The sequence below is a fragment of the Sceloporus occidentalis genome, unplaced genomic scaffold, assembly GCF_023333645.1.
Source record: "Sceloporus occidentalis isolate IW3139 unplaced genomic scaffold, rSceOcc1.0.p SCAF_25, whole genome shotgun sequence".
Taxonomy (NCBI): domain Eukaryota; kingdom Metazoa; phylum Chordata; class Lepidosauria; order Squamata; family Phrynosomatidae; genus Sceloporus; species Sceloporus occidentalis.
Window position 1 is genome coordinate 11711643 of NW_028317005.1, and position 61163 is coordinate 11772805.

A 61163-nucleotide genomic window follows, 5' to 3' on the forward strand; every position below is an offset into this window, starting at 1 on the left:
ATGAAACAAAACGGAATACAATAGATGCACTATTGCGTTTGTTCAGATTCAGTGGGGGTTTATGATTACCCGTTTGTCAATACAGAAATTCCTGAAACAGTGAGATTTGTAAAAGATCTGAATATGCTGGCTGATCACAGCTATCTCGAAGGACCCAGCTTCAAAAACAATAACAACAATTTAAAAAATGCTTCCGTTATTGAAAACAAAATCATTTCACAAAAACATGTACGCCTGTAAACAAACTCCCACACCCGTACATGGATACATTCATTTTTTACAACAAATCCTGAGTTCAACTCCTATATATATATATATATATATATATATATATATATATATATATATATATATATTCTTTTCAAATAAAAACACAGCTGTTGGTTTCTACAACATGGTCTGATGATTTATGGCTTTTGTGTCAATCAGAGAATATTTGCCCATATTGTCGCCATTTTTTTCACATTTCTTGTCACGTGCTAACATTGGACTCTGTCCAGGCTGGAGAACTTTCATAATTTGTTGTGTAAGGTGCTTTTCTTGAAACCTGCTTCAGTCTGAAAAGCCTGCAAGCAGCCACGCGATATTTTTTTGACATAATGTTATACAGAATGGGATTGATGGCAGCGCTCAGGTAGAAAAGCACAAAAGAGACCAGGTTACAGTACTGGCTGATCACAGCTATCTCCAAAGACCCAGGTTCAAAGGATTTGGAAAACAAGTAGCGCCCTAGATGAAAAGGCAGCCAGCACAAGATGAAGGCGAACACCACCACAGCTGAAAGAGAAGAGAATACAAGGTCACCAGGCTGAATATCCAGATTTTCATCCCGTCAGCATGAATTTAACAAGTGTACATTTTGCATTGGGGAAAAAACAATAATGAAAATGTATCAATTTAATATCGTCTTTTAACCATTTAGGGGATGAGAAAGCAGACAAGGCACATGTATTCAATTCTAATAGCTTTTTACCCCTTTCAGCTACAGAGGGGCAAGTAATGAGTAACTGGTGCTTTATAATATGTTTCTCAGTCCACTATACAACCTATATGATATTGCTCATTGCTGACACTTAAAGGGTTAAATGCCTGCTAGCAGTAGCTGCTATCCATGCAACTTGAATGCATTTGTAGGCCCAGTACATGATTCTCAAACTTGAGTCGTATTTTTTTCTATCTGTACCCAAGCTTAATAACAAGATAAAAATAATAAAAACTATATCCGGTTGGTTCAGCCTACAACAGGATTGGAAAGTTGTGAGCCAAGGGTAAGTTCCCATAGTTTCCAATGTATAATTTGTTGCTATGTAAATAATAAACATTGCATGTACTATCTTATTTGGATTTTCTTAGGAAGTAAAGGGAGCAATGACGAAATGATTATAATGTTATGTTTCATATTGCTCCACCTGTAATAATCTAAATGAGAAGGCAAACCCATTATTGTTTAAAGTGATGGTTTCAGCATTAAGGTTGGGAATCTACTCATGCTTTCGGTTTGCTATGTTGGGAGGCTTTGAAGGATCTGCTCTAACAACAGAACTGAGACTGAACCTTATACTAGAAGGATCAAGGGTAGACTTATAGTAAAGGCCTGTCTAGGTGATGACATCAGTCATGCTTTCCAGGACACATATTTTTTACATATTGCTGACCAGCCGACACAAAAAAAACATGGCTGATGTGGTCACCCTAGGCCTGACCCAGGGTAATTCCCCAGCACTTACCCTTGGCTGTGGGTTCCCTTACTCACACTGTACATCCTCTGTGCACAGTGCAGGGACATCATATCCCAGTGCTCCACCTCAGATGGTTATGGTGGGTTTATACAATGTACCCAAAGATTTCAGTATTGTAAATGGGCCAACTGGCTTGTAGAGTTGTTGTGAACATATGATTCAAATAGATCGATCTGGCTGATTTCCCTCCAGATCTGCTGCCCTAGGCAGGTAAAGTAATCTATTTTTTTCATTTAGGTTATCTGTGCAGCAGTACAACAATTGACCTGGGTTGAAATTATAAGTGAACGTGAACAGCAGTGGTTTTATCCTTGAGGAAGGTTTAGCAGATGATAATGGAGAAGAAGTCCTCTCCAAGTGTGGCACATATTTTTTACAATGTTAAATCATTACTTCTGTGTAATAAACTCTGCAGAGCTGCTTGGCTTTACCGGTTTTGATCTGCTGTTAAACTGGCTAACATGTCATTGTGGTGGAAAGCTCGGAGCTGGAAGTAAAAGTGAATGTATGCGGAAACTAAACAAGCAGAGAAAATAGAAATAATGTCATACTTGTCCCTTTAAAACAAACATGAATATGTATAATTGAGTTACTTGATTTGTATAAAAGCCACTTGTATATCAGTCTGCTTAATGATCCTAAGCAGGGAAGACTAAAGGATCTCAATATATATATAGCTTGGAGGAGAGATGAGAGGGGAGATGTGATAGAAACATTTAAATACAAAAAAGGGCTTTAAAAAATACAGGATGGAAGTTTATTTCAGAGGAGAAATCTTAGAACAAGAGATAATAATCTAAAACTGGAGGATGAGAGGCTTAGATGAAATGTAAGGACGTTTTATTTTACTGAGAGGGTGTTAGATAAATCGAACAGCCCCTCATTAGAAGTGGTAAATGGAAATACAGTGAGAGAATTTAAACATACATGAGACGGACATAAAAGCTACCCTGAATCTCAGACAAGACCTGATTAAGATCTGTGTCTCTTTATCAGGAAAAATGGAAGGATTAAATTGTCCCAACTGTTTTACCTGGTGTCAAATACTAATGTTTCTAAAAACCAAGATGATCTTGACTTTACCTAAAATTCCCAGGTTTGTGGAAGTTGGTGTTGGCTGAGAGTAATGACCTACTATTATTTAACTTAAAAAGTGAAATATTCTCACCTGAAAGTCTCTTTTTGTGTTACATTCATACATGGTCAGGATATTTGACCTATTGACATGAGGTTTTGACTACACTGTTCCTTCTTTTCTGAGAAAGCCATCCTCTTCCAAACTTCACACAACACATCAATATATATATATATATCAGCAGTAAAACTAAGGCACTTTTTTTCACCATGGTCAGAGAATCATATCCTAGTGACCTGATGCTTTAAAATAGATTAAATACTGGATATTGCAAGTATTGTTAACAATCATCCTCTGAATTGTTTTAAGAATTTACTGTTGCCATTCAATATTTACACCGTGCTCTACTTAGAGTCATCACGGACTGGACAGATAATAAATCAAACCTAATTAAAACCTAAATAAAAAAAATTATACATTTTATGTGGATGGCATATTATAAAAAAGCAGAAATAATATATATATATATATATATATATATATATATATATATATATATATATATATATATATATATATATATATAGGGTAGTCCTGCAATATTCCATTAACTGGGATGCACCTGGTGGTAACTGGAACTACTATTTTGGGTGCTCTCTAAATAGAAGAATCTCCACTAGTAGCTACAGATCCTACTGCTACAGTTTCAATATGTTATGCTGAAAATATACAAGTTTACATGCAAGTTTGTTAAATGTTTCTATAATATTAAGTCCTGACTCAGGGGAAATTACCTTTACCCAATCAGAAGCCAGAATCGCTAAAAAGATAAAAGCTGTCTGGAAGCTACTGATCCCATTTACAGGTTTCTATGGGAACCAATTGCAAAACATTTTTTTTATTAGACAAACAATTATTTTGCTTGCTTTTGTTTTTAACACATTCAGTTTCCAGAAAAGGATTGTTATTTGTTTTTGCTTCTCCGTCACTGATTCTTGGTCTGCTAGTAGTTTGGTTGACCACAGAAGGGTTTATTCACTAGATGGAGAGTGTCAGGAGAGTTTGCTGGAGAGCTGTGGTTTCTACGTCTTCACTTCACTATTCATTATGAAGGGCCAACACTAAACGTTTATCCAGCAAGAATGGCTGATCCTGCCATAATTCAATGTGTGAGAAGGTTCAGAGAAACCTCACTATACATTATATAGGGCCAGACAAGCTCTTTTTTGCAGAAGACACTCACTTGGATGGAACCATCATAATGTATATTGAAGTCAAGGAGTTAAATCACAACTCTCCAGTCAACTCGCCAGATAACTCTCCCTTATGTCATTTTTGGTAGCATAGACCGAATAACTAAACTGGAAAAATACCAAGACCTGCTCACCACAGCTTTACAACAATTTGAAAAGCAGAGAAGAGCATTACTTGATAATAATACATTCAACAACAATATTGCCCATGGGACAGGAGACTTCCTACCAGCCAGACAAGCATTTACAAAAAATCTTGAGATGTTATTATAGATGCAATTCCAGTATTCAACTCATCACTAAAACCATTAAAAAGATAAAATATAACAGATATCAACTGAGTTACATTGTATGCTTTGGAAAACAGCACCCCTCATCGACATAGCTTACCAGATGTGTATTATTATTATTATTATTATTATTATTATTATTATTATGCGTATTTATTCGAGTAAATATTTCTATGGCAGTCCAAGTTGATCATAACTTGTTTTACAACATATACGAAGCATCTTACAAACCTCCAGTAAAAACTACTTATTGTGCTATTTTGACATGATTTACATTATCTAGGCTTTGTGTTCGCTAAAAGGGAGAATTATCGTTCTGAAGCAACATCAGCAGCACATTGAGTAAAGTGCTGATGTTATCCAAGGACTCAAGTTATGGACCTGTGGATGGCTAACTGACACTGCATCTCTTGTGGATTGGAACCACTACCATGTTCGGTCAGTCTCCCAGGGGAGATTTAGGGGTATTTTTAAAGGGAAGATTGCAACATACAATATAAACCTTTGTTTATAGACTGAGAGTTGCCAGTGAGCAGTGATGCCAAAGGATCCCTCTGCCTGTGTAGGCTCTTTCTGGTTCTATCAGCGTCCATCATAATCTTGCATTATTCTTTTTTTTTTAATCAGAAATATTTGTCTGTTTGTAAACATCAATTGCATATGTCCACTTATCCATAGATTAGTGTACATGTATTATATATCTATGATAATGATAAAGGAATGATAGATATTCAGTAACACAACACAAATATGATGTCATACCTAGCATTTTTATAGTCTGTTTGTTATTCTTGTCCCTGTGGGATACATTTGGTCCAATGTCCTCTCTCTTCCTTCTCCATAGTTTTCTTCCGATTAGACTGTACAGGACAGTGAGACAAAACACTGGCAGGAAGAAGAAGACGCTAGATGTCCAGACCATGATATTTAGGAGACCAGATCTGATGGCATATTCAGTAGTTCTGCATTCATTAGTATCAGTAGGGTTTGTCCCGTTCTCGTGTTCAACCCCAACCAAGACAAAGATCGGTCCAGCGCTTACAAACGACACGACCCAGAGGACAAAGATGACCAGTTTCACTCTACCTTTGGTGATGACTACCTTGGCTTTCAAAGGGAAACATATCGCAAAGTACCTCTCTATACTGAGAGCGGTGATATTCAGGATTGTTGAGTAAGTGCAACTTTCACTGATGAACTGAAACAATTTACAGAGAAGGCTCCCAAAATTCCAAGGTCTGTACTGCCAGAGTTTATAGAGATCGAGGGGCATACAGAGAAAAATCAAGAGGTCTGAGAATGCCATACTAGATAAATACAGGTTGGTGGTAGTCCTCATATCCTTGTACTTAGACACTACTAACATGGTCATGATGTTCCCAAATATTCCTATTATAAACAGGAGGACACAGGTAACAGTTATCCCAGTAAGCACCTGCACAGGGAAGACATATAGTGGTTCATCATACAGCGAGTTGTTGTAATAATAATAATCCATCCTGGAGTCATGTATGAAAGTCTCATTGAACATATTTCCTCCTTACTTCCCCATAGTGTTACCTGCTATAATCTTCTGCTCCCCTGGCCATCAGTGGTCAGAAGAGATCCTCTAATGAAATATCTTCATTTTCAAGTAAATGGACAACTGCAGTCTTCACAAATAACTAAGATTTCTGGTCTTCTAGCAGGTGTCACTCCCATTGTTTTCCAGTAGTTTTAATCCACATAAACTCGAGTAGTGCCAGATAAAGTCTTACCTTCATGATAAAAAGTATGTCAAATTATGAGAAAGGGTATAACAATGGTCCATACTTGCTCCATATTTTTGCATTTTCTTGGAGCTAGAGTTCCTGTAAAAGTAATTTCTTTTGGTAGTGGTAGTGTAGTTAATTAATTCATTCAGTCAATAGTTGTGGGTTCCTTGGGTAGATAGGTGCAAATATTTGCAGACAGCTGATGTTCTATTTAAGATGTTCTTCTTTGCCGGTGGACCATTCATCTCTTCTTAGTGAATGTGGAGGGATGCATTGTATTCCTGGAGCTTGTCTGATGTGAAGAAACTGAAGAGAGGACCCTAGCCCTTCCCTTCTCTCCTCCCTCCCTCTCTCTCTCTCTCTCTCCCTCTCTCCCCCTCTTTCTCTCTCTACTGTAGCATCTTTCAGCTGGTTTTCCGACCGGATCCTGCTCCAGGCACACAGCGCAGAGCACGTACATCATTTTTCAGACTTCCCAAATCTGTTGAATGTATATTTAATGCAAATTAATGTTAAACTTCCTAATCTCTTATTTTAAATAAAATAAAGAAAATGAAACCCTTTTATGTGTGTTCAAATAACCCACTTGAAATAATATGAGCATATATAAGCCCCTATTTCTGCTCATTATACTAAATTGGCAGTCACAATAAGACATTTCTACCTATAATCATATCACTTTTAATTATTCTTTCTTGTCTTTCTGTCCATCTCCATTTTCCTTTCCTCTCTACCTTTTCTGCATTGTCTGTCCTTGTCTTTCGTTATTGTTCTCTATCAGTAACCTTTTAAACTCACAACCTCTGCTCTTTTGCATCTCACCTCCTTTTCCTTCTTTTTTAAGCCCCTTCTCATGCATTCTTTGTGTCTCTACACCCCCCCCCCCCCCAACTTCTTCCTTCTGGTTTTCGAAGAAAGATTTATTGAAAGATACCAATTAATCAGTTATAAATTAAGAGGTCTAGGATGGAGTGATATTTCATGGAGGCAGAGTGGAGACTCTTATAAAACACTGTTTAATATTAGACATATACCAGCTGCTAAGGGATTTTAATATTTACAGGACAGGAAGAATTTGGAAACTTGAGAATGGAGAACAAGTGAAAGCATAACTTTTGCAGACCCTGCAGGATACATTTTCCAAGTGAGATGTTTAGGTCTTGATCCGATTCATTAGTACCAGGAGAATTCCAAACCAGACATCTCTAGGCTCTGTTAATGTATAATTGCCTTTATTGCCTATACTATTAACACCTTGAGTGCTGGAAGAAATCATAGTGTAACCTAGAATGCCAACTACAGTATGTATGAATGGTGCCTCACAGATGGAGCATCAACCTGAAGTGTAAATGTTAAACATTGGAGGTTCAACGTGCCATAAATGCTTCCAGTGACTACCTAAAGTTTTTCTGATCTTTTATCAATTTTCAAGCATTAGTTTCAGATGTCTTAAGTCTAGAGCACTAGTTCTGGAGATGGAAATGCTATTCAACCACTACCAGGGAGGCCAGATGACATATCATAAAGTAATTACCAAAAGATTTTAGAGAGTTTAAAGTTACTGGCACAGAACAAAGAAGGAAAGAGGACGACTTGGAAGGAAGAAAAAGTAGATAGTAAATACTAAATACTTATGTAAATGTGAGAGACATGTGGATGGAAAGAAAAGGAGAACTGATAATGAAGAACAAGAAAAGAGACAATTGATTTCATTAAAGAAAAAATGTCTAATTTGTCTGATAGTTACTGACTGTTCTGTAAGAATAAGGCAGCTTATATGGCAGAAAAGTAATTAAATACGGTATTTAAAGAAATAGTAAATAAACTGTACATACAGGTGTGCTTGAGAACCAACTTCAGACCGTCTGCTATATCATATTGGAGAAATGGGATTTAAATACCTGTAACTCTTTATAGGAATCTAACCTAATTCCCACCTTGCAGAAAGTATGAACATCACAATAAACTGCTCAGTAGCAGTTTTATTTATACATACATTTTAGGAGCAGTACAGGGAATCTGTGTCATACTCCCTCATGTCTCCCCTCCAACCTATGTAAGGCCTCATAAAAACAGGGGACCCTAAGCAGCTGCTTAATTATGTTATATTGTGGCACCAGAAAAACAAAATGAGAGCCCCATCTTAGACAGAAAATGCACAATGCTGAAATAGAGAAATATTCCGGGCTGCTCGACGATTCCTCATTCCTACAAGGATCAGCATGAACACAACCCCAGGGCTCACAGCGCCTCTCCAAAGCGCATGGGAACAACATAGAAAAGAACAAGGTCCCGCACTCCAAACCTAAGTATCAAAATATCTTTATTGAATGGTGTGCCAAAGAATCCACATGGATATGCCAAAGAATCCACATGGACTAGTTTCACGGTAAACTTACTTATAAGCTGAAATAGCCTGCCCTATAGGAAGGTCCCCTATTCAGGAGGGGAATCGCTGTTTTTTTACTCACTTGCGCCATTACAGTGGCAATTGTGACAGCATTTGTGAGGAAGCCTAAATCTATAGGGCTGTGTCTGTCTTTATGGGGGGAAGGTACAGTACGCTTAAACAATATGTAGGTGTATTAGCCCCTCATCTGAAAGCAGTTGAAATATAGTTATTCCTTCTGTCTGCCATATATAATTGATAGTAAACGGGGAGGTAGAAGTGGTAATACTTGGTGGTTTCTTTTGGATTGGCAGTATGTGTCAGCTCTGTTTTGTGCATTTATTTTTTTTATTTAAGTATACTTTTCTGAAAGACGCCATCTTTGGAATTTTCCAATATATCTACAGGTGGATTAAGTTTATGTCTGTTAAGTGCCTATATTTCAAAGCTTGAAGAAGTAATGCATGGTCCATGACTTGAAAGATTTGCTTTCTGTGAATCTCGCTGCCAATGCCAATGTTAATAAACTCTTCTAGTGATTATAGCACACAACATTCTCGGGTACCTACCTATGACCGCTGTATCTTCTGTAAATGTCATGTACATTTTTCTCACATCACTGTGGGAATTGTTTGCAAAGTTGAGAAAGAAATGTTTTTAGCAAATGTGCCACCTGCTGCAGGCTATTATTATTTCATACATAGAACGAATGCTGCTGTTTTAGAAACAGAATTTGAAGGCAGATAAAATCCATTTGGGTTCATCTGGTCTGACCATTTTAACTGCTGTAAAAAACATCAGACCTTACTTGGTTCTTGGCCTTGTCTTGTTTTTGGCATAGCATTAGTCTTATGCTAGGCATGTTTGAATTTCCTTGCTGTTTTTAACTTCTACCACTTCTGCTGTCCTCAGTGAAGTTAAATGTCCTTAAATTGCATTTAAGGCCTACCGCCCTTTAAATTTTGGATACATTATGTCTTCGCCTGTGCTGTCTTACCTAAGAAAATCTTGATTCTAGTTTGTACTGGGGCCCATACTTTCTTAGCAGTATTACAAAAAGCATCTTGCAGACACCCACGTGTGTAACCAGGGTACACATTCCTGGTGGAACATGCCAAATTGCAAGTGATTTAAGTAAATAAGTCAAATGGTCAAAGACAGTCTGATGTTGATAAATGTGATATCATCCTCTTGGGAAGTAAAAATATTAAAAATCCAAAGGCAAAATATTGCATTGGTTAAGTAAAAGAAGTACAATCATTGATTTTATAATAAAGTATAACAAGACAATTTAATTGAAGCCTATAGTCCTTAACCTATACACACAAGCCAATATGGGTATGGTACAATCATAGCTCCTGCCTACACAATGCCTATTTCATGTTCATGACAACTTGGCCATTTTTAAACCTGACACTTATGGGTTCTCCATGTGGCAGGTCAGTCTGACAAATGCAGTCGAGAAATATGCAGAATTCATACACTGCACTTAATGTGTGAAAATGACACACGCTATCTAATCATGTATTTAAAATCGTTCCATGAATAATACTTACTTGAACTTTCCTTAAGATGACCATCGTGTTCTATGCAAACACTCACATTGTCGATTTGATGGAGTGGCCCTGATCATGGATTGTGGTGCATTTTATCTAGACCTGCAACTAATGGATCGATTTGTCTATCACTTTTACTGACATAAGGGAGCAGCTGCACAATTCAGTCGGTGTCACAAAAGTACATGTAAATGTTTGCTTATAATATTCAGCCTAACAAACGAAGGCCACTTGCTGCATACGAGGCAGCTGCTGCATTCAATATTCATGATAAAAACCAGAAACAATTTAGAGAAATCAAATTGCATAACAAAAAAAATGTCAACAGATCTTGAATGCGTGCCAACAAGTAAGGTTATTGTCTGTTGCATAAGATATATTGTAGTACAAAGTATACATAGCAGATAATGTTATCTGTATAATAACTGATTCAGCATATTGCCTATCATATAAACTTTCCATCTGCTGGATTTAAATGCCGGTTATGTTTTCTTAAACATTGTGAGACAAGCAAATTACATTGATCTGTCATTTGCATGAAATATTGTATGTATGGTTTACATAACTATGATTATAGTTGCATCCATTGAGGTCAGAGACCTCTTCATGAAGGGTAATCAACACAGCCACCTCCTAGGAAACATTTTATTATTACTGTTAATTAAATAGTTATTAACAGAGGAAGGATGGCAAGCCCAGCCAAACATGACAAGGGCATAACAAAATATAGCTAGCATGTCCAACGTGCATTAAAAAGCTTTAGGATGAGCACAGAATTATCAAATCTGGCTTTTCATGTTTTTGTTAATTGTCCAAATTCTCTCAACTCCCAATATTTGCATGCCGCAAAACCACCATTACAGAGGCAATTTACACAACTTCAGATCCCATGATGCTAAAATATATATTTTTGAATGACTCAATTTGATTTTCTACTTGTGCATTTGTTTTTCGGACGAATGAGAAAACGAACACGAATAGTGGGTTTTCGTTGTTCAAACCGAAAAACGAAGAAACAACGGTGGCGGCAGTGATGTCTACTAATCTCCCTGGTCCCTTCCCCATCTAGCCTACCTTATCTACACAGAATCGCAGGGGTTGACGGAAGCGGAAATCCATAGGTTCGCCATCAGGGGTTAAGGGGCTGTGCCAACAACTCTATTGGTCGCCAGGAGGGGGCTCGTCTGGCATCCACCAATTGGTTGATGCCAGGGAGGACCCTGCAGGCGACCAATAGGCTCACTCGCACGGTCTTTTTAACTCCTGTTGGCGAACCTACGGTTTTCCGCTCCCGTTAACCCCTGCGATGCTGCATCGATAACGGGAGCCGAAATCCGTAGGTTCGCTGTCAGCGGTTAACTTGGTACAACTTGGCCGGCAGAGACCACTGGTCTCCCTGCTCCAACAGTTAAAAGTCTGCACAAACGACCAATAAAGTCGCTTGTATGGACCTTTAACTGTTGCTGCCGGCCAAGCCGCTGGACCAGGATTTTAAAAGTCTGTACAAGCGACTCTATTGGTCGCCAGCAGGGGGCTCGTCTGCCATCAACTAATGAAGTACATGTGTACCCTGAGGAGGACCCTGCAGGCGACCAATAGAGTTCCTCGTACAGACATTTAAAATCCTGGCTCCAAAGCTTCTGGGTAGTCTGTGCCATGTTAACCCCGTATGAACCCCTTCTACAAAAAAAGGCAAAAAATAGAGAAAAAATCGAACACGATGAATGTACACAAATATTCGCCCGTACCGAACACAGGAACGGGAGAATATTCGCGGAATACGAAGATTTTTTCCCCCACGAAGACGAACACGAAGAGTTGGCCGGCGCTCAAGTCAAGCCAAGGGGCCGCCCGAAATCGGGCGGCGGCGGCAAGGGTTCCCAAGCCAAGGGGCCGCCCGAAATCGGGCCCCGGCGGCAGGGGGGCCCAAGCCAAGGGGCCGCCCGAAATATTTTTTCCGGTTTTTTTTGTTTTTTTTTTTTAAATAAGGCAAGCCAGGCCACGGAGCTGGCGACGGCCGCCTAGTCATTGATGCAGCGTGAGGGGCCCCCTCACGCTCAGAGTGCAGGAGCACCGGATCGCATCAAGCATGAGCATGAGGGGTGAAAGCTCCGCCCCCTCACACAGACTGCAGGAGCAGTGGATCGTGCCACGAGAGCTGCATGAGGGGTGAAAGCTCCGCCCCATCACACAGCTGGAGCTGGAGCACCGGATGTCGTGTCACTCACTGACATCCTGTTTGAAAATAAAACGGCAGTCTTCATCTATCAGGGCCCCAAAGTGGAAGGAATAGTTAGGTCAGTACAATAATGTATTTAAAAAAAAATTTGTATGTGTGTATATGGCATTAAATTATTATTTAATTATTATTTAAATTATAAACATAAAAATAAATCTATGTGTGTGTCTATGGAGGGGGACAAAATGCATAAAGTTTTTTTTTTAAATTCTTAAAAAAAATGGAGATTCCTAGATTTCTTTTTATATAGATTTTTATATAATTGTCTAGACACATATATAAACACTTATATATAGATTAGACACACAAGTTCAGCTCCCCAGTGTCACCTTTGTCCCCATCCAGCCAGGCACAGGATGGGCTGTTTGGGGACAAAGATGGCAAACCCTACGTGTGTTATCTGGGTGCTGGTCAGGTTCTATGTGGGCAGTGTGGAGACCAGGGCTGGTTTTGGGGTGTGCAACCTGTGATCTATGCTTATAATTTAGGGGGTTTTATCTATACCTTTAATGCAGAGTTTTTATGTGAATTCTATTTGATCTATATCTGCAATGCTGGGTTTGTGTGTTATTCTGTTGATCTATATCCGCTATGCTATGTTTCCATACATTATTTATGTATTCAAAGAAAAAGGGGCGCATGTACAAAAGGGGCCCTTTGTACATGCGCCCCTTTTTCTTTGATTTTTTTACAGATATGATTCAATATGTAAATTGAATATGTTGAAAAAAAATTGTTGGGTAAAAATCATGGTTTTTTTTGGGGGGGTGAGGGGGTGGGGGGGCCCTTAACAGATTCTCGCACCCGGGCCCTGAGGCGTCTAGTTACGCCCCTGCTCACAAAGCACCTTATATCACCATCTGCTGGTAGAAAATAATATTGCATCAGAAGTGATTCTCAATAAACTGCAAAATAAGAATCTGGTTGAGGAAGAAGGAGTATGGTATTTAAAAAATAATGCATTTCATTCATACAAGAAAATTTTAAGGCATCTTCTTACAGGTTGTATGCCTAATTGCCTATTATTGTGCTATAGAACACTTAGCAGTTATGGAAACCATTTGATGGAATTACGCTAAAAAAAAACAGTTTTTAGTATTATGAATGAAAATGAATCAAATCACCCTCATTGGATAGCACTGTTTTGGGTTTTTTTGTAAAGAAATTGAGAGAAATGGACACCAGAATGCGTTAGAACTAATGTTGCCATGTGTCCTGGATTCACCTAGACACCAGAATAATGGGGAGTGTGGGAGCTGGAAAAAAGAGGTATTTCCTACATGCTTTCATTAAAGTTTTACTGCAATTATGTTGCTATTAGTGTTTAAGGAATTTAAAGAAACATTTTTTCTTACTACAGTTGTCCTTTTAGAAATTAAGTAAAAAAATCATTTACTTCTTGCATGCTCAATGCTCACCAACAGGAAGAATACAAGTAAATTATAATCAGCAGGTAAGGAAAGGGTTTTTTATTTAATCTCTTTCTGTTCCTGGTACGCTGGATTTCCTGACATCAAAGACAATACAGGAAAGCTACAATAGCAATAAATATCAGGAAAGGTTAGTGTACATAAAATAATGTTTGCGTAAAAGATAATTTCTACAATTTTTACTATTAATAAATGGATTTTCAAAAATTTTGTTTTTTAAAACAGTTTTAGTTTTTGAATTATATAATGGTGCGGACAGATGCATATTAGCCATGCGCACTAGCTCAGTGATGTACCCCAATCTATTAGACTAACAGCCTCAGTCATTTTGTTGAAATCTTAATCGCTCAGCTGGACACTCTGACTAATGAAAGTGTATGAATGAACAGACTTCATTAGCATTGCCATAAAAAATCAGCTCAGTGCCGTGTCAGAGCAGAAATAGCCACCCAACATAGCAGATGACTGACAACAATGGCGGCTTCCAGGTCTGCAGATAATGGAAGGGTATTGGAACAAAGTGAGATAAAACCATTGTTTTTAGCAATGCTGACCTACATTACTGTATACAGCACTATATTGTTGCCTCATTTTTTTCTACAGAATTTTCCCTTTTTTAAAAAAAATTGCGCAATATTTATTTCAAGGTTCAAACCTGTCCAAATAGACACTGATAAAAATCATATACTATTCTTAATGTCACCCTTCACTCTAAGTTCCACAAATAAATGTATGAATATTTATAAGCATTAATCCAAGCCTGTGAAGGGCAGCTAAAACCAAGTTTTATGTTCTGGGCGATGAATACAATGCCAATTTACCAAGCTGCTCAGAAGCATTTGAGGCGTGTACCACTAATCAGCTCAGAATAAAGCTCCCTTGTTATAGTTTTTGTGTTATATATAGCAATTGGCCATGTTTGCACTGTAGATTTTGTTTACATATTGTGGCTTCAGAATAACATTTTGTGCTGTTTACTTTACCATGCATAATGTAAAGAAACGTGTGCAGCGTTGAATACATTTCAGGGTGCCAGACTAGTAATGCTGTTATTAAATTACCCCTTTGATCAAAAGCAGCATTTTTCATAACTACAAAGCACCTGCTTTTCTTAACTGCCATCAGAAGTGGTGTATGATGATTCAATAAGGGTATTTAAACATGCATGGATAGGGATAAAGCTACCCTGAATCTAGGACAAGATTTACATTGGGAAAAATGTACAGATTAGATGGACTGAAAAGTTCATATCTGCTGCCAAATTCTATGTTTCTATCTATATGCATTAGAAAAGTAAATAACTAGATCCACCTGCATGTATAGTTGTATTTTATCACCATCTAGTGGTTAAATGAAGAATGTGCATCAAAACAGCAAGCATTCCTCCTCTGTCAGAGATAGTCACCCAACATAGCACACGATTGACAACAGTCAGTGTTGAATATTTCATTTGACTTTTTTGTTTGTCTACTATGTTTGACATATAAATTACCATAAAAAAAACTAACAGCACTAAAGATGTTCAGAATAATTCTAGAGTTTGTGCTCTTTAAATGGTGCCTATCATGAGCAACAAATAGACATTATAAGTTCAACATCTTCTAGAGCTGGTCAATATTGCAGCTATATTTTCCTACTGATTTTCTCAGAATCTGCATTATTATTCCTTCTCACTAAATTATTGCTCCCCATTTGTGCTGTTATATGTTGTTGTCGGACCTTAGGGGTTAGAGATTTTGGTGCAGACTTTGAAAAGTCTGCACTCTAACAGTGTCCCTGCTGCCAGTGATTGTATGGATGGATTCATTGACTGGTGTCCATTTTGTAAAAAAAACACTAATGCATATTTTCTGTGTTTCTAAAGCTCTAATAATTGTTCTGGATGATAACCTTATATAGATAACACCCCTGTAACATGTGACAATGTTGCCATTATTAACTAGCCACCAAAGTTTAAACCAAATAACATATATTGACCATAGCGAACATGTAAGATCAAAACATGTAAGACCAAGCGTCCAGTACAGACTTAACAGCCCCTCAATTACTGAGCCCACCAGCGTTCCATGCCCAGTAGTCCTTAGCTCTTTTGCTTGCGCATTTTGCCACCATACTACAAGACAGTTAGCTCATGCGCCGTCCCAGCCGTAAACATAACACCACCTGCCACGTCATGTAATATGACACACCTTGCAAATCATGTGCTCCCCCACACCTCCAGGTCTCAACCTAATTAAAAGTGTCCAAATAACCAGAGCGACATCCTAGCAACAATAGAACCTCAACATTTCGCCTTCTAGATCCAGATGACGTATTACCAAACCTCCCTGAAAGGCTACGAACCAAGCCATGGTTTTATCCACCTGTTTCAGAGTCCTCTCAATACCAACTAATGAATGAGCCCCTTTCCACTTTCACTTTTCAAAACACATACCTCTAAATGGCAGGAAACGAATGGCCCCATGACTGGAATCAAAACCCAGGTGCCTACCAGAGTGTCAGCCCCCAACAGGAGGAATCAGTGGCTGCTCCAGTCGGAAAAGAATGCGTATCAACTTCATTCGTCTGCCACTGTGATGCAACCAGGCATCGCCGGATAACTGCCAAAAACAGAAATTTGGACAAAGCTAAGCTATTTGAATAAATTAAAAGAGAGCCCCCGATTTCTGCATTTAAGTACTGAAATAAGCCACTGGACAAAACAGGTTGCCTGGGAGCTTCCTTAAAACCACATTCCTTTGACCAGCTAATCTCCTCCTGTAATAAATCACGATTTGTTTTCATACAAACTTTATTTTAACGATAATTGCCTGGTTCTAGCAAACATTGTCCATTCGTTGCCATGTGTAGTCAGTTCCATTACAAGCCATTTGGCGCTCCTTGATGAGGAGGGACTGTGTATAGGAGGGTATACAGACTAATAGGTAGACATAGCCAAAAAAAACACAGGGGAGGGGGTCTCATTGCTGGTTATGGCTGTAAATAAATGGGTCCAACACAGAGGCGTATCTACTGAAAATAGCGCCTATGGCAAGCACTGAAATTGCGCCCCTGTCCAAATATCTAAAACCCATTTACTAGCCCCTGCTGCCCATATATATATATATATAAATATTAGTCCCTGCTGCCGATAGCAGGTATAGATCAACACACAAACCCAGATCAATTGAAATTCACTTGTGATCTCAGCACCGAAGGTATATATCAAATAAACAGAATCAGACATACAAATCCTGTATTTGCAGGTATACAATAATAATATATGAAACGTAGCATCGCAGGTATAGATCAACTGAATAAGACATATTAACCCTGTATTTGCAGGTACACATAAATAATGTATGGAAACATAGCATAGCAGATATGGATCTACAGAATAACACAAAAACCCAGCTTTGCAGGTACAGATCAATTGGAATTCACATAAAAACACGGCATTAAAGGTATATTTAAAACCCCCTAAATTACAGGCATAGATCACAGGCTGCACACCCCAAAGCCAGCCCTGGCGTCCACACTGCCCACATAGAACCTGGCCAGCACCCAGATTACACACATAAGATTTGCAATCTTTGTCCCCAAATAGCCCAGCACAAGTCAACTTTGTCCCCAAACAGTCCGGCCAGTGCCATTTTTGTCCCATATACACCCTGCCTGTGCCATCTTGGTCCCCAAGGCTCAAACCTCCTGCTAGTGCCATCTTTGCCCTTCCACAATTATACATCTATGATACACAAACACTTTTACAGTCACTCACTAATTCACACTTTAATTCAGACAACTCATCCACATATTAACTCATGCTCTCCCTCATTCAGACAATTCATCCACACATTAACTCATGCTCTCTCTCATTCACTCAATGCATCCACACATTAATGCACACTCTTTACTTAGATCTACCCCCTCTCCCTCCCTCATCACTTTTTAACCCCCTCCCTCCCTCATCACTTTTTAACTCCCTCCCTCATCACTTTTTTAACTCCCTCCCTCATCACTTTTTAACTCCCTCCCTCCCTCATCACTTTTTAACTCCCTCCCTCATCACTTTTTAACTCCCTCCCTCATCACTTTCTAACCCCCTCTCTCACCTTGAAGTCCAGCGACGGGAGCACGATGCTGCTGTCTTCCTGCACCGCTCGCTGGTGCCCGCTGCTTCACTGCTGAGCGCCGTAATATGAAGTCATATTTCGGCGCCCACCAGTGAAGCAGCGGGCACCAGCGAGCGGCTTTTAAACGCTGTCTTCTTTTTTTTTGATGCGGGGGAGAACGAGGGGCGCCGAGCGGTTGCTAGGCGCCCCTCTCTCTCCTCCGCATCAGTGTTTAAAAGCCGCTCGCTGGTGCCGGTATTTCGTGCAGAGCTGCATGAAATGCCAGCACCGGGACGGGGGTAGAGGGCTCGTGGAGGAGAATGAGGGGCGCCGAGCGGTTGCTAGGCACCCCTCTCCTCCGCATAAAAAAAAAATTAAAAATGCTGGTGAGCGGCATTTAAAAGCCGCTCACCGGCGCCCCCCTAGCGATGGCGCCCATGGCACGTGCCATGGCTGCCATACCCTATATACGCCTCTGGTCCAACAGCCTGTGGGGGTTTTCCTAACATCATTCTGGCCAATCAACATTAACAAGGGGAGGGACAAGCATTAGATATATAAGTGTGCTGACACCATTTTAACTTGTCAGTAGCATTAGTTACAGACCGACAGGAGCTGGAATGTGAGACAGCGGCAGTTTAGCAGAGGCTGAGATTGATGCTCATTACTCACCTACCATACTGCAATGAATAGTTTATTTTAGTGCAGAAAATGTACTATTGTGGGGTGGGTTGGAGAAGCTGTAGTGACTACTGTACTGTATTACAGGGACTGAAGCACACAGTGTTATCCTTGTCCCCGAGTAGAGATTAGTTGACAGCAGCCTGCACATGTAGCCGGGGCTATCATCTGCCAGTGTCTGCCTGTCCAGGCCGAGTGCCCCTCTGCTACTGTTGCTGTTGCACTGCTTTAACCATCCTTTTTAAAGTTTCTATAATGAAAGATGATTCCAGAAGGTTTTCGGGGTCCTTTCCCCTTATATCGTTCCGAATCAAAAAAGGCCCCCCGATTTTACTCCGAGCTGAATGGACAGGAAACAAAATTTGTTGCCCTAAAACTAAACTCAGGAGATGGTCAAGGACATAAAAAATGTCAAAAATGTCAAAAAAAATGTCAAAAATGTCAAAAATATCTCATATATATCAAACCTGTTGCACATCAAAATGTGATATAAAAAAAAATTCTCTGCACAAAAAGGGAAAAAATAACTATTTCTGCATAGACCGACCAAATATCAATACAACCCATATTTATTTACATTTGTGTAAATAAATATGGGTTGTATTGATATTTGGTCAGTCTATGCAGAAATAGTTATTTTTTCCCTTTTTGTGCAGAGAATATGTATTAAGTATAAATAATATCCATGAGGCAAGTATTACAAATGCACTATGAATGCCACTCTGCTATATATCTGGCGGGATGGCTCATGTGACAGGGCAGTCGCCCTGTGATGCTGCCACTCCATTGCATTATGGAACAGGTGGTCGTCTCGACAGTGCTATTTATGCAGCTGGTCTGCAGCAGCAGCCCTTGAATTCAATTTTATTCTATGACTCATCAGTGGAGGGGAGCAAACACTACGTAAGGGGTGTGGCCCTCCTTCAGACAACAATGGTGGTTAATGTTCTTTCAACTATCCCAAAATGAAAATTATTCATATATATCTATTATGGAGACATGTGTTGGCCACAGAGCCATAGGTCAATTGATGAACAAATGATACGGAGCTCTAGTATACGACTTTCTAGAGAGGTCTGTGCAGGAAGGCCCACAGACCATGACCCCTACCCTAGACCTCCAGGATTTAGTTCTTCTCCTACTGTAAATAAGTCAGGATGGGGAGAATGTAAACCATGTTATAATAAATAGGTGAGAAAAGCCTAAGGAAAACTTTTCAGAGAAAAAAGTAATCACTATATCATTATGATCAACTCATACATGGTAAAAACAATTTAATACAAAACCTTTATTACATATGAACATAATATATTTAACAAAATGTGATATAAAAAAAATAATAAGCTAGTGTTATTTATTACAGCGTGTACACAACGAAATACATTGTACTCTTAACGTTATTGTTCATTATGTTTTTCATGGGATGGGGCATAGTATTAAATCCCGTTGTGTTTTTCACATTCTGAGATATCTCTTGAGTTAAATGCAATCACGTTCCTAGAATTTGTGATTTTATTACTTTATCATGTTTGTTTTAATAAAAAAATTAAAAATGTATATAAAATGAGAAATTATACGTTTTTGAAACAAGAGACTGTACAAGTGGATTTGTTTTGAGTGCATTAGTGGAAACAATAAAGAATTGGTTGTTAGTCCGATACACCTTTGTATGGCTTAATATAAGCAAATTAGCATTTCAAAAGAAATATTAAGAATGGCTTTGAATTGGTTTGGTCATATCCATATGATTTTTGTTCCTATTGGACGTTCTCCATCTATTTAATTAACTTTAATTAAAATGTTTAAACTTAACATCACATTCATATTTATATTTTATACAAGCAGATTACCAAGGCATTCTAAATATGTAGCTTTGATACTCTCGCATTTTTTTTGGTTAGATGTTTTGAAAAGTTAGCACACAGAGTCAACCTATGTGTCGGAGTTGTCCATGGCTCTGTCTATGCACAGGGAAGGGATATTATGATAAAAATGTCCATATGCTCGTGTGATGTTTGTACTATTTATATAAGTCAACCTGGGGGTTAGTGGCGCCTAGATGCAGTATTTCTTTGGCACATCCCAATAACTAAAACCCACACTCACTCACTGAGGTCACCCTGCTACCACAGGCATCGCATATAACGTGACCCCGCTGGGTTATCGGGAACCAGGCTGCCTTGCAATGGCGTAACTAGAAACTACACAGATTTGCCCCAGGGCTCCTCAACTTCAACAAGCATCAGGGCCACCTTTGCCCCCAAACAGCTTGCCAGTGCCACCTTTGGCCAAAGCAGTTTATCTGTACTATCGTAACCCCAGTCTGCCTGTGCCATCTTTGCCCCAAACAGCTTAGCTATGCCATCATTGCCTCTTGCCCCCCTCCAACATACACACATTTGTAAACACTTACATTTGCCTCACACCCGACTTAGTACAACCCTGCCTATTTAGTCTTACAAAACTTACTTTTGACGCAGACTATATCTAATTTGATGGGCTTTATATGCCATGAGTATACCCTCTATATTCCATATATCTCTTAATGACCGACAATTGATCTATGTCAAAGTTGGTTACTGGTCCATTTATCACCTGCAGTCCCAAGCTGTCTGTTGGAAGACTCCATATTATAAACATTCTAGAACAAATCTGTTAAGGGATACATACATTAAACAATAGTGTATCCCTCCAGTTTGTACCACTCAATTGCTTGCTACGGTGATAAGATCACTTTTTTATACATATCCCCGTTGAGTTATGACATGTGTTAGGTGTGCACCCTGCTCTTATGCTTATTGGCTTTATATTTTATTCTCTCTATTCTTCTCGTACAACATTTCCATTGAATCTTCCTTTTCAATCATTTCATCAAAAAGTTTGTGAAATACCCACAACATGGATCAAGTCATCAAACCATCCATAATAGTTTGTGGGTACAATGAACAAACCAGATGCAAACTAGAAAAAATGCAGTGAATGCTGTTGGTGTATGTTGATAATCTGATCCTGACATGGATTAGTACAACTGAAAGGCTCCAAAAAAAGTTCCCCTTTCATCCATATCTACCAAACCGATGTCGCTAACTGTTACAAATATTCGATCGTTTTCATAAAACTGGAAAATTCCTCCTTGATAAATAGAATTGAGGGCATAGTCTGCATTTTTGGACCAGCAAGCTGTCTTTACATTTTTCATCAAAAGGATTGGATTGGGGTAGCTTGTTACTTTATAAATATGTTGAACAAATTGTTTCCCTATATTTTCCTCTGAGTTGCTACCGCTTTGCATCCGAAAATATGTCTGAGAGTAAATGAAATAAAAGCCACTCTTTTTAATAATTAACTCCCCGTGTTCTATTTCAAAATTGTTCAAGAATGATGGCTTCTTGTGAGATTTCCATTCTTGTATTTTCTGTCCATCAAATTTATGTATCACAGAACCTGGTAGAAGGGAAAAAGGGTGGATTAAAATAGATTTCAAATTTTGAGTAACTATTATAAAACTACTTGATTAAATTCACATTAAAGGGACACTCCAGTCACCATATGCATAAATGTGTGGTCCCTTTTAACTTTTGCGGTGCCCTCCTTGCAAATGCATGGGGGGATTCTGCAGATTTCCCCCATATGCATTTGGCCCTCCCCTTACCCCAGCCTAACTTCCTGTGCGGGAGATGTGTTGAGTGGAACACATCTCCATGCATGTGATATACTTACATCCAATCAGCTCCTGCGCTGATTCAGCAAACACTGCAGTAAGAGATCTGGTCAGACCCCCATGCACATTTGTGGCAAATGCTTCCAGCCACGAAAGCAGCCAATCAGTGCTCTAATTATCGTCACAGTATATTTAACACAGACAAAATGCTCATTACATTAAAGGCTTATTACTATTCATATGTAATATGCCTATAATTAAGTATAGCATGAAACGCATTGCTTTCCTGCATACTGTATACTATGTGGTGATAATAAATCTAATCAAATTTTCTGCATACTGTGGAGTTTGAGCCTTAATTAATTGGCTACCGCAGATATCTCCAGCTTCCTGCTATGTGTGTTATGTACGGATATACATGTTTCGCTATGGTAATTCATTCTTTTGTTTCTTTATATCTATCAGCTTTAATATTCTATATGTACTTACTTTCTCTTAATTGAGGAATTCTCCAGTTACTTCCAGTTACATGAGCAGCTGCTATTTCTTTTGGATATCCTTGATTCTGAGTCTGGCTAATAGCAGCAGAAATTCTTTCTGAAAGCTTACCTTTGTAGGAAATACAAAACATATATTTTAGCACATGGAGACACTGGAAGCTGTTACTTCAAAACCATACATCCCTGAATCCATCTGATATTTTTATACGTTGTTGTAAGCCAGACAGACAATTCTTTAACAAATTGTTTCATTAAAAGATCCTTATTTTTAATCTGATGACTTATAATATGTATTATACACATATATGAAGTAAAACCTGAGAAGAGCCAGCTTGAGAAATGAGCTGACAAGATCGGCCTAGATCAGGGGTGGGCAATTAATTTTCCCATGGGGCCACATGAGAAATTGGAATGGTTTTAGAGGGCCAGACCTCTACAAACTACAAACTCCGAAGCCTTGTCCATTTTGTTAACTTATGTGCTGTTTAATAAAGTTATTCAAGCCTACGTCATTGGTAGAGGTGCTTGAATAAGTAAGGCCTGAATAACTATTAGCACAGCACAGAAGTGAACAAAATGAACAAGGCTTCGGAGTGCATACCGTATTTTTCGCTCTATAAGACGCACCTGCTGATAAGACGCACCTAGATTTTAGAGGAGAAAAAAAAGGAAAAAATATTTTGAGCTAAAAAATGGGCTAAAATATTTATTACAATAACTGAATAAGCTATGAACACAGTAAGACACACGCAGTAAGACACACACAGACACAGTAAGACACACACAGACACAGTGAGACACACACAGACACAGTAAGACACACACAGACACAGTAAGACACACACAGACACAGTGAGACACACACAGACACAGTAAGATACACACAGACACAGTGAGACACACACAGACACAGTAAGACACACACAGACACAGTAAGACACACACAGACACAGTGAGACACACACAGACACAGTAAGACACACACAGACACAGTAAGACACACACAGACACAGTGAGACACACACAGACACAGTGAGACACACACAGACACAGTAAGACACACACAGACACAGTAAGACACACACAGACACAGTGAGACACACACAGACACAGTAAGACACACACAGACACAGTAAGACACACACAGACACAGTGAGACACACACAGACACAGTAAGATACACACACACACAGTAAGACACACACACACAAACACAGTAAGACACACACACACAGTAAGACCTCCCTCCCTAACCCCCCTTCTCAGTATCTCCCCTCTAACTCCCTAACCCCCCCTTCTCAGTATCTCCCCTCTAACTCCCTAACCCCCCCTTCTCAGGATCTCCCCCCCCGCCCCGGTCACTTACCTTAAACTCCTGTGTTGGAAGCGTGAGGCGTTTGTCTCGGGTGCCGGCGCTTCACTGCTGATCGCCGGCGTCTGACGTCATATGCCGGCGCCCAGCGTAAAGCGCCGGCACCCGAGACAAACGCTTCCAACACAGGAGTTTAAGGTAAGTGACCGGGGCGGGGGGGGACACCGGACTCATTGATGAGTCACCAGGACACTCTTTGCGGGCCGGTCCGAGCTATTCAGCGGGCCGGATGTGGCCCGCGGGCCGTGCTTTGCCCAGGTCTGGCCTAGATGGTACTGACCTGTCATTACATTTTGAGTTTCTAACTGATCTCTTGGTGTAAGTAGGTTGTCCCAAGTTAATAGGTGTTTCTTGCTGGCTCTATCTTGCCTAGGCTGACTAGGCCTATGGTGGCATTTTGCATAGGGCAGCATTAAAAAGCCACCCCCACCACCTGCTCAGATGCCCCCACCCGGAGCTTGCCCTGACATGGATCCCTGGAGTTCTTTCCGGATAGATTTGCGGAAAAAGACAAGCGTTTCTACAACTTTCTTTCTCCATGAATCTATCTGCATTACTGGCCACCCGATGCACAGAGATAGCATTGTTAAGCTGTTTGGGGACAAAATTATCAGAGACAGTTCAACCAGTTTGAACATCTGTGATCTTCCTAGTATAGCTGAAATGAATGACTGATTTTGGTGAAAATGGTTGAATTTACACCGTTCATTATTTTAAAAATAATAGATAAAACATTTAAAATGGTACACAAAACAGCAAAATATACAATTAGGTACTCGGTATCCAGGCTTCATATACAGAGCAAGAGGTGGAGCTCAAAGAAGAAATGGTGGAACATGTATATTACATTCCCCAAACCAATATGTTTGTAACTCTTTTAAACTAAGAAAAACAAAAGGATAACAGAAACATGAAAATACCTTGTTCGGGTGGCTGTGGCTTGTACTGTTTCTTCATAATCTAAGGTAATTAAGCAAACAAATAATCATAGATATAAAGTACACATGACACATAAGCAATGTTGCTTTACAACACAATGATCTATTCCTGACCCTTGTTCCTGATTCCTGATGTTATTATGAACTTTGCTTTTCGAACTCAGTCCTCAGGGCATTAACATAACTAAAACAGGTTTAACCTGCAGAGCAGTTTACAGGATGAATGTGAAAAGACAATCTATGGACAACATCATATATCATACATATATACATAACTAAATTTCCATTATATAGCATTGTGTAAACAAGATAATCTACATTTGTTTACATTCATAGCCTACACACGGTCTACATCAAAATACATCGACAGCATCAAAATGGTATAATACCATAAAGTTACCTTTTTTATTAAAAGCTGAAGTTGAATCTTGACTTCCCAGCAAGGGTCCATACTGTCAACATTTCCAAAATCTGTAGGTTGGAAGAAATCCTCGGGATCATCCCTAAGCAAACAGGCAATATTGCTTCTTGTGTAGGTTTCACGTAGCTAGGTATGGAATCAATGTAAGAAGTTTTTTTAAAAAGTACAAAACGCTTAACAAGCTAATATTCTGGCCAACTGTTTGCCTAGAGATCACAGCAAAAAGCATCAAAATACTGCATTTTTTTTTTTTAAAAAAAGGAAAATTTAATTATCTAACCCAGGACTACACGACTCCAGTCCTTGAGGGCCACAAACAGGCCTGGGATTCTGTGTACCCCTGCCTGAAAGCAAGGGGTTTCATGATTTTTTAACTGAGAAGCTTGTGGTTAACATCCCCTTGTACCTCATTTCATGCTGTAGCATTTCTAGCAACACAAGTAACAAAAGATATAATTCAGTAAAAGTATAGAAATAAAAAGCTTCACCCATTCCACCATTAAATATTCTGTAACGATAGTTTATTCTCTTATCAACAAACTTATTTAAACAGACATTTAAACCTGAAATTAATTATTTTTTATGTATATATATGTATATTGTTACACAATTTTAACTTAGAAAGCTCTTAACAGTACAAACAGAAGATGGGCAGAGTCTGCAAACAATGGTGTTTAATTTAGTTATATTTGTTTCTAGTTTTACAGTTCCAAGTTGCGTCATTAGAGTATACTGTTTTTTTGATGTTGACAAACTTTGTAGTCTTAGCAAACTGAAAATCCTTTTATAGCCTTACTTCCTTGTAATTGTTTCTCTACGTCCTGCATGTTGCTTCAGGAAGAAACAGAACTAGCATTCCCTGCTATTAAATCTGTATTGCAAGCCACAATTAAGTATTGGGTAATCAGTAATCACCCAAATAAAAATGAAAGTATCTGATGCCTGCTCTTTTATTGCATGTGCAGTAATTATTACGGTACATCTGGATTTTTTTTACCTTACTTTTTTTTACTCTAGGATTGCCAGACTCATGCTTTGGACCACTGTAAAATGGATCACATTTTGGATCACACAGAAGAAAAAGAAAGGAAAATGTATAAACTAACTTGGAACAACCTGTGGGGATGACAAAGATATGGACGGGCTTTTTCGATGCACAGAATACCCAACAAAGACCTTATTACCCCACAAAGAACTGTGTGACCCCTTAGAATTGTGGGTCGAATAGATATCTCCAAGTCATCCCTTCCCTAATTGTTCCAAAGAAAAAAGTAACAAGGAGCAGCTTGCAGGGATGATACAAGTACCATTGGTCAAGCATAGTTTAGGATTCTTAATAATTTAGGATTCTTAATAATAATAATTTCTGTGGACCAGACCTGGACTAGCCAACTTGGAGGCTGGCTGACCGAGCCAACGCTGGAGTGGCAGATCGATTGTTGCAGCGTGTGCCGAGCGGCCGTATATACCTGGCGGCATGCTACGTTAGCATAGAAAGATTAAGTGCGGCCCCACATATCCAGCAATCAGCTGCACGTATGTCATTATATATATATATACACACACACACATACATATATATGAAAATATGAACCACCTATAAGACAATCTATTTACTTATGGCTATACTAAGCCACTCTGTATTGCACAGTATTGAAAGTGTTATTTTTTTCCCTGTACTTCCTGGTCAAATATTTTGCATTAAAAGAAGTTGTAACTTGTGCTAGTCAGTAGGGATTTTCCCCTCTAACAAGGAAATAATCATCTTAATTATAACAGAAATTCATAAACTCCTTGCACCTCCTTTCCCAAAACAGACAGAGAAATTTCCTTGCAACAATGAATGCTCAGTATACTGTAACATGTTTGGCAACTTTGTTAAAGGGGCACGCCAACCATCATATGCACTTTCATACAATAGTATTGTAAACAGTGTTCCCTCTAAGCTGTGCGCTTGTGCGCGCGCACATAGCTTTTTAAGAGAGCACACACGTCCAAAAATTGTGCGCACAACAGTTTTTCCCAAAAAAGAAAAAAACTTTATGCGGCGCGGATATTGTACGCACAACATTTTTGCTCTGTGAAAATTTTATGCACACGCCAACTAAGAAAAATTAGATGGAACATTGATTGTAAATGTATATAAATGAATATTAGACTTGTGCAAGTGGGCCAAAAATGATCCGGACAAATTTCTCGGTTTGTTTTTGGCCCATTCATTCTGTGCACATTACGTTCAGCTGAAAAATCGGGGGCATTAATAATTTGGGGCCAAAATTTGTTTCCCGGTGCCCAGACTCTCGTTCGTTCTGTCTTTAATATTTCATCTACTTTCTTCGTCCGCATCTCCACCAACATAACCCGCCAACTTCCGCCTAAGTGGCGTCCTAATCCTCCACCTATGTTGGCACAGAACCTCATTTGTCATGTCAGATTGGCCAGTGGCACCTAAACAAAGAAGATCTTCACCTAAACTATGTACCTATTTTAAACACATAACCTTTGGAAAAAGGAGCATAAAGTAGTTTTTTGTTTAATAGCAAATGTTAGTTACCCATGGTGGTAGTAGCTACAGACCTGCATGTACCTGAACAGCTTGTGAACTTTAGTTTACAATAGCCGGGGTGGTAAAGATTAGCCACAACTGCACCAGACTAGATGTAAGCTCATAAAAGCAGGGCCTTCTCCTTGTTTTGTAAAAGTTTGTAATTGTGATTTTAAATTTTTCCACGGATTATACCAGAGCGCTATGGAATCTGCTGGGGTTATATAAATAAATGTAATAGTGTTCAGCCAGTAATGGCTCATTGTATATGATGGGAGCTGCAGTTAGTGTGTAGTGTCGGCCACCACAACCCAGGTCTATAACTACAATATCCACGAAATTCAGCAGTCAACAAAAGTCAGTGTTTGTACTGTCAGTGTTTGTAGCCCCTCCCCCAATCTACGGTTTCTATTCCTACTATTGCTGGCTCAACATCAAGGTTGAGTTGCAAAGTTCACGCTGTGTTGTTTATTACAAAAAAGGAAGGTAAATAGACAGGAGTAAGAAAAGCTCATAAAGGCCTGGAATACAAAAGGGCACTTGGTACTTTCCCAGTGGTTGTGATAACATTTGGGCATTCAGCCAACTAAATGGATATCTAAAAATTGAACACGATTGCAAGTGCAATTTACACCATTATTCAGTGCTGCTGTCGAAACACAGCGCTCTTGGTGTATTTCTGTTTAATTTTTTAGATATCATGGCAATAAAGAACCTTCTTTTATTGAGATGAGCCTACTTCAACAAGCCCATGAGTGCATTCTATACCTTATATACCACCCGCATCTAGACATAATGTCTAAACATATTACACTATTATATTCTTTTTGTTTTATTTTTCTGTTGTTTGGGCTGGATATAGGAGAGTGTATATAGTGGTTTCACTGATATTATCCATATACATAATATATTCTAGTTAACCTACTCCAAGCAGCCTACTGCTTATTCCTCCCCTGCTGTTTCTGCTCTTTCTGGCCTCTTTAAATATCCAGTGCCTCCTCTTCCACCCCTCCGGATGCCCATTAATCTACAGCTACATTCTTTTTGTGGATTAAGGTTAAAAACAAGATAGGCTCCCAGCCACTCCTAATATCCAACAATTTTGTTTCACTTTTATTCTGTGCTGAAATGAAACTCTTCAATCCAGACACACAAATGGACACCGTATCCAACATGTTTTTAAGTGTAAACTGGTGTATTTTAAGTAAAATGCACAGGTTACCCAGCTTGGGCTCTCCTGCTGGTGCCTACAATAAAACATATTGCTTTTCTTATATGTACAACAAATAAAAAATGGTACAGAAAATACATTGCATAGTTTGCATGTTTGCACAACACCTATCGGGTTGGGATCTAAACCACCAGAGGCTAAACTAATATTTTCTTCTGAAGGCTTGTTTCTTGTGGTATCTACGACCGCTGCCAACTTTCTGGTTGCAGATTGATTTGAGAATGTTCCCATTTATATATGCATGCATATTTTTATTTATTTAGTACTAACAGATGCACTTTACACGGTATAGTAACATGATAGATACAATAAGTGCCATAATGTAACAAACCGTGGGTGTACTGACATAACATCACACAAAAGCATATAGACACAATAAAACAAAACAAAACAAAAAAAAACATACAGATTCTGCTCCTATTTTTTTTTTTTACCATATAGACTATAAAATGTAAAAAAAAATCTTGGAATTCTTGTCTCTTGCAGCCAGGAACACTGCAGACAACTAAGTAAAGAAAACAAGGAAAATGAGAAGTAGATAAGGCATTTGCAACTAGGAATAAAAGGGTTAAAGAGGCATGAAAGGCAACAAAAGATGCATATTAGAGATCTTAGTGCTTCAGTCAGTGTTCTCTCCAGCAAGCATATGCATGAGGACTATAACACCCATCATGCTAACTGAGCTTATGGGTAGTTGTAGTGCACAGGAGCTGAAATGACAGAGTCTATCCCTGTCCCTTCACAAATGTATAATAAAAAATGCAGCATACCTGTTTAAGTTCATTTGTGAAGTAAATATATGTGACGGCAACAAAAACAGACTGAAGCAGTACAGCAGCTATTAATACAATTCCACATGGGGGCACTGGGCTGGAGCTGGTTGCAGACATGATCAGTTTGTGGACCTGACTTACGAGAGAGGAAAACAAACTCCAGTTTTGTTCACAAAGTGTAGGTGGAGCTTTCGTTTTAGCTATGTACAGATTTCCAAGAAACATTGTAACCTTTGAGCTTCCTTAATCGATGTTGGCGGTTTACAAGACTTGCTGTTTATGGTGAACTCCTCAAGTAGAAAGGGGTTTTCTATATGTTCTTGCTCTACAGCTTCACACAGAGTGGGCATACTCTTAGGGTGACACAGTGTACCGTATTTACTCGATTATAAGATGACCCTGATTATAAGACAACTCCCCAAAATATGAATATTAATTTAGGGAAAAAAGAAAAAGCCTGAATATAAAACTAGGTTATAGGAAAATAAGTTTTACTAGTAAATATTAATTCACATGTAAAACTCTTTTTTTCATATTTAATTAAAACTATGATTGAGAAAAATGCATTTTTTGTTTTTATTTCCTTTTTGCTAACCTGCCCCCCTAGTTATGCACATCTGCCCCTGGCTTGCCACTGTGCCCCCAGATATGCCACTCTGCCTCCCTTGTATGTCACTGTGTTCCACACATATGCCTTATACCCCCTATTTGCCACTCTGCCTCCCTGGTATGCCACTGTGCGCCCCCAGATATGCCTTATACCTCCTATATGCCACTCTGCCTCCCAAATAAGCCTTATACCCCCCTGTATGCCACTCTGCCCCCCCATATATACCTTATACCCCCTGTTTTCCACCCAGTATCACACCTGTGACCTGAACCCCTCATTTCCTGCTGTTACCCCTGTTTTCCACCCGTATGTCTTTATCCTGCATGTCTCCATACCCTGCTGCTCTCAAATGGTTAAATTGGGTGCCCTCTAGTCTAGCTTAATTGCATTTGTTAGCCAAGATGTGAAACATCTGCCTCCTGTATGCAATCACCTTATCTGACCACTTGTGAGGCAGCCCTATAAATTCCTAGGCCTCACTTAGAAACAAGCTTGCTTGGAAATGTAGCTGCTGTGGTCTTACCCCAGCAGACTTTTCATAAGTGGGCAGTTAAGAGTTACACTGGAGGGAAACTACATACCAAGTACCACTGCAGAAAGCAGGATTTCACCCACACCGCACCCCTCCTGTGGAATTCCCTTCCCCTTTCTGTTCAGACTTTCTGCCTCATATGCAACTTTCGAAACCTCTCTGAAAACCCACCTGTTCAGGGAAGCGTACAACAGTCCTTCCCAGTACTCCCAACCATCATCATAATCAAGCCATCTGAACAATCAACAGCTTCAACACATCATCAGAACCAGATCAACTCATCCCCATCCAAGCTGTCCTCTCCTATTATCTCACTTCTCCCTCAACCACCGACTAGATTGTAAGCTCGCAAGAGCAGGGCCCTCTTCTCCTTTGCACCAGTTTGTTATTGTATTTTATTTGTTATTGTTGTTACTGACTGTAACAGCGCTGCAGAATCTGCCGGCGCTTTAGAAATAAATGTCATTTATATGCTTCTCTGCCTCCTTGATATGGCTTATATATCAGCATTTAGGATAGACTGCAGAGAAGAGAGTTGAGACATTGAAATTCCAACTAGAAGAGTGTTGCAATAGTCAAGACGGGAAATGATAAGTGAATGAACTAGAGTTTTTGTGAATCCTTGAGTGATGAATGAGTGTATGCGAGTGATTTTTTCCAGGTGCAAGTGGCAGGATCTGGCAAGGGACTGATTATGCGGGAGGAAAATACCAAAAGGCATCAGGCTTAGTTAATGGGAGAGATAATGTTGTTGTTAATGGTGGTGGAGAATTCAGGTACTGGGGTGGAGATGGTTTGCGGATTTGCTCCACTGCTTGAATCAGCCAGTGTGCCTTCTTCTGCCCGTATTTGTTTTGTTGAATAAATGTATTCAATGTCTGGGAATGCACATTATCTTTCTCATGCGAATCCAATAAATATAAAAACATTATGTGCTACAGAAATTATTGTCTTTACAGCCTGTCATAGTGCTTGCAGTGAACACCATGCCTCTGATCACCCTGAGAAGTGTGATCAGCAGCAGGCAAACCTGCTAGGAGCCCCAACCAGGGTATCTACTAGACTTGCGCATTCGTCTTCGTGCGAACATGAAAACGAGCATGAAGAGGCTGTTTTTTTGTTCGTTCCGAAGACACGCCGAAGAGAATACAGTGCCGGCAAAACGTAGGAGAAGACGAAGACTCACAACCACGAAGAATCGAAGATCGTCTTCGTTTTTGCCGCGCAGCCGCCAAAATTTCAAACAGGAGTGAGCTGATCCCCGTCTGTCCAATCAGCTCATTCTTGTGACGTCACGCTAAGGGTCTCGTCCAATGCCTGTGCTGCTGTTTTTTGAATTCTGAAGGCGCCTTTATAAGACAAGAGCTTGCCTGAGAGATCCATTCATTTTTCGCTGTGACTGCTTTGGCAACACTGCTGTGCTGCATCCGAGCGTTACAGAGAGAGATTGTTCTGTTCTGTGTGAGACTGGTAAGCCTTAGCCTGCCATTTCTCACAGTGTACTCTTCCTCACTTCAGTTCTACTTAATTAATATATTTTATAATAATAATTTGATTAATTGAATACGTTTTTTATTTAATTTGTCATCAACTGTAGTGTATAGTGCTGTTGAGTTGACAGTGCACCCAGTGCCTCAGTGGCACTGGGGTGCCCTTGCCCTGGGCTGGCACTAGTGCCTACTGCCTGTCCTGCTTAAATAAATTAAATAATAGAATTTATAAATAATAATTTAATAGAATATATAATAATTTAATAGTACATTATAATATTATATATATATATATATATATATATTTGTCAGTCATATATATATTATATACTATAGTATACTAGTGTAGAGTGTACTGTAGACATTCAAGACATCTACTAGGGTCTAATCTAAAATCAGTAATATTAATAATTAATAATTGAATACATTATAAAACTATATATATATTTGTCAGTTATATATACTATAGTTAGTAATAGTATACTAGCGTAGAGTGTACTGTAGACATTCAAGACATCTACTAGTGTCTAATCTAATAATTCTATAATTCTTATCTTAATAGTTAATTAAATTAGCTATAAATAAAAGTAATAATATTAATTAATTACTACTAGCGTATAGTTCAGCTAATCTTATTAGTACTGGTGCTACAGCTCTATAGTTTGTGCTTTGTTTTAGCAACAGCAAGAGACCATGTCAATTTTTCTTAATTAATAATCTTTAATTTTATTTCATTTGTTTTGCTCACCTCAGTCCATCAGTGAAGTGAACTTGTTGGGCTAGTGAGTGCAGCCGCATAAGTGCTGTGTTCTTTTTTGATCAGCAAGCAGTGACGTTAACTGTTTTGCAAAGATTTTCTCATTTATTTTACATTTTATTTCAATTTTATTAAAAGTACCCTTAGTGTTTTGCTCACCTCAGTCCATCAGTGAAGTGAACTTGTTGGGCTAGTGAGTGCAGCCGCATAAGTGCTGTGTGTTTCAGCAAGCAGTGAAGCTAACTGTTTTGCTGTGACATTTTATTTTATTTCTAATTTCTTTTCAAGAAAAATTGACTGTGTGACGACAACAACTGTACTAAGCAAAGCTTCAAGCTAATAGCTGTAGTACTAAAATAATTCTAATCTTTAATCTTCTTAATCTGTAATATATTATATAATATAATATAAATTCTAATTCATAATCTATAATATATATAAGTAATTCTTTCTAATTCATAAACTATAGTCTATCTATAAATAATATAAGTAATTCTAATCTATTAATAATATATTATATATAACTTAACCTCACTTTAGCTTAGTGGGCTTGAGAGCGTCTGCCTAGAGTTAGACTAGAATACTAATATAGCTTTAGGTTTAGCATAGTAGTAGGATAGGCTCTTAGGCCCGTGTAAAAGTCTTTAATTTTTTTATCCCCCCCCCTTTTTTTTTTTTTGAAGTTTTTTTAAACACTACACACACATAACACAAAATTTGAAATGGATCCTCCTTTTGGGACTAAGGAGGGACAAGCTCCATCTACCACCACCACCAGCAGCACCACCACCAGTTCTAAGATGCAGCCTTTGCGTCAGTCTAGTCAGCCAAGTAGGCCAAGCTCTCGCTTATCATTTGGGGAAGCATTGCTTGAAGGATCATCAAGTAAAGGAAAGGCACCAAAAGCAGGCAGTAGTAGTGCGGCTAGGCCCACAAGCTCTATGTTTTTTTACGGAAAGCCTAAAGCACCAGAAGCATGTTCAAAGTTAAAGGGTAGCACAACTAGTACTTCTACTAGCCCAGTGAGTAAAAAGAAGTGCCTTTTGCCCCAAGCAGCATCTTCCCCATCCACGAGTAGCATGCAAGGTACCAAGCAGAGCCAAATTAGCAGCAAGACTCAGAGGTGTCCCAAACCAAAGCAATCTCATTCGTTGTAGGGAAAACCTAGCAAATCTAAAGCTAAAGCAATTAGCAGTCCCACTATGGCCAGTACTGTTACCACCAGTCCCACCACCACTAGTTCTGCCTCTGTTCATCCACCCCGAGCAGTAGGAGCAGCACCCAAGGCACATCCCAAGGCTATGCACGCCCCAATTTGGGAGCACTTTGAAAATGTTGAAGAAGGGCACTATGGAAAGTGCAAACTGAAATGGTCAAACTTTACCTCTGTGAAGTTCCTTCTGCGCCTAATGTTGATCCTCTTAGCTACTGGGATGAAAAGAAGAGTGTGTGGCCTGCACTCTCATGGGTTGCGCAGCAGCTTCTATCATGTCCGCCAACCACTGTTCAAAGTGAGCGCGTGTTTTCTATGACTGGAAACATACTGAGTCCACAGCGCTCACGCATGGCACCTCATCTGATGGAGCAGACTGCTTTTCTTAAAATTCAATCTGCCCAAGTTGGGTTACCCAGCTCTTAGCTTGGAAAGTTAATTTTTTTTCTCTCTAATGTTTAAGGTAGTTTCTCCCCCTGGTTGCACGTGTTTGTGGTGTGGCAACGTCTGCTACCTCCGCCGGTGTAGCCAATTTACGCTAGGGCCTCGTGTCTGAGTTCTGGAAGTCCGCTCCCAAACGCCAAGGACTGACAGTGTTCGGATGCTTTGCCCTGGGGTGAAACAGGTGAGCGGGTCGTCAATTGCCCACTCATTCGCCTTTCCCAATTCTGCTGCTGGTGGTGGTGCCAGCGTCTCTTCTCTGCCAGTTCGCTTCCTGGCTAGTGTCATGCCTCAAATGTCCAAAATGTTCAAGGTAGTTTCTCCCCCTGGTTGCAAGTGTTTGCGGTGTGGCAACGTCTGCTACCTCCGCCGGTGTAGCCAATTTACGCTAGGGCCTCGTGTCTGAGTTCTGGAAGTCCGCTCCCAAACGCCAAGGGCTGACAGTGTTTAGATGCTTTGCTCTGGGGTGAAACAGGTGAGCGGGTCGCCAATTGCCCACTCATTCGCCTTTCCCAATTCTGCTGCTGCTGGTGCCAGCGTCTCTTCTCTGCCAGTTCACTTCCTGGCTAGTGTCATGCCTCAAATGTCCCTAATTGTAAGGGCAGTTTCTCCCCCCTGGCTGCCTCTGTTTGCGGTGTGGCAACGCCTGCTACCTCCGCCGGAGTGGCCAGCTTACGCTAGGGCCTTGTGTCTGAGCTCTGGAAGTCTGCTGCCAAACGCCAAGGACTGACAGTGTTTGGATGCTTTGCTCTGGGGTGGAACAGGTGAGCGGGTCGCCAATTGCCCACTCATTCGCCTTTCCCAATGCTGCTGCTGCTGGTGGTGCCAGCGTCTCTTCTCTGCCAGTTCGCTTCCTGGCTAGTGTCATGCCTCAAATGTCCCTAATGGTAAGGGCAGTTTCTCCCCCCTGGTTGCACTTGCTGCGGTGTGGCAACGCCTGCTACCTCCGCCGGTGTAGCCAGCTTACGCTAGGGCCTTGTGTCTGAGCTCTGGAAGTCTGCTGCCAAACGTCTAAGACTGACAGTGTTTGGGTGCTTTGTTCAGGGGTGAAACAGGTGAGCGGGTCGCCAATTGCCCACTCATTCGCCTTTTCCAATGCTGCTGCTGGTGGTGGTGCCAGCGTCTCTTCTCTGCCAGTTCGCTTCCTGGCTAGTGTCATGCCTCAAATGTCCCTAATGGTAAGGGCAGTTTCTCCCCCCTGGCTGCGTCTGTTTGCGGTGTGGCAACGCCTGCTACCTCCGCCGTGTAGCCAGCTTACGCTAGGGCCTTGTGTCTGAGTTCTGGAAGTCAGCTCCCAAACGCCAAGGACTGACAGTGTTTGGATGCTTTGCTCTGGGGTGGAACAGGTGAGTGGGTCGCCAATTGCCCACTCATTCGCCTTTCCCAATTCTGCTGCTGCTGCTGGTGGTGCCAGCGTCTCTTCTATGCCAGTTCGCTTCCTGGCTAGTGTCATGCCTCAAATGTCCCTAATGGTAAGGGCAGTTTCTCCCCCCTGGCTGCGTCTGTTTGCGGTGTGGCAACGCCTGCTACCTCCGCCGTGTAACCAGCTTACGCTAGGGCCTTGTGTCTGAGTTCTGGAAGTCAGCTCCCAAACGCCAAGGACTGACAGTGTTTGGATGCTTTGCTCTGGGGTGGAACAGGTGAGTGGGTCGCCAATTGCCCACTCATTCGCCTTTTCCATTTTTCAATGCTGCTGGTGGTGGTGGTGCCAGTGTCTCTTTTCTGTCAGTTCACTTCCTGGCTAGAGTCATGCCCAAAATGTCCCTAATGGTAAGGGTAGTTTCTCCCCCCTGGCTGCCTCTGTTTGCAGTGTGGCAACGCCTGCTACCTCCGCCGGTGTAGCCAGCTTACGCTAGGGCCTTGTGTCTGAGCTCTGGAAGTCCGCTGCCAAACGTCTAGGACTGACAGTTGTTTGGATGCTTTGCTGACAGTTGTTTGGATGCTTTGCCCTGGGGTGAAACAGGTGAGTGGGTCGCCAATTGCCCACTCATTCGCCTTTCCCAATACTGCTGCTGCTGCTGGTGGTGGTGCCAGCGTCTTTTCAATGCCAGTTCGCTTCCTGGCTAGAGTCATGCCCAAAATGTCCCTAATGGTAAGGGTAGTTTCTCCCCCCTGGCTGCCTCTGTTTGCGGTGTGGCAACGCCTGCTACCTCCGCCGGAGTGGCCAGCTTACGCTAGGGCCTTGTGTCTGAGCTCTGCAAGTCCGCTGCCAAACGTCTAGGACTGACAGTTGTTTGGATACTTTGCCCTGGGATGAAACAGGTGAGCGGGTCGCCAATTGCCCACTCATTCGCCTTTTCCGATGCTGCTGCTGCTGCTGCTGGTGGTGGTGGTGCCGGCGTCTCTTCTCTGCCAGCAGATTAGGAGGTAACTGTCAGAGTCAGTGTAGTCTCCCTTCTTTCTAAACCCTACACTCAGTCCGGGTAAGACATCCCCACGCCACAAGTGCAGGGGAATAGCGCAATATTATTCTACAAATTGTACAGCGCTGTGGATTAGGATGGCACTATATAAAACAATAAACAATAATAACATGCCAATCACACAGTAAATATATGGTGCGGATCCGGCAAGTGACCCGGAACGGAGGTGTGTTTAGATACCCTGTTCAGGTGCATCCTCCCATCATTACCCCCTGATTTTTAACAAATAATTTTAATAAATTGCAGGGCATGTATTGGTATGTCTTAGTCAATTCTAGTCTTGTCATACCCATATGTGGGAACTTCTTCACTCCGCCTACCCGGAGCCTTCCATTGCGGGACGCAGCCAGGACTGCCCACTGATGTCGGTGGGCTGTCCCGCTGACATCGGGGGCGTTCCCACTGATGTCAGCGGGAAACCCCCATTTAAAGGAAAAATGGGTGTGGAGCGGGGCATGTCAAGACCCTGCAACCAGGAGGAGTCGGGTCTTGACCCGGAGAACCAGTGCTTCACCTGGAGATCTCCGGGTCAAACCTTGAGAGTTTCCAGGTATGCTCCTCCCCCTTGAATATATGTATCGTAAGAAGCGCTGCTAAGTAAAAGATAGTAATAATAATAATAATAAATAGGCAAGCATCCATACATAACTGTTGTGAGTTCAGGGAAGCGTTTGTTTCATTTCCTGTACAGTGAGGCAAAAAAGTATTTAGTCAGCCACCAATTGTGCCTGTTCTCCCATTTAAAAAGATGAGAGATGCCTGTAATTTTCACCATAGGTACACTTCAACTATGAGAGACAGGATGGGGGGAAAGAATACAGGAAATCACATTGTAGGATTTCTAATGAATTCATTGGTAAATTCTTCAGTAAAATGAGTATTTGGTCACCTACAAACAAGCAAGATATCTGGCTCTCACAGACCTGTAACATCTTCTTTAAGAGTCTCCTCTGTCCTCCACTTGTTACCTGTATTAATGGTACTTGTTTGAACTTGTTATCAGTATAAAAGACATCTGTCCACAACCTCAAACCAACCCCAAACCCCACTATGGCCAAGACCAAAGACCTGTCGAAGGACACCAGAAACACAATTGTAGACCTGCACCAGGCTGAGAAGACTGAATCTGCAATAGGCAAGCAGCTTAGTGTTAAGAAATCAACTGTGGGAGCAATTATTCGAAAATGGAAGACATACAGGACCACTGATAATCTCCCTCGATCTGGTGCTCCACGCAAGATCTCACCCCGTGGTGTCAAAATGATCACAAGAACGGTGAGCAAAAATCCCAGAACCACACGGGGGGACCTAGTGAATGACCTGCACAGAGCTGGGACCAAAGTAACAAAGGCTACCATCAGTAACACACTACGGTGCCAGGGACTCAAATCATGCAGTGCCAGACGTGTCCCCCTGCTTAAGCCAGTACATGTCCGGGCCTGTCTGAAGTTTGCTAGAGAGCATTTGGATGATCCAGAAGAGGACTGGGCGAATGTCATATTGTCAGATGAAACGAAGGTAGAACTTTTTGGTAGAAACTCAACTCGTCATGTTTGGAGGAGAAAGAATGCTGAGTTGCATCCAAAGAACACCATACCTACGGCGAAGCATGGGGGTGGAAACATCATGCTTTGGGGCTGTTTTTCTGCAAAGGGACCAGGACAACTGATCCGTGTAAAGGAAAGAATGAATGGGGCCATGTATCGTGAGATTTTGAGTGAAAACCTCCTTCCATCAGCAAGGGCATTGAAGATGAAACGTGGCTGGGTCTTTCAGCATGACAATGATCCCAAATACACCGCCCGGGCAACGAAGGAGTGGCTTCGTAAGAAGCATTTCAAGGTCCTGGAGTGGCCTAGCCAGTCTCCAGATCTCAACCCCATAGAAAACCTTTGGAGGGAGTTGAAAGTCTATGTTGCCCAGCAACAGCCCCAAAACATCACTGCTCTGCATGGAGGAATGGTCCAAAATACCAGCAAGTGTGTGTGAAAACCTTGTGAAGACTTACAGAAAACGTTTGACCTCTGTCATTGCCAACAAAGGGTATATAACAAAGTATTGATATGAACTTTTGTTATTGACCAAATACTTATTTTCCACCATAATTTGCAAAGAAATTCTTTAAAAATCAGACAATGTGATTTATGGACTGTGTTTTCTCGTTCTGTCTCTCATAGTTGAAGTGTACCTATGGTGAAAATTACAGGCCTCTCTCATCTTTTTAAGTGGGAGAACTGGCACAATTGGTGGCTGACTAAATACTTTTTTGCCCCACTGTATATCGTAGTTAACAAATATATTCATGTTTTTATTATCCAGGAAGAATACATGTCCTTGCCAGTAATTCTGTTGTATATGATAATACTTTATTGTACCTTACTTAATCTCTGACCGTTTACCAAGACCGTTTACAGCGTTGTTTTTTGAACAGTGTTTTCCTCATTGCGCACTTACCATTAGAAAGCAAGTGAGTTTATTATAAAGAGGAGAAATCCGTTTCTGTTAAAATATCCTATAAAATATTCAAGGATACTAAATAGTTCTAGATTTGCATTATTTGTTTTCAGGCATATCAGCCATTTGTATGTGTTGTAACTCTGTGTCTAATCTCCTGGACATGGATAGTCTGAAAATTGCATTTATTGCAGATTATAGTACAGTTTTCTTTAACCTAATTCTCATAATTTGATGCAAAATAGGAGTTACCCACGGAGCGGAAGCACAGAACGCCTATATGAATTAATTAAAGAAACTTTGCTGATAGCTAAGTAATTCTTAAATCAAGCCAGCTGCAAGGAATATTTGTGATGTGTTGACAAAATGTCATACTCCATTGGATGCAACAAAATTTCTTGAAAAAAAGTATATAAAAATATATTCAATAATATATTGAAAACTATTACTTTCAAAAAATTGTAAACAAAAAGGAAAAGATTATCTTGCACCTTTTCCCGTAAATCCTAGGGCCAGCCCTGAGCACACCCTTAATTTAAATGCATAGTATAAAATAAAGTCTGCTTCATCTAGAAACCTGGCACATGGTATTGCACATAAAAAATGAAACTGAAAGCAATTTCTTCATTTCACAATGTGTTATTGTCCCAGACATTGACTAGAAATTAACCAGCTATGCTAGTCTTTAAAACCAACTAAATTAATAGTTGAGTTGTTTCAGAAAAAATAGGGCTTTCATTTGAAACCATAGAAACATGCAAAAAATAATAAATACATAATAATAAATTAATAATAAAAACAATTTTTGGCAAATTTCTTTGAATTACTCCTACACAATTTATGCCACTGATGAACAAAGATCAAATGTATGATCTGCAACATACCATGATTACAGAAATGCCCCACATACTTTTTTTATGTTCAAGAGGGCCACATCCATCCATTACATAGTAACCTGTAGGATAGTATTTGTAATACTTCTGGCTTAAGGGGTTTAGGGGTAGTGGGGTGGGGAGTTATACTTTTTATATTGGCAAAGAATGTATGGACTATTATAGGTCTATCATAGGCCACTGGTTAATGGTTTGGCTAGTAGCATAAACTGGCAACCGTCTTAATCAACTAAACGCTAGACAGGAACAGGGAAAAAAATGGCGGCTGCAGTCCCTGTAATACACTACAGTAGTTACTACAGCTTCTCCAATCCATCCTGCAACGGTACATTTTCTGCACTAAAATAAACAAATAAATATTAATTAACTTGCGGTATGGTAGGTCAGTAATGAGCAACAATCTCAGCCTCTGCTAAGCTGTCACTGTCTCACATTCCAACTCCCATCAGTCTGTAACTGCTGCTACTGACAAGTTAAAATGGCATCAGCACATTATATATCTAATGCTTGTCCAATGAAAAAAGTAAAGAAAACTCCCTCAGGTTCTTGGACCTACCAGAGTAAGGACTGTGAAAGAGATGCAGCAGCAGCAGTCTTAGGCCACTGGTAGGGTGACCACATTGGCCATGTTCTCCAGGACACATATTTTTATTAAATTTAAAAAATAGTCTAACCTACAGATTAATCTGATTTGGGATTTTGTGTAATTGCTGGATTAATATCCGTCTTTTAGTAGCTTTGGTTGCTGGGGAGGGGCTATGACAAGCTTGCTTGGAAATGTAGCTGCTGTGGCCTTACCCCAAGTGGGCTCTTCATAAGTGGGCAGTTAAGAGTTAAACTGGACTATCCAGACATCCATCCCTGGTCTTCATGCTTTCATCCAACTCCACCGGCAATCACTAATGTCTGCCATATCTCCTTCTCTTACAGGTATGACTATCACACCTTTCACCTGAACCCCTCATTTCCTGATGTTACCCCTGTTTTCCACCTGGTATGTCTTTATCCTGCATGTCTCCATACCCTGTTGCTCTCAAAGGGTTATATTTGGTGCCCTCTAGTCTAGCTTAATTGCATTTGATAGCCAATGTGTGAAACATCTGCCTCCTGTATGCAATCACCTTATCTGACCACTTGTGAGGCAGCCCTATAAATTCCAAGGCCTCACTTGGAAACGTAGCTGCTGTGGCCTTACCCCAAGCGGACTCTTCATAAGTGGGCAGTTAAGAATTACACTGGAGTTAAACTGGAGGGAAACGGCATACCAAGTACCACTGCAGAAAGCAGGATTTCACCCGCGCTGCACCCCTCCTGTGCAATTCCCTTCCCCGTTCCGTTGAGACTTTCTGCCTCATAGGCAACTTTCAAAACCTCTCTGAAAACTCACCTGTTCAAGGAAGCGTACAACATTCCTTCCCAGTACTCACACCCATCATCACAATCAACAGCTTCAACACATCATCAGAACCAAATCAACTCATCCCCATCCAAGCAGTCTCACTTCCCCCTCAACCACCAACTAGATTGTAAGCTCGCAAGAGCAGGGCCCTCCTCTCCTTTGCACCAGTTTGTTATTGTGTGTGTTTTTGTATGTGAAATTATTCTACTGACTGTAACAGCGCGGCAAAATCTGCCAGCGCTTTATAAATAAATGTAATGTAATGCTATACATTGGGATTATGGAGGTCCTATTGGTCTGGAAGAAGACATTGATTTTCAAAATTGAGGCTGTAGTAAAAGTGCAACAACTGCCATTGAACAACAGAAATACAGTCATATACCAAGCATGTGAGGTAATTTACAAAATAATAATAATCCTTGAATGACCTTAAGTAAGCATGCATGTGTGTATATAAATTATAGGTTCTTAAGTGCAACGCATCATTTTTGGCAGCAAATCCATAATAACACACAAATGACCTGTGTAATTAGTAGTGCGACTCAGGCTATGTTTCTACACCATGTTTATTGAGTATGTTTACCTCAAAGCTCCTTATCTATAGATGAATGTGGATGTTGATAATGCTGTCATTTCAATTGTCGCATATCATTTACCTTTTTGTACTCTCATAGCATGTGCTTGTGCCACATCTAGTTTCATTGTAGATTGACTTAATTATAATTTTTCATGCATGCAGACCATGATGAAAAATAGGTGCAGCATAGGCATTAAAGATGCTGTTCCACCTCTTTTTAAGGCTGACTCTTATCCCCAGATACGTTCTGCAGCATTTAGAGAGAAGTAAAAGAAAGCCATCTGTTTTTTCTCTTTAATGCTCTGTTATGGCCAGTGAGTGTGACTGAGTGAAGTGTTCTGTCTTCCCACCCATCACTGCTGGGGCTGCAAGGACCTATTTTATGTTCCTGCTTGGGAAGCCCACCTTGAAATATTGCTTTCTAACAAACAGCTACAAATGTGTGATTATTATTATCATGGAAGGTTTCACATTCCTTCATTCTGTGTGTATATTTTTCTATGATCATGTAACATTCTCTAAAATAAGACAACGCTAATCAAATTTACTGTCGCTCCAGAAACATAGAAAACTATTGAATTTGCCATTATTTCAATCCTGACGAACTCTATAAACCTAGTAACATTCCTCCAAACTGTCACGATTTGTTCATGACAGTCCTGATTTTGCCAGTTTATTCTGCTGCCCCACTTTTTGGGAAAGAGGTAAAGCTCGACAGGATAGCAGGATTTGGTGTCTAATTCACCTGGGGTAGAAGTTGTAAGGTATGTAGTAATGAACCTGTCCTCAGCCAACCTTCACGTGCCATAGTAAGACTGCAGATGGGCAAGAGGTTAACCAAGTATCTTACATATTATGTTTATAACTCTTAACTGAAATGGGATCTCTCCTGTTGTATTCATACCCGTGTCCCAATACAGTATTTGCTCTAAACAAATACGTCTTATACTCGAGGTTGTCTTATAATCAGACCTCAAAGAGGTCTGACTACAAGACTAAGATCCAGATCCCCGCAGAGGTGCAGGGGACTTGGAACTTCCTCTCTGGCCGGTACTTCCGCCGGAACATCTATGACTGAGCACCAGAAGGTCACGCCGGCGCTCCGTCAGATGCCCTGGCGGAAGTACCGGCCAGCAGCAGCGGAGGTTGTCTACGTGCATCCCGCAGATGTCCATCGGCTGCCACCAGTTGACACCAGGATGTCTGAAGCACGGGGGACAACTCTAGGGATGCATCGGTAAGTCGGGGGGAGCATATAGGGGATATAAGGCATATTGGGGCAGATTGGCAAATGGAGGGGAATAAGGCATATCTAGGGAGCAGAGTGGCATATCAGGGAGGCAGATTGGCATATACAGTAGATATACAGTATACAGAGACAAAAATAAATCATGTCAGAACTTTTTCCACCTTTAATGTGACCTATAACGTGAACAATTAAATTACAAAGCAAGCTGAAATATTTTTTTGGGGGGGGGGACTCACAATAACCTGGTTGCTTAAGTGTGCACACCCTTAAACTAATACTTTGTTGAAGCACCTTTTAATTTTATTACAGCAATCAGTCTTTTTGGGTAGGAGTCTATCAGCATGGCACATCTTGACGTGCCAATATATGCCCTCTGTCAGATTGCGAGGACATCTCCTGTGCACAGTCCTCTTCAGATCACCCCACAGATGTTCTTTTGGATTCAGGTCTGGGCTCTGGCAGGGCCATTCCAAAATGTTAATCTTCTTCTGGTGAAGCCATGCTTTTGTGGATTTGGATGTGTGCTTTGGGTCGTTGTAGTGCTGAAAGGTGAACGTCCTCTTCATCTTCCTAACGGACTCCTGAAAGTTTTGTGCCAAAATTGCCTGGTATTTGGAACTGTTCAGAATTCCCTCCACCCTGTCTAAGGCCCTGGTTCCAGCTGAAGAAAAAACAGCCCCAAAGCATGATGCTGCCACCACCATGCTTTACTGTGGGTATGGTGTTCTTTGGGTGATGTTTTTGCCCAAACATACCTTTTCGAACTATAAGCCAAAAAGTTAATCCTTGGTTTCATCAGACCATAACACATTTTCCCATGTGCTTTGGGGGACTTGATGTTTCAAACTTAAGCCAGGCTTGGATGTTTTTCTTTGTAAGAGAAGGGTTCTGTCCACCCTACCCCATAGCCCATTCGTATGAAGAATACAGGAGATTGTTGTCACATGTAGCACACAGCCAGTGTGTGTGTTCAGCTTGTTTTACAATTGAATTGTTCACGTTATAGGTCACATTAACCCCTTCAAGATGGGGACGTACCTGGTACGCCATGGTTACACAGTACCTGCAGACCGGGACGTAACAGATATGTCATCCCAAAAAAATGGCCACACATCGCCACAATCATGTTGATCACGGGGGTGCTGCTGCCGCTTTCTGCCCAGGTGTCCCGCGGAGAGATTCTGTAGGCTCAAAATGCAATCGCCGGCAAATCGGCAATCGTGTTTTCAGCTGCCAGAGGCAGCTTCAAGGAAGGGGGTTGTTTGTTGATTGGGTCCCCTCACAAGTGTGGGGACCCGACACAACATGCACCTGCTGCCTGATCGCTCCACGAGAGTGTCAGTGCAGCGCTAACCCCTTCAATGCCGGTTAATACCAGTTTTGTATGGGGCTCTGCTACTGTGGTGTCCAGGCCGGCCAGCAACAGCAAAAAAAGAGCCCCCACAAGCTCTTTGATCACTCATACAGGAGCTGCATGGACAAGCCAATATGCCCCTAACTAGATTCCCTGAGCTGGTTTTATGAAATATAGTTTTAGGGGGTTAAAATTAAATATGGGACGTCTACCTTGTCTCAGATGAGACCTGGACCCAACAAACTCATCTGTCAAAATTCCATGTTTGAAAACTGAAATGCACATGTTCCAATTTTGAACCCGCAGTGCCAAAGAGAAATGCCTTACCCATGTATATGGGGTATTCCTGTACTCGGGGGGGGGGGGGTCTTAATACAAATCACAAGTTGTTTCAGTATGTTATGTACCCAGGAAAAAAAAAATACTGAAATACTGTGTACGGACAGAATGGATTTGTTAAAAATCAAAAGAAAAAAAAAGAAAAATCACTGCAATGTTTAGGACAGACTGGCACTAAAATGGTTAAATCAAAAATGTTAAAATGCCCCTAGTAAAATACTTTGGGATGTCATCTTTTAAAAAATATATACTTTTGTTTAGCATTTTTTCTTTTTCTGGCTGCTTTTGGGGCATAACTCCCAGGATACCACATTTAAAAAAAAATCTTGTTTATAAACAACGATTCGCGTCATTCATATTTAACCCTGTAAGTGCCAAAATAAATGAAGATTCCAGGCACATAAGGTGTTTCCAAAAACAGGACAAATGCCTAAATACACTTTTGGAGGTTATCTTCCATTTGCACTGGTTATATATAGTTTTTATAGGTGAAACTGAAAATATTTCCTTTTTTGTAAATTTTCCCCACTTTTTTAGATATTTTTCATACTAAATGATGGTTTATATATAACGTATGGGGGTGCACTAAATGGGTCAGTGGGCAATCAGAGTTGAATAAAGTCATAGCAAAAGCACAAAAAACATGCAAACATGGTGAAAAAAACCCAGTCCTGAAGGGGTTAAAGGTGAAAAGTTCTGACATGATTCATCTTTGTCTCATTCTTTAACATCACAAGAACATGGCATTTTAACAGGGGCGTGTAGACTTTTTAGATCCATTGTAGAGGGGTATATGGGATATCTGGGGGGCAGGTTGGCATATCAGAGAGGCAGAGTGGCATATAGGGGGTTATAGTGCATATCTGTGGGCAAAGTTACAAGCTGTGGGGCAGATGTGCATAACTGGGGGAAGGTAGGCAAATAAAAAGAAATAAAAACCAAAAATGCATTTCTCTCAATCATAGTTTTTATTAAATATTAAAAAATAGTTTACATGTGAATTAATATTTACTAATAGCACTTTTTTCTTATAGGGTAGTTTTATATTCAGGATTTTTCTTTTTTCTGAATGAATATTCAAATTTTGGGGGGTTGTCTTATAATCAGGGTCATCTTATAATCATAAAGTATGGTATTTAATTGCGTGGTTACAAATATTTAAAATATCATATAAATAACATTTTCTCTGAGTGAATTACAACGCTATCGCAATTAGATTGCCAGCAGTTTTAGGTTATCAAAGTTTTATTCGCCTGAAACCTGTTAGACAATGGGAATTCTCGAAATGCCAGTAGCCGATTTCTTGTAAGAAAAACTTTTTCACAAAAGTTTCCTTGTTGCTTAGGACTTTTTTTTTTTTTTTTTTGCAGGTTATGTGCAGCGGCACAAAATTCCACCAAAACACATTCACCCACATCTCGAGATTACAGAAATGCCCCACATGCATTTATATACATATTGCTTTTTTTCTTAGCCTTTCTGGAAATTACATGGTACATTTCTGCAACTTTTTCACGAACTCAACACAAAAGTGATGCAGAGGTCTGGCATGCATTGGCAGGAATAGTCCTAATAACTTTTTTTTTAGCAGATTCAGTACCATTTCTGTAGGCAGTGGGGGGGGGGATTCTGCAAGAAAAATGGCTACTACAAATTCTCATCTATTGAAGATTGCAGCACTGGGGTGGAATTGGACAATATAAGAGACTTGTGCACAAGGCCACAATTTCAGTTTAGTTTTTGGTTAATTTTTTGACATTTATTTAATGTAATAAAGTCTTACTTAATGTAAAGAAGACTTAATTTACTGGGGTGGTGGATATGTGGAACAGCTTCCAGCAGAAGAAACTTGAGGTCCACAGAACCCCTGAGATTTGTACTTCTTTTTAGTATAATAATAAAAAAAAAAAAACTTTTAGGAAGTGGAACCTGGACACCAGCATCATGCCAGATATTGGCTCATTAGATGTCACATTAAACACATCAGATATTGGCTCAATATTTCATGCTGTCAAAGTGGCTTTGACAGAGACATCTTGTGGAGGGCAATGGACAGGTTACAGTGAATGGGGATTGGAGGGTATGAAAGGATATAGCTCAGAGTTATTACTTTTAGAGGCAGTCATGTGATCACTGTGATTGGTCATCACAGTGATCACATGAATCTTCTGGGTTCATGCGGTACTGCAGGCAGTCCCCTGACGTGAGAACAGGCCAGATGTGGCATGTTTCGGAATATGCTGCTGTATTTTCTATTGGACATACTGGGATCTCCTTTATGAGTGTAACAATATGTACATATGGTACTGGAGGGGTTAATATCAAATGTAATTGACACTTCCATGCTTGTACTTAGACAAATAGTAATATCATACTGTGTATCTTGTTTGCATTATTAGGTTATGAACTAGAGTTATTGTTCTCCTTTATATTTAAATCCAGAGGATTGCAAAACCTTAAACTTCTTGACTGCTGTATCAGCTAATTTCATTGACTGAGGTTTACGTAATGTAATTGATACCGAGATAGCAAGACTGATCAACACAGAGAGTTAACGTGCCAGAAAAGGAGGAGGAAAGTGAAGGTAATGGTAATGCTTGAGGGCAGCTGAGGCCTAACAACTCTCAGGCCAGGAGGGAAAAAGAAGCCAATATCACACTACTATTAATGGGTTAATGTAGAAAAAGTCAGTGGTGTATAACGGCCACTCAATGAAGGTGCCACCAAGCCCCTCCCCTCTCAGTTTTTCATTCCTGATGCCTGGCATGTCATGGGGTTAAACAAGGTTAGAAAGCGACCAACAATTCTTCACTCAAATGGTGTTGCTGCAATGCCTCAACATCAAGGCTTTTAGCAACACAAAACAAATGTAAAGCGCTGACATCGGGGGCAGTCTCACTTAAGTCAGTGGGCAGTCTGAAATTGCAGGAAACACCTCTATTTAACCCCTTCAATCCCAGGGGTTTTTGGTACCTCAAAGCCCAGAGCAATTTTGCCATTTTTGGGGTATGTCGGTTTAGCGATGATTCTCTTTTCCTGTGAATAGTGTACCCATATAAACTATATATTGTTTTTTCAACGAGAGATAGAGCTTTCGTTTGATACCATAGTTGGATGATTAGCTGAAAATTTAGAATGAAAAATTTAGTAAAAACTAGCGAAGATTAGAAAATTAAACTAATTTTTTTTTACATTTTCCCTCTGAATCCTCACAAAATTAGGTAAAGTGATGGAAAATCCCCTCCAAGTTTATTAATTCAGGTGTCCTGATTTCAGAAATACCTAATTTATATAGATTTTCCAGACTTTCCCAGCACCAGGGAGCATCCTATAAGGTGTACAATTTTGTATAATTTATATGCCTATAGCTTAACGGGTTTGGGGGTTGTGAACGGGGGCAGAAGGGTTACACTGGCTAGATATTATGCTAGGGCAATGGGAAGTAAGGTTTTTTTAATAATTTTTTTATTATCTTTTTTTTATATATATTTTTTTTAATTTTAATTTTTTTACATTTTTTTTTAGTTTTTATATATTATTTTTACACAGAAATGGTTAGAGGTCCTCCTAGGGACCTCCTGAACATGCCAGTGATGTCACAATGACATCACAGCTCACATTATAATTTTTTTTGTATTATATATATTATTATTTTAATGATTTATTTAATATTTTTTAAATGAATTAACTTTTTTTTTTTCTGCTTTTCTCTTTCAGGACGGGAGGGGGAGTGAGAGAGATGGTTTCTCACTCCCCTCCCCGCGATCCCCCTGCACCGATCACACTGTCATCTCTATGCAGGTCTGTGAGGAGATCGCAGCGTCTCTGTGCCTCATCGGGTTACATCAGCAGTGACGTAACCCGGAAGGGAATGCCCGATCGCGCGTTTGCAACTGCGCGATCGGGCACTTTCAACCGTAACAGCTTACCGGCTTTCATGCCGGAAGCTGTTACGGGAGATCGGGCAGCAGAAAGCCGGCGATGCCGGCTTCTGCTGCCAGGGGGGACAGCCTGGTCTCCCGTGCAGCGGCAGGGATGCATCCCTGACGCTGCACGAAGGGCTGGACGTACCGGGACGTTCATAGGGTTTTCTTTGTGGGCGTTTTTTGGACGTCCCAGTACGTCTATAGGGGAATGAAGGGGTTAACAGAGAAAAGGGCGGGACAACAGCAACAAGGAGAATTCGGGTGTTGACTGGGAAAGCAGTGTGGTTTTTTTCACACAAATTGTAATTCAGGTACAAATTTACAGCTCCTGGTATATGTCACTGTCAAACAACACCCCAATATGTGGTCAACATCTCCTAAGTCCAGTGATACCACAGGGGCTGGTCTGGCCTACTGGGATACAGGAAATTTCCCGGCAGCCTGTCTCACCTGGGGCCGCAGGGTCATGCCGAGGGGTGCACTGCACCAGGCACAAGAGCTGGTCTGCGTAGCAGGTGCCAAGGCAGTGTAGAGTTTACACGTGATACTCAGTTGATCTTTGTACATGTGGTTCGTATTTGATCTATACACACAATGCAGGGTTCCCATGCAATGATGCGTTTATCTACGGTTCCAGCGGTTCAGGTTGTCAGGCTGTTTGGTGGGTAAAGGCTACATTTGGGACGTTTACAAATCACTTTTAATAAATAACCATTTATAGCCTCCTAAAGAATATTTAGCGCAAATGAACTGTAAGTAAAAACACATGCAGGGATTCTGGTAGTGTTCCACAAACATCAAATGAGAAAAGCTTGCGATACCCTGAGTAGCACCCTGCACTTCTCAGGAGTGAATTAATGATGGTGCAAAAGGGGCATTGCATCAAAAGCCCCAATTTCAAAATTCATATACAGGCATTCAGGACATAGGTGGCAGACGCAGGGTCATGGCAGGAGGGTCTTCCCACACGCGGCTGAAATGAAGGCATGCTCAGCCTGAAATATAATCACGCAAAAAATACATATAGCATGCCTCCCAACTGTATAGCAATTAAGTTCATGTAGAACATGAACCCTTTACTGTTGTTGTCCATTTACTAAAGGAATAAAAACACTCGTGACTTTATTATGTCCCAATAAAACATTGAAAATAAGAGTAAAGATTTTTCTCCATGAATCACAGCAATATAAAACAATTATGAACTGCAGTTAAAACAGATCACGTAAAATAGTTGTTTTCAAGAACAAAATCTTTCAGATTATTATATTGGATGTTTAAGAATTTATTTTTTAAACACACTGCACGAGAGAGTGAGAACATTTAAAAAAACCAAAACAAAAACATGGTGATTGTAATCATTTTGTTTTTAAATGTAATGTAGCGACCCAGGGAGCCCCCCCCAACATTTTAGGTGTCAGGACTGTATACAAAAGGAGACAAGCAGGTGTAGCAGTTGGCAGAGTCTGAGGCATGACCCACCTTGCCAATTTTAAGGCTTCTTAAGTCTGTGACAGGATAGCAGTGGATCTTCCCAACTGGCCCCACAATCCCAACCACAAAAGCAGCAAAATTGGGCAGACCAGCAGCAGCCCCCCGTACAAAACGGATATTTACCCCTAGAATGCTGTGATGCGGCATTGAAGGGGTTAACACCGCCCTGTCGCTCTCATGGAGTGATCAGGACACAGGGGAATGTTGTGGCACCCTATAGAATTGCTCCTGTAGGAGCGATCAAAAGGTTCGGGCAGACTCAGGGTGGCTGTGCTGGTCTGTCCAGACACCTGGGCGGGCAGATAGCAGCAGTGCCACCTCAATAACCATTATTGTAGCGAGGTGGGGGCATTTTCTTTTGCCCGACGTACCAGGTATTCAACTGAACCAATGAGCCCACTTGGGCATGAGGTACCTGGTACAGCACCGGGTGTAAAGGAGTTAAGGCAGTTGCCCATGTATGCTATGCTAACCAAAAAAACCAAACCATAATCTATTAAAAATATAAACGTCTATAATGCACTCTTTTTTCCTAGTAAAAGACCTCCATCTGCTGGTAGCTCTGGGTACTGCAAGAGAATTTGGAATCGGCTGAAATTGTTTTATTGATTTAATTCAAATGAAGGAAAGAAAAAACAAAAAAGCACACTGGAATAAAAGCAGCAACTACAAAACAGTTGAATTATAAACTTGGTTTACAATATAAAAAGCAAAATACATGAAAGTTTTATATGCACTGCTACAAGAAAGAAAGTCAGAAATAACAGCGTACCTATATTTATTATTTTCTAGCTCTTAAAATACAATGTAACAATTGCTTTGTTTCCTTGTACCACAAAACAAAAGTCATGTGTGTAGAAACTGCCCATCCTGTAGTTTCCTTGTTGTAAGCTCGTCAAGACCAATTCTTCAAGTCTAATTTCCCTTTATTAATGTCTTCTGGTGTATTGTGCTGCTTGGTCGCAGCTGTGGCATTGCATCCAGAGATAAAATTGAACACTTAATGTTAAAAATACTGGCTAGCGAGGAGTGATATTTAAGCATATGCCAACTAATGCCACATATGGGATGGTAAAATCTGTGCACTGCATTAAAGCAAAAGTCTGCTACCTTTCTGCTGGAGGTTTTTGTTTTTAAGAAAGAAAAAGAAATAAAGAATCTGATAAGTTCACCATCGTCTTGTTAGAAAAAGCTACTGTACCTAGGGACTTAGGGCTGCAGTCAGGAAAACAGATGTGCAATGTGTATTTTCCAAATATATACACCTGTGTATAGCATTGCATACTCAGCAGTACAAACCCTTCCCATACACCAGCATCTCTAAACTCAGAAGTGGGGTTGGGGACAAGCTCAGCGTTGCATTTAACAAAATATTAACTTTTCACTCAAAACACAATTATACTTCAGCACATTTCCTAGAACAACATTTTCTAGTATGGAGTGGGGTACTTTCTTTGTTCTCTTTACTTCTGTTTGAGTTTGAAGTACAGGGAGTTGATATCCTGCTAGATTCTGGAGTGTTATTCCTGGACCCTACCCAATAATCCTGAAGCTTCCCTTCCTTCCCCTTCTAAAACAATAAAGGTCAATGTATGTCAGCGCATTTCAGTGTTTAACATAAAAAGACCTTTTGCCCTCAGTGCAACCGTACCCAGTACTAATATTAAAAACATTTAGGTGCAACACTGAATGTTTCAGGTTCAAAATTTGACACCCCATACCTTTAAAGAAAAAGATTTGCCCCTTTTCTGTGTCACACGTATATTCCAGTTAGTTTAGCATTGGGAAGCGTTAAGGTCTTGTGTTTAGGGCTTACTTCTTGGTTTTCTCACAATGTGGTTGACAAAAGAGGGCATTGTGTTTCTAGTTAAGCTCGAGCAAAACACTCGCTCAGGCGCCGACTAGCACAAAATTTGAATAAAGCACAGGGTTTGGGGAACTTTGTTTTACTGTTATTTTTTATTCTCTGCAGTTCTGACATTTGTTATCTACTTTCTTCAAAGTAAAGTCTGTAAAAATATAGTTTGGGGCACAATTTTCTATTCTTGCCTCAGACACAAAAGGGGATAGCAGTATAGCACTGGATGTCACTGACACATTCAGTGTAATGCTGTTGGGGGGGGGGGGGGCAAATCTGTCACAAACAACCTGTTAGGTGAAAACATGGTGGTCCTGGCACATCAGTTGTCAATAAGTGGATGTTTTTGCAGGACCTGCCCAGACTGTCAATTGTCATCAAGCGTTAAAAAAAAAAAAAAGAAGATCATACGTGGTTTTGTGATGAACCTCTTTATTTAATCCATCTATACAAGTGATTTACTGAATGGGATATAGATATATATATTTTATATTTCCCATGAAAGTTTTCTCCTTCATCATAACATACAATGCAGTTTACAGAAAAGTAGGTTAGCATTGAAAGAACTAGATTTTATCTGATTTATCTCCAATAGACTTCCAGCCTGTGTTATTGAGACCTAGCCATTTGATTCAGGAGGAATGAGTGCTGCTTGGTCAGACTGATCAGCAGCCACAGAAAAAAAAAAAGAGAAATCAAGAAATGTAAGAGAATTATGATTGCTACCTAAAGGCAATCATGGAACAGGCAGCCTACTATGGCTGCCTACTACCATGCCATCAAGAGTATATCCAACTATAGTTAGATCAGCTGGCTGACAAACCTGGAAAATTGGTGTCATTGCAACTCATATCACCATCAGACAGGCTAAAACGGTTGATGGGAGTTGTAGTCTACAAATGCAGAGCACCGGAGAGCAAAAAGGCTGGTATACTGGCATAATGTAAACTGTTTGTATAGTGTTTTATGTCATGCAACACTTTACTGTGTGCAGTCATGTAGCGTGCCCTGCAGTTTAAAAAAAATACAATAACCTATACACCTGAGGTATTTCTGTGATCTGTCGGGGCAGTTAAATACATTTTGGTGATTTTTTGCCCCAAACTTTGGCGAATATCTTTGACCGGATGCCTCCACCACACGAATCTAAAATACCCCACGGAGTATGTATGTTATCATTACAAGCCCATATACCAACTTTAAAAATAATGCAGTGCTTTGAAACAGTGTATAGTTTCTAATATTTGCCCTATAGTTGCCACAAATACATAAAAAAAAAAAAAGGTATTCCCAGACTCAAGACACTTATACTAATCAGGAGTATTTTGGTCTACTTAACGATAGTTGACAATCCTACCGATGTCATGCAAAAAAACATACATACATTAAGTATACTACATTTTGAGCTGTATATAAACATGGTATCAAAAGAAAACGATGGTGAATAATAACATAAATATTGTTGAAACACACACAGATAAAAAAAAAGCTTTTAGAGGACTAGATTCTGGAGGAAAATAAATGGCATTAAAGTACATTACATTAAAATAAGGAAAATTCCACCAGATTGCCTTCAATGACTTCACCTCCGGATCAGAACTTCTGGAGTCGATAAAAAATCCAGAGGAAAGTCCCAATAAATGTAGGCCAACAAAATATAAAGAGCCAAACGTTAAGCCTGCTCACTTCACGCTGCCACACCAACGCATTTCACCTACGGAAAATATAAAAGGCTTCATCCAGAATGTATACCCAGGATCCTGGGGTCCAGAATTGATAGCGTACCGGAAACAGGAAGTCAGTTTCCTTGCAGGTCCTCAGTTGGAGTGCTGGGTGATGTAGTTCTTTCTATGCTACTGCATAGGGAAAAAAGGAAGTGAGGGTGTTTCTGGTTCCACATACTCTTGCATGCTGGATGTTGTAGTCAAGTATTATTTATCCTTGAGGCACATAAGTAAATATATATAAAACCATGTATAAATAAAATATAAAATAATACATTAGTATACATTAACAATCTAATCTATAAAAAAATGCTACTACATTTATTTTCAAATGCTATTACATTTTTTAATGAAAAACAGATTTTCTTAAAAAAATTATGCAAAAAAAAAATTCATATTAAAAATCCATTCCATTTCTAATATTCCCAGATCTCTAAAAGTGTCACCCCTCTCCAGTTTTTGTTCATTTGTGCGATAAAGCATATCTGGGGGGCATAAAGCATATCTAGGGGTATAAGGCATATTTATAGGGGCAGAGTGGCATATCTGTGGGGCATACAGCATATATGGGTGGCAGAGTGGCATAAGTAAGGTGCATTATGAATTAAAGAGGGACCTTAAAATGTCTATTGGTTTTCCAAATTTCTATTTGTATATAACCTATCCTGTCAAAAACAGGAACAACTGCATAATAGATATCAAAATGTTAGAACACATGTTCATTAGATAAAATAGTGTTTTACTATTCCACAAATGTGTATTTTTTCTTGAAAAATATTTTAGATTCAGATGGAGGAGGAGCAAAGGAAAAGGCTGGTGAATCTCTAACAATTTGAATTCGTTGCTAGTAGAGTGGTGTTATAGATGTAAAAAACACAGGGAGTTTCTATGTCTGTTCCAAGGTTATCCTTCTCCATCTGAATTGGGTACAAGTCTTTCCTTCTCCAGGATTACTGTTACAGAGCTGCAGTTGTGCTTCTCTCTGCCTCCTTCCAGTGACCGGACTTCATATTGCCAGAGCTGTCTGAAGGAGCGGTTCATTAACAGAGCATCCTCCTGAAACACTTCTTGGAAGGCTAGGACTTCTGCACCAGTATTGAGGGCTGCCTCTTCTCTGTAGTCTTCCTCGTGGGAGTCCAGCAGCGATGGAGAGTTTTTCTGCTGTCGCAGTTCAAGGTTTTTGGACAGTTTACTGAACTCATGGTGTTGTGAGATTTTGTTTGACTATACTGTGATTTCACTTTTGTGTTCACGTATTGTGTTACTCACAAGGTTTTTTTTGTATATCACATTTTGCAGTCACTTATCGTTTGTAACAAGTCACATGGTCATTATTTGTTGTGACGCTCCTTTTGTACTTCAGCAATCCACCTATAGTTATTTATATACACCATTGCTAATTTGCACTATTTTAGATTATTTGCTTTATTTTCACGTATATGTACTATACAGCACTAGAGGCAAGTTTATCTTTTCTCTTTTCTTTGTGTCCATACATTAAGCGCTGTTTATCTTCCTGCGTGTATGTGTATATATATATATATATATGTTAGAGGCTATGGCAATGGTCGTATTTGTGGGCGGAGTCTGGGGTACTACTTAACACCCTACAGCTCACCTTCAGGTGCTATGCGTTGAGTCAGGGTCATGCATTTCCCCCACCCACCCTCTCCTTATATTATGTCTCATTACTTGGGTATGCCCTCTTTTTGGCGTACCGACCATCAAGATCATGGCACACCTCAGATCTTGTAGGTAGGCGTTTCGTCAGTCTCACTATTCTCGTTCATCACACTAATGTCCCAGACTCCGTACACAAATATATATATATATATATATATATATATATACCATATTTGCTCAATTATAAAATGACCCTGATTATAAGATGACCCCACGAAATTTGAATATTAATTTAGGAAAAAAAATAATCTAGCCTGAATATAAGACTACCCTAAAGCAAAAAAAAAAAACATTATAAGCGAGCAAATACGGTAAATACAATAATACAATCTTATAGCCACATATGTGTTAAATCTAACATTACAGTTGGTTGGGAAATATTTGTTAATGATTTTTACTGACATTGCCTAGGAGTCATAAAACTGTGTTGGTGTATGTTTAAAATGTTGTTCCGCTCCCGCAACATATGTGTCCAATTCCACCCGCTCCTGCAACATGTGCAAACATTCTCATTCACAGATACTCATTCACAGATTCACTTATTAACAGATAATCATTCATTCCCCCAAACACGCATACCTGTTCTGACTGTTTCTGGATAATCCAGATTGAGTATTTAGCTGTAAAACATCTGTGATTTAGAGACTCCTCAAATTCAAATAGCTTTGAAACTATTGTAATTTAGCATGTTGGAATCACCATAATTTGAGAAAAACCTTTTGACACAAAACTATTGCCATATTTATGGTGCTTAAGTAAGCAAGAACATGGTTTCCATGGTGACAGCTCCACATTTAGCACTGTGTATGTACTAGATCATATACAGTTAGTAACATAGTGTCTGCGTTTCTACTGTACATAGTATTAAAGATAAGGTGGAATAGGAAGGTGAATAAAATTACGGCATGCTGGATGTTATTACTGCATGTTATACCGTTCAATGAAAAGTCGATGTAGTTAGAGCGATCTAGTTACTTCTTTATGCTTTGACTTTAAAATCAGACCCTACAGAGCACAGAAAGGATTTAGAGCAAATCACTTCAATTTAATGTTTTCTCAGCAAACCTGTCTATTCGCTGCAAAGATCATCGTTCTCTCTCCCACAATATATTCTGTCTGAGTCATTTATACTATTACTAGGACAGCAAATATTTGAATAGATATTTTTTTTTCTTCAATTCTTCATTTGTTTGCCTTTTTTATTATGTTGCGGAATGGAATTTGCTACTAGTTTTAAATCTGAACAGGTCATCAGTGATCATTTTAAAATTTGTAGCCTAATTCTTATCACATAGAAACTTTTTTTTCTTAGATTAACTCTTAATTGCAATTCTACCTGTGCCACGTACTCAAAAGGTGGGGACATTGCGGTGTCCCAGATAGCCCCTTGAACAACAAATGCAGAGGAAAATACTGTGTTTATTTAACTGGAAAGCCTTTTTTTCTTGGAAGTCACCTTAGAAATAACCCTTCTAATACTTAATGAATTCAGTGACTTGGAAACACAACTCCCCTGATTACTGTTACAACTGTTACAGTCCAATCTAAATTAACTGTTATTTACTACATTAACAATGTCTACAAGGTATGTTTGATCCATTTGATTTTATTTCTTTTAAAAACAAGAACATTTCTGTGCGAATCCAACACGCCCTCACCCTCGCCCTCACCCACTGCCTCGCCCTCGGTGTCACCCTCGTCCTCGGTGCCACCCTCGCCCTCTCCCTCGCCCTCGGTGTCACCCTCGTCCTCGGTGCCACCCTCGCCCTCGGTCTCTCCCTCCAGCTATAACAGTAAACAACAGTTTGGAATGTTCATCCAGTATTTGTCGTCATGGACACGCTGATGTCGTCATGGACCATGGTTTAAGCACTAGAGCACAGTCATGCTGGAATAGAAAAGGGCCTTCCCCAAACTGTTCCCACAAAGTTGGAAGCATAGCATTGTCCAAAATGTCTAGGTATGCTGAAAGGGAACTACCAAGTTGTTTTGGACAATGCTATGTACCCAACTTCGTTGGAAAGACTTGCAGAAAGCCTTCCCTGAAGAGTGTTGCCCCAATACTCTTGTTCATATAGTGTTTATATATGTGTATTTATATATATATGTATATATATATATATATATGTATATATATATATATATATGTCTCTATAAATATATATATATATATATATATATATATATATGTGTGTGTGTGAGTATAATATATAGACAGTTATAAAATATGTTTTTTACACTATCTTGTTTTTATTCTACAAAATATTCCGTTATTTTGCTTTCTGTCAAATCTGACATTAGCTGTGAAATGTAGAACTTTTATATAGATGCAGTTGGCACTAGATGGAAACACATAACGTATTAGAGAGTAGAGATACAAAGTTATTTTTCTTTTTGTGTTTTTTTTATCATTTTAACAGATTTGTGCCTCAAATGTCAAGCATTTGAGCAAAATACCTAATGTCTTTTACATGGGAAAAATAGAATTTGAAGGAAGAATTCAGCCCAGCTAATCTGTCCATCTTTCCTGATGTAAAGACTCTGACGTTAATCAGTCATTGGTCTCGTCTTTATGATGAGGCTTTATGCCTATGCCAGGAACCTCCTTTTGGAGGTTGCACCACCCTCTCAGTAATTGAAAAAAAAGAAATGCATGCAATACCGACCCCTGCTGCTGTGCGTTCAGTTTTTGGAATCCATATAAACATAATGTGGAGAATACAGTAGCATAGTTTTACTCAGGGTTATTTCAATTTAATGTTAGTAATACAGGTCTAACTGTGAACCAGGGGGTAAAGAGTACAAGTGATTTTATGCAGAGATGTGTGTGTTAAAATGGATTAGTTTAACCCCTTGATGACAGTTGACAGTCCGGGCACATCTATGTTCGCTTTCTGCATTCAAACTGTGTTGCTGTAATGCCTTGATGTTGATGCATTCAGCAACACCGAGATAGACATCTGAGGCCTTGTCTGGCAAAGTTTCCAAGAGCCAGACCCTCCTGAGAACTCTGGCTCCCCTTGCAGGTTGAATACAGGTTGTTCAACCATGCAAGTCAATGGAGCCTAGTTTTCTAATCACACTATGATTAATAAAATAAATGTAAACAAAATAATAAGGAAATAAATACTTAATAAATAAAATAAAAAGAATGATAACATGTACAAATAATTTTCCACTCATGGCACCATCAGGGGAACCTTCCAGTTCCAAAATATGTTATATATATATATATATATATATATATATATATATATATATTTATGAGCAAGTCCTAAAATGAGCACTATATCTTGAAACAATTCTTGCTTTTAAAGAATCTATGATTTAATGGGGTAAATTGAATTGGCCGGGTTCAACAATGTCCCATTTTACACAGGGGAAGGATGACCACATGTCAAATTTCCAATTTCAAAAATGCACACATCCCAAATACCTGAATTCAAACGTGTGTGGGAAAAAATGACTACTACAAAGTTTGACAAAGACTGGTGATAGAATTAGTGCATGGAAAGAGTTAAAATATTTGAATTTGAAATACCTTCTTGTCCTTGTCCCGAAAAAAACCCCAATATATAACTTTTATGGGTTCAGTAAATGGGAAAGAAGGAAATTACAGCTAAACATGGGCACTGCAGAAATGTTAAAACAGTCATTGTCACGAAGGGTACAAAAAATAAGATCAGGCATGGTCATGAAGAGGTTAATCTCTTATTGCGATTATCACAGTAGGTGTTAGTGCTATTTTACTAAAAGGATCTTTTAGTTTGGTTTGTGTATGTATTCATGATATGTATGTATGTATCGATCTATATGCCTATAGGAAAAAAAAAAGACTTGAAAAGGAAATAAAAAGAATGATAACATGTACATGATTTTCCACTGATGTCACCATCAGGGGAACCTTCCAGTTCCAAAATATGTAAAAAATAAATAAATAATAAAATTATATATATTAGTTTTTTTATGAGCAAGTCCTAAAATTAGCACTATATCTTGAAATAATTCTTGCATGGAAAGAGTTAAAGTACTGGCATGTCTATGGGGTGTCTACTTGAATTCAAATTGAATTGGCCGGGTTCAACAATGTCCCATTTAACACAGGGGAAAGGATGACCACATGTCAAATTTCCAATTTGAAAAATGCACACGTCCCAAATGTGGCCTTTTAGCCCCCAAACAACCCGGCAAGCCCATGTGGGGTATCATTGTACTCAAGAGATGTTGCTGAACACATATTGGGGTGTTGGGTAGCAGTGTCATATACCAAGACCTGTCATGAAGGGGTTAATTTCCAATTGTGATTATCACAGTAGGTGCTAGTGCTGTTTTACTAAAAGGATCTTTTTGGTTGTATGTATGTATGTATGTATCGATCTATATATCTATTTTTTTTTTTGCATAGTATTGTTCTGCACTGTATCCACCTCTTTATGTACTGGAAGCAACAAGTGGTGCAATTATGTGGTGTGAAAGATATTGTGACTTTTGTGTGTCTGGCTGGGGTCAAAACACAAGGGGCAACAACACAAAAGGCATAAGCAGTGTGGAAAAAAAAAATATTCCTCTCAGCAGTCCTGTGACGAGGATGATCCTGCAGCTGCTCCATCTGCACCTTCTTTTACCCCGAAACACCTAGACTGCGCTCTGATCAACTGGTGAGTTTTTGGCAGCTGGGGCCTGGGAGAATAGTGGACCTGGAAGAATAGTTGAGACAAGGCATGCAGCAGTAGGGAGCAATGGGACTGATGTTGTAGACATTCTAAAGGCGGAAGTGGATAGATTGTCAGCTCCACAGGGTCATACATCAGG

General features: G+C 39.9%; 2 protein-coding genes across 2 annotated transcripts; both read right to left on the bottom strand.

The window, feature by feature from the left end:
* Positions 1 to 472: 472 nt before the first annotated feature.
* On the bottom strand, positions 473 to 5855 carry LOC149300408 (growth hormone secretagogue receptor type 1-like). Its single transcript, XM_089485398.1, has 2 exons — positions 5120 to 5855; positions 473 to 777 (listed from the first exon to the last, which is right to left on the bottom strand). Exons 1-2 carry the CDS (start codon positions 5853 to 5855, stop codon positions 473 to 475), a joined length of 1041 nt encoding a protein of 346 aa, XP_089341524.1.
* A 15661-nt stretch (positions 5856 to 21516) lies between these two features.
* Positions 21517 to 30055, bottom strand: LOC149300409 (tumor necrosis factor ligand superfamily member 10-like). The gene is made up of 5 exons (XM_089485336.1): positions 29936 to 30055; positions 25369 to 25515; positions 24951 to 24990; positions 22648 to 22767; positions 21517 to 21941 (listed from the first exon to the last, which is right to left on the bottom strand). The coding sequence occupies exons 1-5, from the start codon at positions 30053 to 30055 to the stop codon at positions 21517 to 21519; spliced, it is 852 nt and encodes a 283-aa protein (XP_089341462.1).
* Positions 30056 to 61163: the final 31108 nt, after the last annotated feature.

What these genes read in the sequence shown, in the direction of transcription:
- LOC149300408 (XM_089485398.1), bottom strand. Translation starts at nt 5,855, where the DNA reads ATGGATTATTATTATTACAACAACTCGCTGTATGATGAACCACTATAT. An exon ending in ACAGACTATAAAAATGCTAG is followed by an intron (nt 778 to 5,119) that starts GTATGACATCAT and finishes CTTCTCTTTCAG; the next exon opens with CTGTGGTGGTGTTCGCCTTC.
- LOC149300409 (XM_089485336.1), bottom strand. Translation starts at nt 30,055, where the DNA reads ATGTCTGCAACCAGCTCCAGCCCAGTGCCCCCATGTGGAATTGTATTA. An exon ending in TTCAGCTTTTAATAAAAAAG is followed by an intron (nt 24,991 to 25,368) that starts GTAACTTTATGG and finishes TAATTACCTTAG; the next exon opens with ATTATGAAGAAACAGTACAA. An exon ending in AATTCCTCAATTAAGAGAAA is followed by an intron (nt 21,942 to 22,647) that starts GTAAGTACATAT and finishes CCCTTCTACCAG; the next exon opens with GTTCTGTGATACATAAATTT.